We start from the raw sequence: 72,089 nt of genomic DNA on the forward strand, positions 1-72,089 counted from the left end.
ACCCCTCCTTATACATCTCAGTTAAATAGTGTAGCAGAAAGGAGGAATCGTACTTTAATGGATATGGTGCGGTCTATGATATGCTTCACCGATCTCCCAATATCTTTCTAGAGATAATGCCTTAGAGACTGCCACATATATATTAAACAGAATGCCTTCAAAGTCTGTTGCAAGCACTCCATATGAGATATAGAATGGAAGGAAGCCTAATCTTAAATATCTTAAAACTTTGGGCTGTCCTACTTATGTCAAAAATATTTTTGGACATAAGCTTAATACTAGATCAGACAAGTGTAAGTTTGTAGAGTATCTTAATGAAATTAATAGATATTATTTCAACCATCCTACTGAATAAAAAGTGTTTGTTAGTAGGCATGCCACTTTCTTGAAACATGAATTTATCCAAGAAGGAGGTAATGGGAGGAATATTAAACTTATGAAAGTTTATGATGTACAAATCAATCCAGAAATACCAATGGTTGGACCATAAAAAGATCCTCAATCAAAAGTACCCAAGGATGAGGTACATCCATAATACACACCTCCTCTCTGAAGGTCAGATAGAATGTGTCAAGCATCTCTGAGATATAATTTTATCATTGAGAATAATAATTCTATCAACATCATTTAGAATGTTGATCGACTGACCTATTCGAAAGTTATCATGAATAGAGACTCAAACAGATAACTAGAAGCTATGAAATATGAGATGGACTCGATAAATACCAACCAAATGTAGACCTTGGTTGATGCACCTGAGGGTGTGACCCCAATAGGATGCAAGTGGATCTTCAAAAAGAAGATCAAAATAGATGACCAAGTAGAAACCTACAAAGCTAGGTTAGTGGCAAAGATTTTCAGTCAAAGGCAAAAAATTGACTATGATGAAATCTTTTCACAAGTGGCTATGCTCAAGTCCATCCGAATTTTGCCTGCTATAGCAGCATACTACGATTATGAAATCTGGTAGATGGATGTCAAGATCGATTTTCAATAGTAATCTAGAAGAAGAGGTTTATATGACTCAGCCAGAGAGATTTATCTCAAGTGGAAGAGCAAATCAAGTATGCAGGCTGATGAGATCCATCTATGGATCGAAGCAGATTTTGAGGAGCTAGAACATCCGATTTGATATGACAGTCAAAGAGTTTGGCTTTATCAAAAATACGGATGAACCATGTGTATATAAGAAGACAAGTGGGAGTGTTATTATCTTCTTGGTTCTGTATGTCGGTGACATACTGCTCATTGAAAATGATATCCCAATGATGTAATCGATCAAAACTTGGCTATCAAATAAGTTTTCCATAAAAGACTAGGGTGAAGCATCCTATATACTGGGTATAAAGATCTATAGAGATAGATCTAAAAGAATGTTAGGCTTATCCCAGTCACGGTACATAGACCTTATGTTAAAGAGATTTAATATAGAGGCAAGTAAGAAAAATTACTTGTCTGTAAGTTATGGTATACGTCTCTCTAAGAAAATATGTCTTAAAGACACCAGAAGAGAGGAAAAGCATGAATGAAATCTCTTATGCTTCGGCTGTGAGATCAATTATGTATGCCATACTATGTACCAAGCCTGATGTAGCTTATGCTTTGGGCATAGCTAGTAGATTTCAGGCTGATCTAAGGAAGGATCATTGGAAAGCAGATAATAACAAGTCAATATCAGGGTATATATTTATCCTAATTAATGGGACAGTGAGTTGGAAGAGTTCCAAACAGTAGATAGTAGCTGACTCAACTACTGAGGTAGAGTATGTTGCTACTAGTGAAGCCATTAAGGAAGCTATCTGGATGAAGAAACTAATCATGGATTTAAGAGTCGTTCCTAAGATTGAAGAATCGGTGTCACTCTATTTTTATAACACTGGGACCGTTATTCAAAATAAGGAATCTAGGTCTCATTATAGATCCAAGCACATCCTCAAATGTTTCCATCTCATTAAAGATAAGATGTTGTCTTTGAATGATTAGACAGAAAGAACAATATAGCAGATCTATGCATTAAAGCTATACCACAATAGCTATATGATCGCCATCTTAATTGTATGAGATACAAAGGCGATTGGCTTTAGTGCAAGTGGGTGATTGAAAGAAGAGTGTCTTATAAGCCAATCGTAAGTGTGTTGCGACGGGACTTTCTTTAAAATTTTCCAACTCATGAAACGACATTTATTATTTGAGACATTGATTCATCATATTAGCTACATCTTAATATATCTAAAATTATGATGAACCCCCAAGATTAGGATAATAGTTTTAGGAGACATGAATGGGTCATATTAGTGAGACCTAAAGTCCTAAAATCTTAATCTTAAATATTTTTGATCGTAGAAGCATTGAGTCGGGGATCAATGTTTTAGATAGACCGGCACATCCTATGTATGCTCAATGGAGAGGGTGGCAGATCTCACTAGCCACTTGTGTGAGACACTAATACAAAGATGTGGATACTCATTTGAGAAATGAGTCCACTGAATTGACTCGATGAAAGAGAACATCTAATAGAAGCCTTATTTGCATGTCAAAGATGGTTCTCTAAGTGGAAGTTATGTAAGTGATCCTTAGACCTGAAACCACCATGAAATCTTGTGCACATGAATCCATTCTTTGGTTCATATCCAGACATGGCATTAAGACATGTACGGGGTGTTCTGGATATGGTGGAGTGTGTATGAAAGTTGTGAGTAGGTCAATATGGAATCGATCATTCCTAATAAGAGGAGATCACATCCTGTGTATTCTCAATCCTAGATGACTTAAAAAAGTCTTTTGGTCAAAAGCAAAAAGGAGATTAGAAAGAGTTTCTAATGCTTCTTCATGGAAGTCATTATTAGTTAATTGAGAATTGATATGAATATGTGTTTGAGTTTGATATGATTCTATACTCATGAACATATTCAGGGTGCAAGGATGATCGAAGGATTGAATTGTACGATAATTTGCCACTGAAGGATAGATTTGATATTTTTATCAAATTCTATATCTTCTGGGTAGTTATGATACATTGCGAGACGTCAATCTTGACTTGTAGATTTTTGATCGAATTAAAGAGTTTAATTCGATTGCCAATTAGAAATGATTCTAATTATTGAACTCGGATTAGCTCGATTGGACCAAAATCGATTAGATTGAAATCTAATCAAATTTGATCAACTTATATCTGGACCTACTACTGGCTAGATGTAAAATCCAACGGGTCACACATATATAAAAATTGGCCAAGGACCCTTTTGAAAAAGGTTGATTGAAATTTTGGATTCAATCAGGGTTCCGGTAAGCATGCTAGCACATGTGGAAACCCTTGCTCCTTTGGAGACCAATTTGGTCCCATCCCTTGCTAATTAGCTAGCCCAATTTGGTAGACATTTGGGTCAGGTCATATCACCTGGAAACAATCTAAATTGGGGCACCACATCCCATGTTAACATCAATTATGAAGAGTCCAAGTTGTGGTGGACTCTTGGTGCAAAACAGGTTCTGCATACAAGTGTTGGCTTGGGCAGAAGAAAAAATATTATTTTTTATGAGATTAAAATTATGTGTGGTAGCTCACATCACCTTCCATCCTCTGATACACATCTCAAAACATAAGATATATTTTTTTTGGAATTTTTGAGGAAGAAAAAAAATTGGAAAAAGAAGGATGTCTCGCCCACGCGCACAGAAGCATCGCGTCTCTCCATGATTTGGAGAGTCCTTCTCCCTATCAAATACTTTTAGATTAGAATAATTTTGGTGATAATGTTCTATATTTGATAATCTATGTTTGATAATTTTTTTGAAATTTTTTCAGACTTATCTGGATGCCAAACGGATGCCATAAGTCGATCCTGATGCTTGCTCATGCAGTGATCAGCACTTGCATGAAGAGGTGCGAGGATAGCATCCTTCTGTGAGAATTTTATCACTATTTTTAATTTTTTGAAATCTAGATTGAATCTTCAATCCATGTATATTTTTGAGAATTTTTCTGATTTGAGAAGGGATGTGAAAACATCCCTTCTTTGGTTGCATGCTCGCAGACCAGGGTGCTGACCGACGTATCATGGATAAGAGTCATTCTGCTTAAAGAAACTCTTATCTCTGATAATCAGATCAGATATGCCTTTTGGATAAGGCATGTCTCTCTCTTTTGGCATCTCTCTGGTGGCTATAAATAGGTCGGGCGTTGGGTATCCGATGAATCGAAGAGGGGTTTCCAATTTCTCTCCTGTTGCTCTCTTTTCTTTCTTACAACCTATTTTAGTTTTAGGACAAGGCTTTGGGATTTAAGACAAAGCCTTATCTGATCCTAATAAGGGTTGTAAGGATCCTAAAGAAGTAAAATCAAAAGTTCAGAGGATGTTCTAAGAGGATGAGGTTAGGTTCTTGAAGAAACTTGACCGGTACCAGGCTAGTCGAGTTCTAGGGACTAGAACTCTTGAAGCAAGGTGAAGAAGGAGCGCTGTCTTTGGTTCAATTTTTGTGTGGATCATCATTGAAGGACGAACACTTGGATATCTTGTGAAAATTGGAATTAGTGCTACAGATATTCTTCTTATTCTAATTTATATTTATTATGCTTTGATTATTATAGTCAAGAGTTTCTGGGTATTAGGGCTTCCAGTGCATTGTGTGTTTTGAATGAAAATTTTAAATACCTAACCCTTCCGCTGTGCCATCGAAACCCAACAAAAATTTTATAATAAAATTTTTAATTCATAAAAATATATTTCATTATGTTTACCTCTTGTTCGAAGCTTTTACTTTTTCGTGATATCAGTCTGGTTGGCTCTTTGTCTTAGTCAAGAGCTTGAATGGCTCAGATAGGTTAGTTGAATTAGTCCCACACTCGAGCTAAATTCTCTCTTGACATTGTCTGAAGCTTCTGCTTCATCCGTATATGATGAGTGGACTTTTTAAAGTTGCAGGTTTGCGCATGTACTAAGTATTGAATGCTGATTGGTGCTATGTCACTTTTGCGAATAAGAGGAGATGGCTCACCTCGTCGCTACGCGGTAGAGAGCCGTACAATCTGGAGACCTTGTTGTGGTCGTATTTAATGATGGTGGCTGCTTTCTAGAAAGCACAGCTTTTAAGGCCTCTATGATGGGGATATTTGTCGCACAACCAGTGGGGCATTTGAATTTACTTGGGCTTGCCCCTTCTATAAGTAGGAGTTCTGCTACCTGGGGCTGGTATGGCCAAGATTATTTTTCTCTATCATGGTGGAGTTGCTTTACCCAGTGTCGAAAGATTGTCAACACTTTTCTTTGACTTAGGAGATCTCCTCTTCTCTTCGATCAGTTGCTGGGCATTTCAAGGGAGTGCTTCAGTGGGCATCCTACTTGGGCATAGGATATATTGGAACATCCCGCTGCTCTGGTTGAGGGCTTGCGAAGGCAACCATCTAGACTTTTAGCTCCTCATCCTTCTCGATCAGGTCTTGGACTTTTCTAGAGAGTCTGTTTCTTCTCTCATCTAGAGCTACTTTCCAACCTTCCTCGGAGGTGCATCATGAAGGTGAGCGGGTTTCCAAAAGAGAAGCGCCATGCTGTCATCGATGCCCTTTTGAGGAGCCGATAAGCATCACAGAATCGAGAGTCTTGCACTCTCCATCAAGGATCGCATCGATCTGAAGCTCGACTCATGATCCAAGGGCATCGGTTGGGCCTGAGCTTTCTGTTTCTTTTTTCTTTATTATAATGAGCTTCGCTCGATTGAAATATAATGAGTTTCTCTGGAATGTACACAAACCTTCTGAATGAAGTATTTCTTTCATTGAGTTTTTTTTTGGCATGTCATCCAATGCTTCTCCTTCTTTCTTTAGGATGAGTCAGTTCTCCTTTTGTAGTTGTCACTGCTTTTCACAGGTAGTATGAGATCTCTAGGAGATTAGCCCCTATTGGCTTTAGTGGACCACATGACTATGGAGGGCCACGATGACAACTATAGTAGGCCATTTTGGCTATAGTGGATCGAGATGAGCTACAATGGGCTAGAATGGTAGTCATAGTGGATTGTGTGGCTACAATAGACCATCTATAACTATAATGGGCCACTTTAACGGCTATAGTGTGCCTTGTGACTATAATATGCCATCCATGACTATAGTGGGTCATGTATGACTATTGGACCATGTTGACAGCTATAGTGGGCCATCTGTGGCTATAGTGGGCTATGTAGCTATAGTAAGCCATCCGTGACTATAGTGGATCATATTGATGGCTATAGTGGGCCGTTTTGACTATAATTAATCGTGTGGCTACAATGAGCCATCTGTGGCTATAATAGGCCATGTGGCTATAGTGGTCTATATGGCTATAGTGGGCTATCTATGGCTATAACAGGCCGTGTGGCTATAGTGGGCCACTTGTGGCTATAGTGGATCATGTTGGATTTTGCATTGGCAGGGTCTTTATATCATAAGAAGCCTCATAGAGCCGTTTTCACTTTCTCAGATATTGAGTCAGCTTCAGTCCTCAAGCCTTGGGAGGCTCGAGGCTTCATCTGTGTGTCGAGACCAATTGAGAATCCAATTATCCTGATCGGATTCTCACGCTCTGCACAAGCCTTCAGAGGCTGCTTTGAGAATACTAATGTTGGGGCCGAGCATTATTTGACATAGTCTCGGCTCTAACCTCTCTTCCTTTAAGTCAGTTGGCAATTCTATTCGGACAACATTATGAAATGAAATGTCATATAAATTTTCATTATAAGCGAAGATTGTATTTACATCATGGCTTGCTATAGTCAGCAACATGATGATGGCACCATTAACTTCCCTAAAAAATCAAGAAGGAAAGGGATGCCCCCCAGTCTCTTGCCCCCCACATTATCAGCTGGGGTGGAGATGGTGTTGATGATGCCAGTCGTTGGTCGGTTGCCATTTTCTTTTCATCAGGTGCTCGATCTTGCTGCTCCCAAACATACTTGTCGAGATGGCCTCTACGAATCAGGACCTCGATCTCATCCTTAAATCGGTGGCATTCCTTGGTGTCGTGGTCGTGGTCACGATGGAATTGATGGCCTCTGAATTTATCTCTAGTGTGACCTCACCACATCACCTTGGACATGCCTTAATCGGGGATTAGTCTCGGTCGGTGGGCCTCTTTCGCATCAACTACAGAATCAAAGATATTACTACATAGATGATAAATCAAGTTAATAATATATTTATATGATTGTATATTTTTTTAAAAAATTAATAAATATTATGTAAACTTATATAGGATTATATGTAGATTCGGATATTCGGATACGGATCGGATAATTGTCTATCCATATCTATATCTATTTTTCTTTGATAGATATGGATACAGATATGGATATTAGTTAAATTCTCAGATTTCTGTTCATATTCAAATTGATTCCAATATAAAAATTGATCCGAATGGATATTATCCATACTACTTTCGCTTCTACTATTTTGTGCTTAAATGATTTCGAGCCATTGTCATCCGGAGTCCGAGATGGCAGCATCCATAGGCCAACCGCGGGCTTGGAAACCTGAATGAAATGGCAGCTGGGCAAGCAAGGGCTTCCGGCTTTCCAATCAATGGAAATTCTTTGCGCACTGCCTGCAGTGTAGAAAATCCGACATGTAGCACTTTGCCTCGTTCGATTGGGCCATATAGCCACCATTTTTTAACGCACATTTAATAATCACAGTTCTCTTTTTTCGATTGAGATTTTGAATGACAAAAATGTCTCTTCTTTTATAAAAAAATTATAACATCCTATACATTTGTGATGATATCTTGTATTGAAATTATGACTTCTGCATGGGATGTCATAATTTTTTCATAAGATGTTATAAAAAGAGAAGGATATTTTTATCATTGAGAAATTTTCATAATTTTTTTAGTGATGAAAATATCTTTTTTTCTTTATATCATCTTATAAAAAAATTATAATATTTTGTATAGAAATTTATAATTTCAGGTAGGATGTCATGATATCAATATACAATATCATAATTTTTTTTAAAAAATATTTTTATTATTTAAAATTTTAAATAAAAAAATAAAAAAATAAATATTAAATAGATATTAAAAAATAATAATTGTGTAAATGAGATGATGCATCAGATTTCTTGCACCGTTGGCGTGTACAGAGAATTTCTCTTCCAATCAAGAAAGTTTCCACCAGTCTGGCCCTCACGCTTCTTATCTTATCGTCCATACACTCGCGTACGTTCGTTCCCTGCCGCACGCAAGGCACCGCGGACGTGAGGCAAATATTCGCAACTCACCCCAGAGCGGAGGCCCAGTTCCGCCGCATCGGCCGAAGTCCCCCCCCCCCCCCCCCGCAAGAAATCCCCCAGCCGCTCGTATAATAATTCCCGAGGGTTTCGTTGGTCTCTTCCGCGTGTGCGTCTTGCGGCTTGGGTTCGGCAGTTCCGGAGGGAACCTCTTTCTGTGTCCTCCTCCATCCCTTCCCACAAATCCAATCCACTTTTGCTGCGAATAAAGATCATGTCTTCGGGAAATCAAGGTTTTGTGCTGCAAAATCTCATCTGCTTCCTCTATAATTTTCTCTGTTTTTTCTTTATGGGAATTGACGTGTTTTTCTTGATTTTCTCAATCGATGTACCCTGTGGTACGTAGATTAGATCTGCGATGTTCCTGTCTTCTGTTTTATTTGCTTTTCTTTCTCTGTCTTATTTTTTCCCCAATTTATGTTCTTTGCTTACAGTTTTGAAGAGATTCCCTTTGCTGGGCATGGAAATATATTCGTTCTCTTGAAGCGTAGAACATGAGATCAAGATGAAATTGTATGTGATGGTTAAAAAGAGAAATATGGATTATTGGGATAGTTTAATCAAGTGGCTATGAGATACCTACAGAGATAATGACAAAGAGGAAGTTACTGTTGAGATCTGATGGAAGATTACAAATAGAATGCTAATAGTCAAGATAGATTATGTGGTTGCGCACACGAGGTTTTTAGCTAAGGAATTCCGGTCTAATCTGATGCATTGGACAATTGCTCCATGCCCTAATGCCATTTTCTTTATATGGAGCATGATATGTTTCTTTACCTAGTTTAGGAAGTATAAAAGATATTTTGCACAGGTTTCAAAGCGGCCATCTGGCAGGTCGGGTCAAGGTGGCCCAAAAATAATAAATTATGAAAAGTAAAAAAATATTGATGAAACATTTTGAAAAACTCAGAGATGATAAAATATACAAAACATCTAATGTATTGGGAAATCCTAAGGAAATGGTTATAATCCAACAAACGAAGCATGACACATCAAATAAGATGTAATAATTGGCCAGTAAATATCAATTTGGCAATATCCAGTAATAATTTATAAAATCAGACTCTTCTTGATGGCCAAACATGATGCAAAATTTTGATACAGGTGCCTCGATATCCCTGCATAAGCTGGCTGTTTTGGCAGGTGTCTTTAAAACAATGGTTTGCATAAATTATTTCTAATATTTTGAAGAGTACAGGGAGTAGGGATGCAAATGGGCAAAATTGGCTGTTTCACTGGAACAAATGAATCTATAATTTGATCCTTAATCTGACTCAAATTATTGGGAACTTATATGATTGAGAGAGAGGTAGGGTTTTTGGGAGTTGGTTATGAAGAAAGAATTTATGATTTATATCGTTAATTGAAATATTTCAAACTTTGATGGGCCCAGTCTAGTTGTGATTATTAAGTCTTGAACTTTCTTTGCTCAATTTTTTTTGGACTGTGTAGGTTTGCAATAGAAGTATTTTGGCAAAAATGTTTTGGAATTTTAATGTGGATCCTAGCTGTCATGCAGAGCAAGCTCTGCACTAGGTACATGCGCTATACATTTTATCTGCAGAATGGGTTTTACTCAAATCTGAAGCTTGGGCACTGAAACATTCACCCCATAGGTTTTCAGATTCTTTGGTTATATATAATGACAATTATACCTGTTGATTTTAGAAAATAGGAATGCCATTGCTAGATGAGGAGAGGAGTGATGGATTATTGCACCATTGCTGCTGTTCATAATTTGGGCAATGCGGAGTCAGATAGGAGTTGGCTATCTAAATTATGCCTACTAAATTTGCAGGTCTATGGACACTATATTTTGGCTTGACCTAGTGTGCCATGATCAAGAAAGACCTGTTCTTTTTCTTATGTGCCTTACCATAACTTATGGGCTAAGCCTTTTGGCACTGCTAGTGGGTAGTGGGAGTTGTGAAGTCTTATTTGAGACTCATTGGTTGTTGTTTGATGCAAACTAATTTCCGCAAAGCTTTATATATATATATATGTGTGTGTGTGTGTGTGTGTGTGTGTGTGTGTGTGTGTGTGTGACTCATTGGTTGTTGTTTGATGCAAACTAATTTCCGCAAAGCTTTGCACACACACACACACACATATATATAAAGAATGACTTCATTGTTTGTGTTCTCCTTTGCCACTTATTTTCTCTCTTGTGACTTTGTCTACAAGTTTTATTTGATACAAAGAACTTCTCCAAATGAAAAAAATGCAAAAGAAAAAGGAAAAGAAAGAAGGATCACTATCTTTCCTATAGATAACTCATATAGTTTGGACAGTGTGATAAAATTTGTTGGTTGTTATAGTCAGGTCAATTTTGTATGATGAAGTAAAATGTCCAGTTAATGGTTTTAACTTTCCACTGATCTCCTTGCAGATGACAAATCTAGTTCAGGCGAAAACAAAAGCTCCAAAACTGAAGCATCATGTGCCCCGCAGCAATCAGGACATCACAGGACTGCTTCAACAGGAACAACTGGGCTCCCCACAAATCCTTTTGACTTCTCTGCAATGACTGATCTGCTTAATGTAATTTTATCTTTACAAAACAAGCTTTTGGTTGGACTAGTTCACTTCAGACTACTTAGAGATATGTCAAGTAGTTTATAGTAATGAAAATGTTGTATACTAAACTATATGTTGTGTGCTTATTGGAGCATAATGGTAATTTATTTGATAGATGATCATTCTTGGAGGCAACATGGTTTAGATGTCTACATGCTTACCAGGGAATTAGCAATAAAAAAAAAAAAATATGGACAGGAAATGGTTTGTTGATTATTAGGGTCTGGAGAAATGTGGCTGAAGCCCATAAGAGATAAAAAGGGGGTGGCCAGGTGGCAACTCTCTTACAAAGGTATTGTGCTTGTATAGAGGAAGAAGGGAAAGAGACAGTTTTATAATTTGGGTGGAATTAATCTGTTTCAATTGAAATATACTACTTTGACGAGGACCAGTCTATAATGAACCCCTCGTTTGGGTCACAGCCAATTCTCAACTGAAAATAATCATGGACGGTTTATTTTTTTCAGATGTTTTGCCTGTTAGTTTTTGGTTTATTTCTTGATTTTGTTAAGTTATCTGAGTGAATCTGTTGATTATAGGCCATTTTTATATTCTTAACTTAAGGAATCTAGCTGACAATAATTCTATGTCAAATACCTTTTTTAGTAATTTTTAAGACAATTGTTGTTTTATCCAAGGTTTTAAATTTCATGGGACGGAGGTATCCTAGTATCTCCATGGATACCTCCTAGTATCTCCATGGAACGGCACGTTTCGTTGTCCCATCCTGTCTACATCCTAGTAGATATCCTTCCTTTCTCTCCCTTCCACCTTTCCTTTCTTTCTTTTTTTCTTTTCTTCCTTCTTTTCTTTCTTTTTCTTCTACCTTCCTATTCTTTCCGTTTTCTTTCATTTTCTTATCCCTTTGTTTCTCTTTTTTCATTTTCTTATTCTTTCTCTTTCCTTTCTTCCTTCTTTCCTTTCTTTTCTTCTCCCTTTCTCTCTTTCTTTTTTTTTCTTCTTCTTCCTTCCTTTCATGTTTTTCCTTTTTCTATCTTTCTTTCCTCTTTCTTCTTCCCTCCCTATATAGATGGATTTCGGAGTCCTGACTTGTCTGATCCTATTTTCTCACAAGAATAGGTTGGGACGGCCGGGACACCCCCCAATTCCTCTGAGATGTAAAATCTTGATCTTATCAGCTATATACTTGAGAATACCTAAAGAAATTTATAAATATATATCTTCCTAAGCTGCAGAAAATACTACTTTGTGTGTGTGTGTGTGTGTGTGTATTTGTAATTAATCAAAAACTATTGAAAATATGAAGGAAGGAATGTGAAGGCCATGATTTCTGCATGTAATTGGTTTTACTTAGAAACATAAGTATGATATATAAAATTAATTGCTTTATCCCTCCAAAAATCCGGCTTGTTGATTGCATAAAAGTTTTTAATTCATTAACGATATCTCTGCCCTTAAAGAATCATTCGCTGAAGGATTAAATATAGACTAGCTGCAACTCTTGAGAACATTGAAAACAATGTTTGAAAACTTAGTTTTTTCCCAGCAGTTTTGGCAGTTTTCTCTTGATGTTTTGGTAGATTTGGTTGAGAACTGTAAGAACAAAAACATCAAATAAAATTCAGAGAATAAAAAAAACAAAGTTGTGAAAATAGATTTGATGTCTTTTTAATGTATCTTTTTATCATTTGGGCACTTAGATATTTCATTTTATTGGTATGAGGAGACTCAAAAATATTAGGATAAAAGAAATGTCAAATAAAAATCAGATAATATATCATTTTATTGTTTGATGGAAAACCTAAATGAATATAAATATTTGGGCTTTAGAATAGCCAAATCTTTGTTAGAAACTTTATTTTCCTCTAAATATCCTTGCATGTAATATTGCAGTGCTTGTAAATTGTTTTAAAACCCAGAAAATCAAAGCTTGATCTAGATTAAATTTTTCCCAGACTCAAAGAAAATGAAGAATTGATTAAAGGTGGCATATATAATTCTTATCTACAATAATTTGGCTCCACAGTTTAAGATTCATCCAAAAATATGAAATGGACTTTAATTTTCTTTTGGATTCTGAGTGAAGCCGTAAGATTTTGATTTTGGTGTTCTGAGCAAAAGCTTCAAATCTTGATTAGCAGAGTCTACGAGAAGGTTATCCCTTCTCTTATTTCAGGGTTTCTGATAGATACTGTTAGAAGAACAAGGTGAAGTATGCATTGAGGAGATCGAGTTTCCCCCTTTCTCAAGAGCATTTATAAGATATGGGCTTGAATTTAAGATAACTAATTTCAAGTATTTTGAAAAACTAGATGAGCTATATCTAATTGTAGTCTAATTTTCAAACAGTATAATTTCACATCAAGCTTGAAGTTGGGCACATTTCACTCTTATAGGTATTTATGTAATTGTATACTGGATGATTAAATTTATCAACTCTAAAGAAATATTTCATACTTTAAATTGATGTGATACATGAATTCCCTACCAAAAAAAAAAAAAAAAAATAAAGGCTTCGACAATTCCTTTATTTTTTCCCTTTTTCTATAGATCAAAATCTTAAAACTCAGTTTGGAACTCCAAATCTTGGCCTGTCTGACTGAAGTCAAAAACTTAAACTCAGTTCTTGAACCTCAGGAAAATGAGGATAGATAATGGAGAGTAAGAAGCAGATAAAAGAGAGAAAATGAGAGGAAAGGAAAGATATAGAAGAAAAGTGGAAAAGGTGGATAAGTAGGAAAGGGAAATGATAAAAGAAGTAAAGGGAAAAAACAATTGGAGAAATAGAGGATATAAAAAACAATTGGTGAAGACATTTATTCAAGCTAGGATTCAGGTGACATTTTTTGAGAGGAAGAGGAGGATAATTTTGTTTACCCACTACTCTTTCGCTTTTCTTGCAGGACCATCCAATGATGGCTTAAGTTTTACGCCTAGGCTATTTTACCTTTGCACTTTTGTCCGCCCAACAGTGACTAGTTAAACAATGGGGGTAGTTATTGAGTTCAAATTAACCCAATAGTGGCTGTCAAAAGTCAGGATTTGATGAAAATTATGAAAAGTAATTTAGGTGGTGTTGGAATCCGGAACTTCCATTTGTAACCTGGCCTCCAAATCTACTTGAACTTGGTTGCACATGTTCTAGAATATTATATCTGGAAATTAAAATTTTCAACATATTTAAAACTTTTAATGGATCCTATTTATGTTGCTAATCCTCTTGATATTTTCACCTTTGTAGCCTTACTCAAGAGCCATGTGCATACTTTGTTGTTGATTTAAATGGGAAATGACTAGTAAGACATTTCAACTTATCATTTACTCGTTCTTTGTTCTCAATTATGCAGTTGATTGTCATACAATCAGCTTTATCATTGTTGCCATTGTATAATCTTCCTTGTGCTGTGATCTTTATTCCCACATAGCTTATAAAAAAATAAAATAATAAATAGTTTATATTATGTCTAGTTAATATGTATCAGCGAGTTGGTGATGGATGATATCTTGTGAAAACTTGTGAGAGGAATGTGAATAATATTTATGTGCATTATTTTTGCAATCTCTTGATACTACAATTTGGTTCTTATAGTTTTATTGGGTTCTGAAATGGTGACTTCAAATCCTCCGCATTAACATGCTTAGTCATGTAATGTCTTGGGTAATTCTTTGCATTTTATGATGAATGCAGGACCCTACCATAAAAGAAATGGCAGAACAAATTGCTAGGGATCCTGTTTTTAATCAGATGGCTGAACAACTCCAAAAAAGTGTCCATGGTGCAGGACAAGAGGGTCTTCCCCAGTTCAATCCCCAACAATATATTTCAAACATGCAACAGATCATGCAAAATCCTCAGTTCGTAACAATGGCTGAGCAGCTTGGAAATGCTTTAATGCAGGTAAAGTGATATTTTGATATACTGTATATCTGTTATGCATCCTAATTCCAAAATTGGTTATTTGAAGCATGCTATTAGTCAACTGATGTTAACTTGTTTCTGTATATTAACAGGATCCTGCTATGACTTCCATGCTTGAAAGTTTGACTAATCCATCTCATAAAGAACAAATTGAAGAACGGATGGCACGCATTAAGGATGACCCATCATTGAAGCCAATTCTTGATGAGATAGAGAGTGGAGGTCCAGCTACAATGATGAAGTATCATTTGCTAAAAAACCACTGCAAATTGTGTTGGAAATATCTCCACCATTTTCAATAGTATTTATTTGTAATAGGTATTGGAATGACCCTGAAGTTCTACAAAAGCTTGGTCAAGCAATGGGAATTGGATCTTCAGGAGAGGCTGCAACTTCTACTGAGCATTCTGGACCTGAAGAGGCAGAGGAAGAAGGCGGTTATGAAGATGAATCTGTTGTTCATCACATGGCCAGTATTGGTGATGTTGAGGTATTTGAAACTAGTAATTAAATTTTAAAATTCGCTTTCATTTTAGTGTGTATGGTCTTGATAAATTTAGAAGACACTGGTTAAAAGCTTGTGAAATAATGATGCATCAAGCTGGCACACATGAGAGTACATTTAAATTTTGGGACAGATGTGTTTGGTCTAAACTAACTTCGTGTTTTAAACATTGTAAAGCCAGTGCTTGAATGTTGGAGCAATGGTAGATACTATCAACTTGATTTATTTTCAATTCTTAATTCTCTTACATCTTTTTCCTTGTTTTTCTTCTATATATTGCAATGCTTTAGTGCTAAAATGCAGAACACCTTCTCCAGAATAAGAATTGAGTTTTTCTTTTCCATCGTATTGTACATTGTCTAACATACAAAACCAAGGTTATATCTTTATTGTGGATAAATTACTTAAAGTTTTCATTAACAAGTAAATTGTTAGTCATGATCTTCTAGACCTTTGTTTGAAAGAATTGAAAAATAAGATTTTTGGGCCTAAGATCTGACAAACTGTGTAAGTTGTTCATTTAATTGTCTGTAATGAATTTTGGCACGATAATGTAATCATGTCATTTATGCTTCGAAAAACAATAAATCGATCCCCATATAATATAGTATTTTAAATATTGTATATAATTAACCAACAGTTGATACTCTCTTGTTTTTAGGCTCAAATCCTATCAATGGGTTTCTGTCCCATGCACTTATGGATGGAGATGGATGGAGAGAGAGAGAGAGGGAGTCCTCTCAATTGTATGTCAGATTTTGTGATACCTCTCTTTTATTCTTGTGTCTTGATGTCTATGTGTCTCTAGTTCTTTGGTGCCAAAATGCACAATCTTTATTGAGATTGGTAATTTCCATTGCATCAAGCAATGGCAAGGACAGAAATGTTTCCCTAACAATTGTTTATTCAAATTGCTTTTCATAATTAAAAAAGCAATGAACCAATTAGTGTTGTCCTTGGGTTGAGGTGTTATATGTCACGATGAACCCTCTCTCTCTCTCTCTCTGTATGTGTTTTTTTTTTTTTAATTTTCAGGGAGGTATGCCTATCATATACGAGTTAATCTTTATGATAGTCATTGTGAATTATATGTGGATAAATGCTTCTTTTTATTTTGAGAGCTATCTTTTTTTTTTTTTCGTTGTGAAAAATGAGTGTTTTTGTGTGTTTGGTGATATATTTATGCATATTTGACATGTATAAATTATGATCTTACTTTTTTGCTGGATATTTCTGCTATTTTTCTATATTTTCATTTCTTATTCCAAACTACCATTGGATGTTGGCTTGTAATTTACACAAAACTTTTCTGGCTCAAATTTTCTTCATTGAACAAAAATATGCTTTAGTTTTCCGTTTGATGCATGAGTTTTGAATATATATTTTTCTTACCTATAGGGCTTGAAGAAAGCCTTGGAAAATGGCGGGGACAAGGATGAAGAAGACTCCGAGGGAAGAAGAGCTCTGCATTTTTCTTGTGGTTATGGTGAGGTATGATGTATATTTTTTTTATATTTTATCTTATTTATCAGGCTTGTACTTCTTAGAAGGGAAAAGCTATGAGGCCCAATCCAGTTAGCAGACAGCTTGCTAATCCACGGATGCTTTATGAATAGCCCAACCTCCTGTCAATTACACTTAACCCTATGAGTTTATCAATACCCTCTTGCCACAGCAGCTTGGGAACCACTAGGATAACTGGTTGGGCCTTGTAGCAAAACTCTTCGTAGAATAAGTTCTTGTATTTGTTCATGGGGTAAATTCTCTTTGTTACTAATGCTCCTAAATTTTGGTGTACCATCCATTTTGTTTTTTATGTTTCTTGCTTGAGCATGTTTGAATTCTCATATAACCTAGATTCATTATCTTTGCCGAGGTGTCATTTTCAGACACATTAATAGGCTTGTGCTTATCCAAAAACTTTCAATTCTTCTAATTCTTCCTAATGAAGAGCAATTATAGGAAAGCATTCTTGGAACACTAAAACCAAATCTTGAAGACTCCTTTATTGCTGCTTGTGACCACTATGTTACAGAAACATTACAAGATATTTGGAATAAAGGTAAAGAGAGGAAGACTCCTTTATTGCTGCTTGCGACCACTTTGTTACAGAAACATTACAAGATATTTGGAATAAAAGTAAAGAGAGGAATTTCATTGATAATTTGCATACGTCCTTGGTATTCATATGGATATATATACTTGATGGATCAACTGCAAGCCTATGGCCAAAGTTCTTCTATTGCATAATAATAATCTGGCATATAAATGGTAATATGCTCCATGGATTCCTATGAGACCTGTCCCTCCATTCATATAAATGGTACCTGCAGGTGGAAGTGCATGTGTGCCTATGTCTGTGCATGAGACAAGGCTTTTTATGTGACTTAATTATTGGAATTCGCATGTTGGGGCATGCATGTGTGTTTCAAAATTTTTTTTTCTAAATACTGCAGCAGAATAGAAGATTAAAATATTTTTAATCTAGATCATGCATGCATAGAAACATAAACCCATAAGGAAGTAGTTTATGTACTGAAATTGACATATGCTGAAATTCAGATTGTGATCAAATCGCATACTTGTTTTGCAATCTCTTTCTTCAAATTTGGATTTGGAAGAGAAGAGGTTTTCTTCTGGGTCGCACAAGTATCTGGCCTCTTCGGCTATCCACTCGGGATCAGTCTGGAATAGCCTTCTTCAAGTTGAATTTTCTTCTCTAAGAAAATTCAACCTACTGAATTTGAATGAAATCTGGATCGCGATCAACTCTTGATCTTTTTCCTTGATCTTCTTCTTCTCTTTTTCTCTTGCCTTTCTTCCTTTCTTTGTGCTGCTACTAAACACCAAGAACCAACAAAGGAGGGGACGCCCAACAGCTTGGGTGTGGAAGAACTTGGGACACCCCAAAAGGTGGGGTGTGTGGGACACCAAGGGAGAAGAGAGGGAGAGAGGAAGAGAGGGCGTGGGGAGTCTCCAAATGTGGGTGTGGGCTGCTGGTTGGATTCTCTAGGGATCTAAGGGGAGGTCCCTTTAAATAGGCATAAGGATTGAATCATATTCAATCTCATAATACAAGTTCTACTTGCATTAGGTTTTTTTAATAACTTAAGCTATTCAACTTCTATTAGGAATCTTTTTAGGTGCCAACTCTTGGAGCCCTTGCACCCATTATTTTACATCCTAAAATACATCCAAGGGATACCCCATATGAAATCAAAAGGTCCTCTAATCATGGGACACGCTCAACTTGATCAAATCAAGGTGGCGCCCAAGAATGACTATCAAAAAAAATAATTAGGGACTTGCATCCTTAATTCAATTGATCAAAAATTTTAGACACCCAATAATTGGAGTCCAATGAATGTAATTTATTTAGGTTATTAGCAGGTAATTAAGTTTGAATTATCTTATCAAATAAGAAATCCAAATGGAAAGAGAAAATTGGGTTCAACCATGTGCTAGCAAGGTTACTTTGAATCCAATTAGGTTTCTCTAAACTCAATTGACACTTCATAAGCTCAATTGCTAATTCTAGATCTAATTTCTTTGTTGTGTGACTCCATAGGTTCAATTCTATCTGATAGTGAGATATACAATGATTTTTATTAAAGTATCATTGAAACTCTTTTTAATGGGTCGGAACAATTTTATTCTAACTCATCAAGGATTGTCGATTCAGAATAACTCTAGTGAGCTTTCACAATCCATCAGTGATACCTAGCAGTATATAGTGACAATCCAGTAGAACCGAAATAAATCTCTAGGTATAGTTAATGTGTGATTCAGTCTCTCTTTTGTGAGTCCTGACTAGATGGCAAGTCATGGATAAATCGTCAAACCTCAACATCAGTCATATGATAGATTCGATCAGCTCAAGTTCGATTATAATTTTTGTGAAAATTCTTTTTCATCAATCACATTGCTGTGGCTACAGACTTTCAGATTTAGTCTCTCAAATCCCATAGGACTACTCTCTATCAAGATCGATAGATCCCATCTTGATGCGCATCCTATTACAGTGGACCAACTATCGCCAACATCCACTACAAGGGCTCATTGAGATCCATGTTTGTGTCAATCAAATTTCAGTAGCTTCACTGGGAGCAGTAGTGTCATCTCAGGTCAAAGGATCAGTTACACAACTACAGCATCGAGATAATCACTGACGATTGAATAGAAATTCAAATGATCTCTCGTATGATCATGCTCAGTACTAATTGTTCTCTAACAACTATCCGTACTCGTCACTCAGTGACTCTACACTGTAGACTAGAGATCCATCTACCCGAAAAAAATGATCTGTGTCAGTTTATTCAGATCGATCATCATCTTCATGATGATTTTATGACTGGGAGTATTTAGAAATTTAAATATATGTCTCTAATTCTCAACATTGAGAATGTATCAAAAATTAATTTCATGGACGATTCAAAGACACATCATATTTGAATGAAAAATAAACTTGTCCTTTTATTGATCAAATTAATGTATTAAGTACAAAATTGTTCTAGATTTATTACAATGTGTCAGCCATATTGGCTTCAAGGACATACATCTAACAATCTTCTACTTGAACTAAAGTCAATTGGTTATAAATTTGTCCCATCTTCTCAAGATGGACTTTCATTTTCGGTTGGCTCAACTGCTTTGGCAGCGGGTCTGTCATATTATCTGCGGAGTCTACTTTTCGCACCTCGATATATTTCTTTTCGAGGTAATCGCGTATACCGCTGCTCTATGTGCTTAGACTTCTGATGAGACCTTGGCTCTTTAGCAATGGCTATGGTGTCATTGTCTTTGCAGTACTGTGTCATGGCATCTAATGGCATGACATCCAGTTCTACAAGTAACATTAGAATCAGAATTTATCCTGCACATTTACAGTATAGTCAACCTCCACTGTTCGATTACTCAGAATTCTTCCAATATATCGAACAAGAATATACCCTGATGTAGACATTCTATCATCAGTATCAGATATGAAGTCTGAGTCAGTATACCCCTCGATCGCAACTCTGAATCTCCTCTAAAGATCAAGAACAAATCTTTAGTCCTTAAGTACTTAAGGATGTTCTTTACAGCTATCTAATGCTCGTCTGGATTCGACTGATGCCTACTCGTGACACTCACAGCAAAGGCAATATCAGGTCGAGTACACAGTATGGCATACATGAGGCTCTCTATGGTCGAGGCATAAGGAATCCTATTCATGCGTTGAACTTCCTCAGATGTGGTCAGACACATCATCTTAGAAGATTAATATCATGCCTAAGAGGTAGAAGTCTTTTTTGGAGTTTTTCATGCTGAACTTCTTCAGCACTTTGTCTATGTACAGCTTTTGTGACAGGTCTAGTATCCGTTTAGGTCTATCCCTATAGAACTTTATTCCAAGAATATAGGATGCTTCTCTTAGGTCTTTCATGAAGAATTTTTTAGACAACCATCTTTTGATCGTGGTCAGTATGGGAATATCATTCCCAATAAGAATATCATTTACGTACAATACGAAGAATGTTATGGCACTCTCACTGATCTTTTTGTATATACATGGTTTCTCTTTGTTTTTGATGAAATTAAATAATTTGATTGCTTCATTAAAATGATGATTTTAACTTCGAGAAGTTTGCTTTAATCCGTATATAGATCTTTGCAGCTTGCAGACTCTGTAATCACCATCACTGGATGTGAAACCCATAGGCTGCTTCATATAGATATCTTCCTCAAGATATCCATTCAGAAAAGCAGTTTTCACATCCATCTGTCAGATTTCATAATCATAGTAAGCTGCAACAGTAAGTAGAGTGCGGATGGTTTTCAGCATAGCTACGGACGAGAAAGTTTTCTGATAGTCAATGCTCTCGCACTGGCTATAACCTTTAGCCACAAGTCTAGCTTTATAGGTCTCTATCTTATCGTCGGCATCTATTTTTTTTTGTAGATCCATTTACACCCAATGAGTACAATACTTTCAGGTGAATTCACTAAGGTCTATACTTGGTTCGAGTGTATCGAGTCAATTTCTAACTTTATCGCATCTAATCATTTCTCAAAATTGATGTCAGACATCATCTCGTCAAAGGTATTAGGATCATCACCATGACCTTTATCTCTCATAAGGAATATTTTCTTTATTCCTCTGTAAGCATATGCATGTACCTTTCAGAAGGTCGGGAGACCCTGCTAGATCTACGAGGTGGTAGAGGAACATTAACTATTGGCTCATGAATAACGGATTTCTAAGGATCTATAGCTCTTTGCTCTTCAGAGACCTCTTCGAGCTCAACTAGCCTCCCACTGCCACAATCTTGGATAAACTATTTTTCTAGGAATATGACGTTTCGACTTACAATCACATTGTGATCTTATAGAAAGTAGTAGTATCCCATGAATTTTTTTGGATACCCTATAAAATGAGTTATTACAGATCTATCTTCTAGTTTATCAGTCATCTGTCTCTTGACATAGGTCGGACATCTCTAAGTCTTAAGATAACCTAGATTCGGCTTCTTACCGAACCATATCTCATACGGTGTGGTAGGAACGGACTTTGATGGAACCTTATTTAACAGGTGAATGGCGGTTAATAAGGCATGTCCCCAAAGATATAAGGGTAGATCAGTGAAGCTCATCATGGACCTGACCATATTCAATAGGGTCTTATTCTTCTTTTCAGATATTCCGTTGAGCTGAGGTATTATAGGAGGAGTCCATCAAGAGACTATGCCGTTGTCCTTAAAATATTCGAAAAATTTTTGACTAAGGTATTCACCTCCTCGATCAGATCGAAGAATCTTAATGGGTTTATCAGTTTATTTTTCTACTTTATGTTTGAATTTCTTGAATTTTCAAAGGTTTTAGACTTGTGTTTATCAGATACACATACCTATATTTAGACAGATCATCGGTAAAGATAATGAAGTAGCTATAACCACTCCTGATCTGTACATCAAATGGTCCATACACATCGGTGTATTCTAGGGCAAGTAACTCAGTGGCCCTTTTTCTATGTCCTACAAAGGATAATTTGGTCATTTTTCTTCGAAGGCAAGATTCACAGGTTGGATACGACTCTGGGTTAAGAGAGCCAAGGATCCCATCCTTTTTCAGTTTGTTTATCCTATTCTTTTTGTTGGGTATAAAATACCCCCCGGCCGAAGTTTGTAAAAGACCGATCCTTTTAGGGCTTTTCCGGCTTCCGACCTTGTGTGGCATCTCTCTGAACCCCCTTGACCGTCCGAGCTTTCGGACTTCTCCGACAATGAGCTTCTCCATCCATCTATCGGACCGCTCCAAAGGCTCTCTAGGCCTCACTATCAGCCGACCTTCTACAGTGATCAACTATTCTTCGAACTTCTTCCGAACTTCGTCAATATCCGAGCTTCTTCGACAACGAGATTTCTACAGTAATCAGACTCCATCCAAGTTTCTACGGCGGTCGACCGTCTTCAGGATTCCAATCGAGCTCCTGCGAGAGCCGAACTTCTACTACGAGTGGTCTACTCCGAACTTCTACTACGAGCGGTCTACTTCGAACTCCTACAGCGGGTGGTCTACTCTGGATCTCTACTGTAAGCAAATTTCATTTGAGCCTCTACTGTAAACACATTTCTTCCGAACTTCTATTATAGATAGACTTCAGTCGAGCTTCTTCGTAGCCAGATCTCAGACGAGCTTTTACAATGGGACAGGACCCACCGGCCAGGTCGCTACTCCGAGCTCCCACGACAATCGATCTTTAACTGAGCTCCTACAATAAGCGGTCTCCTTTCAGCCTTCTACAAGAATCAGACTCCGTCCGAATTTCCATAGCGGATGGATATCGGACGAGCTTCTACGATGGACGGACTCCAGCAGCTGGATTTCTACAATGATCGATCGCCTTCGATGTCTGCCGAACCTCCCCAACGCCATCCGAAGTCCACCACCGGCCGATCCTCCGTCAGATTCTTCATGAAACCGGACTTCTCCGGCGGATAATCTTCAGATGAGCTTCCACATCAGGCGAATTCCAGACGGACTTCTCTAGCAATTGGACTCCTACCGGACTTCACCGACGGAAAGTCTCCATCCGAGCTTCTACGGCAGATGACTCCCACCTGTAGTATCAGCGTCTAAGGTATCCGACAACAGTAGGCTCGTCAGCAGCTTCAAAAATATCCGAGCTTCTCCTAGATCGACGGGATAGAGAGACATTCCGTTCCATCAGATGTCCTAGCCGAGCTCCAGCTGACAGATTCGAACTCTCTGGCAAGTCACGACAATGGCCACTACCCTGCTCCACTCTGCAACAGATTCTGTGTGGCTCCACTACTCTCTGGCAAGTCGTGACAACGGATACCACTCCACTCTCTGGGCTTTACCACTCTCTAGCGAGTCGCGACAACGGACACCACTCCACTCTCCGTAACAAACTCCACGTGGCCCTGAACGACCCCTGACGTCACTATCCGTAACAAACTCCGCACGGCTCTGAACAGTCCACTACCAGGCGGTTACAGATGTCGTTGTCAATTAGTTACGTTCTCCGTCTATAAAAAGGGACTCCCAGATACATTCTTCTCTAAGCTCTAAACTTTAGCCTAAAATTCTGCTAAAATTTCCACTTGGGCACTCCATTTCTATTGAGGCAGAGTACTGACTTGAGCGTCGGAGGGTCTTGCCGGAGCACCCCCAACTCTAGTTTAGACTTCCCTTGCAAGTTCCGGCGGCGACCGCGGTCATCTCAACTCCAGCGACTCCGGCTTCGGTAGAATTCTGCACAAACAGAATTGGCGCTAGAAGGAGGGCTGTGTCTTTACAGTACCCTTGTTCTTAAAGGAGTGCTCAACGGGACTGTCTCTGGTCATCTTCTCCGACGTCCTCTTCTCCTCTTATTAGATCTCCACCTGATGCCTCCCCGAAAGGCATCCACCAGGCGATCCACGGCCTCCGTGGCCAGATCTCAGGCTCCGGCCTCGCCTCCAGTTTTTCAAGCTCCTCCGGCAACGGCGGTCGGTATGGAGCAGTTCGATCTGTTGGTTCAGCAGGTCAGAGGCCTCACCGAAGCAGTGCAGGCCATGCAGCAGCAGCAGCAACAGCCGCAGGCGTCAGTGCGGTTGGAAAGAGCATCGCCGGAGTTCCAAGATCCGACAGTAGGGCGGGCCACTTGGGCCAGTCGTCCTATCTTCCCCGGAAAGGGGAATCCGAGGTTGGAGAGCCCTCAGTCTGATTACGATTCTACTCCCGGAGGATCCCTACCTCCACTCTACCAGAAGATCCTCGAGACTCGCAGTCGAGAAGACCTTCTGGATCGAAAAGCTCCGCCATGCTCCCCCTGCTTATGGTGAGGATATCTGTACTGACCCTCCTTTCTCTCAAATAATCATGCAGGAACCGATCCCGCCAAACTTCAAGCTCTCTCAATTCGAAAGCTACGATGGGACCTCGGATCCAGTTGACCACCTGGAGGCCTTCCGGACAATGATGCTGCTCCATGGCGCGTCAGACGTCATCTTGTGCCGAGCTTTCCCATCTACTTTGAAGGGAGCAGCAAGGAACTGGTACTCGGCGCTGAAGTCGGGTACTATCTTCTCCTTTGATCAGATGAGCCACCAGTTTGCGGCTCATTTTGTTAGCAGCCGGCGTCCTCGGAGAGGTTCGGAGTTCCTTATCAACATCAAGTAGAAGGAGGGAGAATCCATTAGAGCCTACGTCAACCGCTTTAACGTCGCCGCGCTGGAGGTCCGAAACTTGGACCAATCGGTCGCGATGGCCGCCCTGAAGGGCGGTCTTCAAAAGAACGATCTTCTGTTTTTTCTAGAAAAGAAATATCTCAGGGACTTTGCTGATTTGCTGGCTCGGGCCGAAGGATATGCCTGAGCAGAAGAAGCCTTTAAGATGAAGGACGAGGAGGCCGCGAAGCAGTGGCAGGTGGGGGACTCCAGCAAGCCCGCAGTTGAAAAAGGGTCGAGTGAAGCTCGACCGCTTTCTCGAACTTCCTTCGGACACAAGCGTGTCCAGACTCCTCCCTGAGCTCGTAGGCAGAGGAGCCCGGACCACAGAGTTCGGCGGAGCTCTCCTCCGGGAAGATTCCACAGCTACGTCCCTCTCAACGCATCGAAAACTCAAGTGCTGATGGAGGTCAGGGAGCAGCTGCCAAGGCCGGAAAGGATGCGCACACATCCCGGGAAGCGCAATTCTAACAAGTTCTGCCTCTATCATCGTGACCACGGCCACGACACGGAGGAGTATATCCATCTCCAAGACGAGATCGAGGAGCTCATCAGATGAGGTCGGCTCGACAGATTCATTCGATGCCGACCTGAAGGTAGGGAGTATCGGCCTAGGGCCTTGTCGCAGTCGGGGCCGTCAAGGAGGGAGGAGCAGCCTGAAGATCGACCTTCGATTGGGATTATCAACTCCATCTTAGGAGGACCCCGCGGAGAGCAGAGCTTCTGCGACCATGGAATTCGAAAAATCTACGGATGTATTATCAATAATTTTGCCTTCAATAAAAATTTTAAATTTGCATATTCATCCTTTTAGCATGAGCTTATAACGATAGGAAGTAACTCCCTCATTCAGTCGAAATTAAGCGTGTTAGGAACAGGAGGTGAACCTCATCCTAACATGAGCAAAGTCGAAGGTCCGGTTACTTAAAGATCGGATGGAGGGAGAGGCTCGCGCAACGGCCCTTATGTGCCCTCACAGCCTTGTTAGGAACAGGAGGAGAACCTCGTCCTAACATGAGCAAAGTCGAAGGTCCGGTTACTTAAAGACCGGATAGGTGGAGAGGCCCTTGCAGCGGCCCTTATGTGCCTCCACAGTCTTGTTAGGAACAGGAGGAGAACCTCATCCTAACATGAGCAAAGTCGAAAGTCCGGTTACTTAAAGACCGAATGGGGGGAGAGGTCCTCGCAACGGCCCTTATGTGTCCCCACAGCCTTGTTAGGAACAGGAGGAGAACCTCGTCCTAATATGAGCAAAGTCGAAGGCCCGATTACTTAGAGACCGGATGGGGGGAGAGGCCCTTGCAACGGCCCTTATGTGCCCCCACAGTCCTGTTAGGAACAGGAGGAGAACCTCGTCCTAACATGAGCAAAGTCGAAGGTCCGGTTACTCAGAGATCGGATGGGGGGAGAGGTCCTCGCAACGGCCCTTACGTGCCCCCACGACCCCGTTAAGAGCAGAGGGAAAACCCTCACTCGAACACAAAAAAAGAGAGAGAGGGGGAAATGAAAAGGGAAAGCGACGAACAACACCAGTGACAAGTGAAAAACAAAATACATCAAAGACACAAGGGACCTCGTCTCAACGAGGGAGGATATTCCTATCAAAAAACCCTCAGTCACTAAAAGGAAACTCGACACAGGCTGAGGAGAAATCGACTTCCTCAAAGTAACGAGAAGTTCGGGTTCTCAAGCTCGATCACCGGGAGGAAGCATCAAACTCAAATGGCCTCGAAAAGACCTACGGTCATGAACCAAAAAGGCAAATCAACACGGCGGCGATCGGGAACTTTCAAACAACGACAGCGTCGGACAAGACAAAAGACAAAAGGAGTTCGGTAAACGACAACTCAATACCAAAGTGGACAAGGTAATGAAAATTTTTTTTTCATTTCATTAGTGAAGTATATATTACAAAGCCTTGAAGGCCAAAAAGAGAGACGACAAGAAAAGAAAAAGAATACATGGAAGGATGAAAGGCAAAAAAAAAAAAAGAAGAGAAAGGAGCTTTAAGGAAGCCCAGCTTCTTCCGACTTCGAACTCTCGATTTCGATCCTTATTAGGGATTGCCTCAAGTTTTTAACTTCTTCCTCTAGTTCCATCTTTCTCAGCAGTATATCCCGGTACATCTGGTGGAACCACCGGCTCTCGCCCTCCGACTCTCGAAGTCTCTTCCTCAGGACCTCGGACTCCGCCTCGGCATCTTTGACCGCCTGCTGCTCGTGGACCAGCTGAATCTTCAGCCGCTGCAGTTCGGCCTCCCTCCGCACAAGGGCCACAGACAGTTCTGCCACGGTCCCCTTCAAGGAGCGGAGCTCGTCGGAGCCTTGTGCGGAGGCAAGCTTGACTCTCTCAGACAACTGCCTCCGAAGGCGGGCAACTTCGTCGGTCGCTGTCTGGAGCTTCCTTCGATAGTCCTCTACTTGTCCGCTCCAGCCAACTCGGTAGGCGTTGTAATTCACCTCAGCGTCCTGCAGCTGTTTTTGAAGGTCGGAGAACTTTGATCAGTCTCGATCGCGGTTGGCTTGGGTTGTGAGCTAGGACAAGCTCCCTTCCAATTGGTCGATCTTCTTCCGTGCGGCCGCCAGCTTGACTTCAAGGGAACTGATCTTAGAAGCCTGAGTCCAAGATCGATTGCTGGCACGTTTTCGGAGTTCCTCAAGCTCCGTCACGAAGTCGGCCTTCCTTCGGGTGTATTCTATGAGATCCTTTCTGTGGAGGTCCTGAAAGCGAATAGCCTCTGCAGTGACTTCCGAATGGCTCTTCCTCAGCTGATGAAGTTCATTTTCCAGCTTCTTGGATTTTTTCGTCAACTGACGAACTTTCCTTCTGAGGTCTCGGATCATCGACTTCAGAGGAACTCCATATGGCAGGAGAAGAGCTTCAGCAGGATACTGTCGTTGGGAGACAAAAGCACCACGATTCAAATTAGTACAAGGAGACAAAAGAGATGGAAAAGAATACAAAAAAAAGGGGGGGCCTCTGTAAAGAAGAATCTGATTTCATTGATTGAATAATTTTCAAGTACAAGAGAACGAAGAAAAATCACCACAAAGGAAAAATACAAAGCTAGAGGTTTCGGACCTCTGGGGCAGAAGCGAAGGTGCTTGACGTCCCCGGAAGGTCGGCAGCGGCGGCCGCAGCAGTCAACGAGGTTCCGGTTGGAGGAGGATCGGCAGCGGTTTCGGATGGTCCTGCTTCATCGTCAGACGCCTTATCCAAAAAGTCGAGATCCAGTTCGGGGAACCTTCCGGCCATCTTCTTTTGGCAGAGTTCGAAACCCTTGATGAAGGCGTCCTGACCGAACTGGACCAGTAGATCCTCCATCTCGGAGGTCTTGAACTCCATGGCTTGGGCCCCTGCCTCCGAGATCAGGGACGGAATTCGCGCTTTCAGCTCGGAAACCTGTGCCTTCAACTCGGAAGCCTGCGCCTTCAGTTCGGAGATTTCGGCCTCAGCCTTCTTTCTCTCCCCCAAAGCGGTCCACAGATCGGACGAGATTTGTCCCTCCTTTTCCAGTGCCTCCTGGAGACCTAGGACCTCGGCGATCTTCTCCTCGAGGCGGGCGGCCTCAGCCAGGCGACCTTCCTCTGCCCGCGCTGCCTCCCTCTTGGCGATCTTCACCGCTTCGACGTTGGCGACAAGCTGGTGCCCAATCTGCAAGAAAGACCGGAGAGTCAATATAAAGGTTGAAGAATAAATTAAGTAAAGGAGCAAGAAGGAGAAAAAAGTGAGTTAACCTACTTCGAGAAAAGACCCCAGAGAGTCCCAGACCCGCAGCTCAGGATCAGCAAGGACGATTCTCTCGACGACCTCGGGCAGAATGCACCCTTCGACCAACCTCTTTATTAAATCCCTGTTGTTGAAGGGATTTTTCCCCAGGTCTCCCTCGGAGCTGTCGGCCCCCTCGACGGCAACCTTGCGACTGCGGCTCTTCCGGGTCAGGGTCTTCTTTTTCCTCCTTTCGGCCCTGGGTGCCCCCTCGGGACGAGCCTCTAGAGCGGGATCCTTGGTCGGAGGGCTCCTTAAAAGGGCTCGGGGGACTTCGGGTTCGGCATCGGAAGGGACTTCGACGGCAACGGCCACCGGAGCAGGTGTGGTTGAGCTTGTCCCTTCTGTCTTGACTTTCTTCACCGACCCTGAAGTCGAGGCATCTTTTCTCTTGTGGGTCTTGAAACCCTAGGCTAATCTCTGAGCCACGCCTGCGTCCATGTCTGCAATAAAAGATAATCAACACGGCTCAAAGATGGAATAAGAGAAAGGAGAAGCAGCAAAAAAAAAAAAAAAATAGTACCGGTAGGGTTAAGAGGACTCAGGCTGACGTTGAACAAAAGTTGTTCCTTCAGAAGTTCGGAGAGGAGGGGGGCTTGATAGGCCTCGAGCTTTTTGGAGGCTTCGAGATCGTCTCTTTCCAGGCTAGAAGTCCGGCAGACGGAATCCCTCAGAAAGCCCCAAGGGGATAATCCTAGTTCCAAGGTCGGGCATCGGACATAGAACCTCTCCTTCCAGTTGTGGATAGAAGAGGGGGCGCCTTTTAGCAACCCCTTTCTACCGAACTGAGGGGAGAAGTACCATCAGTCTTTTGTCGAGGGATGACGCTTGAAGGTGTAGAAATTCCTAAACAAAGAAAGAGTCAGCTGAACTTCAGCTAAACTACAAAGAGAAAGAAATCCTATCAAAAACCTAAAGGAGTTCGGCGCTACTGAGACTAGAGAAATATTCAGAAAACGAAAGAGGGCAACGACAAAAGGTGGAAGTGAAAGTCGAAGTCCGGCACAGAAGGCCTCCTGGTACAGACAGAAGCGGCCGAAAGGAGGGGCGCTAGCCCGGTCAGTTGGCCCGGGAAGCTCCAGCTCGTACTCTGGAGGAATTCCATATTGAATCCTTATCAGTGAGAGCTCATCCGGAGTCAAAGAGCTGGGGATGGTGTTCGATGCAAAGACCAGACGAGGTTTGGTCCCAACTACGGGTCCATCTACAGTATAAGGACTCTGGGAAACTGAGGCTGACGAACTCCTAGAACCACTAGAAGAGGAGATATCGGAAGACATTTTGGATCAAATAGAAGCCACAAAAATCCCGAAAATAAAATCGAAAAAAACAACGAACAAGCTCTCGAGGGAGCTAAACGAACGAAATACGAAGAAGAAAACAGAAAAATGGCAAGAAGTTTCGGAACTAACCTAGGTTGGCCCGAGGAGTGCAGGAAGACGGCAAGAAAAGTGGAAGTCGATCCGGAGGACGTCTAAGGCCGAGAAGGATGCTAAAGGAGGCTCGAGCTCTCGGAGAAGAGGAGGAAACCGAGGGACTCTCTCAGGCAAAGTGAAACCCTTGAAGGAGGACATGTTTAAATAGGCAATAGGGCTCGGAGGAGTTATGATCGCGGATCTCCTCTGGCCGACCTACACGTGCCGCGTGTCCCACTCACTATGACAGGCTGTTGAAAATGGCTGACAGCTGACAAAATCATTATTGCGCCGTACCTAGAGCCACGTCCCAGCGGGAATTTCGAAAAAACTTTTCGGATTGCTTTGATTTGAAAAGACTCCGGGACCAGCACGCCAAACACCAAAATATCTGGCAACCATCGAGTGCGGAAATTGAGGGGGGCAACTTCGGTCGTGAGAATTTCTCTGTACTTCATTCGGAACCCGAACTCGGAAGTAGGGGGACTGGTGTTGGGTATAAAATACCCTCCGGTCGAAGTTTGTAAAAGATCGATCCTTTTAGGGCTTTTCCGGCTTCCGACCTTGTGTGGCGTTTCTCTGAACCCCCTCGATCGTCCGAGCTTTCGGACTTCTCCGACAATGAGTTTCTCCATCCATCTATCGGGCTGCTTCAAAGGCTCTCTAGGCCTCACTATCAGCCGACCTTCTACAGTGATCAACTATTCTCCGAACTTCTTTCGGACTTTATTAATATCCGAGCTTCTTCGACAACGAGATTTCTACAGTAATCAGACTCCATCCAAGTTTCTACGATGGTCGACCACTTTTAGGATTCCAACCGAGCTCCTGCGAGAGCCAAACTTCTATTACGAGCGGTCTACTCCGAACTTCTACTACGAGCGGTCTACTCCGAACTCCTACTACGAGCAGTTTACTCCGAACTCCTACAGTGGGTGGTCTATTCCGGATCTCTACTGTAAGCAAATTCCATTCGAACCTCTACTGTAAACACATTTCTTCCGAACTTCTATTATAGATAGACTTCAGCCGAGCTTCTTCGTAGTCAGATTCCAGATGAGCTTTTACAATGGGACAGGATCCACCGATTAGGTTGCTACTTCGAGCTCCCATGACAATCGATCTTCAGCCGAGCTCCTATAATAAGCGGTCTCCTTTCAGCCTTCTACAAGAATCAGACTCCGTCCGAACTTTCATAGCGGATGGATATCGGACGAGCTTCTACGACGGACGGACTCCGACAGCTGGATTTCTACAATGATCGATCGCCTCCGATGTCTGCCGAACCTCCCCAACGTCATTCGAAGTCCACCGTCGGTCGACCCTCCGCCAGATTCTTCATGAAACCGGACTTCTCCGGCGGATAATCTTCAGACGAGCTTCCACATCAGACGAATCCCAGACGGACATTTCTAGCAATTGGACTCCTACCAGACTTCACCGACGGAAAGTCTCCATCCGAGCTTCTATGGCAGATGACTCCCACTTGTAGTATCAGCGTCTAAGGTATCCGACAACAGTAGGCTCGTCAGCAGCTTCAAAAATATCCGAGCTTCTCCTAGATCGACGGGATAGAGAGCCATTTCGCTCCATCAGATGTCCCAGTCGAGCTCCAGCCGACAGATCCGAACTCTGGCAAGTCACGATAATGGCCACTACCCTGCTCCACTCTCTGCAACGGATTCCGCGTGGCTCCACTACTCTCTGGCAAGTCGCGACAACGGACACCACTCTACTCTTCGGGCTTTACCACTCTCTGGCGAGTCGCGACAACGGACACCACTCCACTCTCTGTAACAAACTCCACGTGGTCCTGAACGACCCCTGACGCCACTACTCTTCGTAACAAACTCACGCGGCTCTGAACAGCCTACTACCAGGTGGTTACAGATGTTGCTGTCAATCAGTTACACTCTCCGTCTATAAAAAGGGACCCCTAGATACGTTCTTCTCTAAGCTCTAAATTCTATCCTAAAACTCTGTTAAAATTTTCACTCGAGCACTCCATTTCTGTTAAGGCAGAGGACTGACTTGAGTATCGGAGGGTCTTGCCGGAGCACCCCCAATTTCGGTTTAGACTTTTCTTGCAGGTTCCGACGGCGACCGCGGTCATCTCAACTCCAGCAACTCCGGCTTCGGCGGAATTCTGCACCAACACTTTTCAATATGGTCTAGTTTATGGTGCCATAAGTACTTTTGGTTAATTTTATCTCTGGGTCTCTTTTGACCTACGATACTTACATTTGCTCGTTTAAGTTCACATTTGCATCAACATGCAAGTGATAAAGACTGTCAATTAAAAGACCTCGTGCAATCAATTTATTTCGTAAATAAATAGAACAAAAGTTTTTAGTGAAACTAATTTTAAAACCTTCCTGTGCTAGCACAGACACGAAAATCAAATTCCGACTAGCTACAGGAACATAATAAGTCTTTCAAATCTAATCTAAAGCCAGACGGTAATCGAAGAGGATAAATGCCAACAGTTTCTATAATAATTTTTGTTCCATTGCTGACTCGAAGGATTATGTTATCTTTTCTCAATCTCCTACTTTCTATTAAACCCTGCATTGAGGTACATATATTAGCACTCGAGTCAGAGTCTAATATCTAACTAGAAGTAGAAATAATCGTAAGGTTAGATTTAATTATGAGCATACCTTCCGAAAGTTTATCACCTTTTTTGGTCTTTAGGCTCTTCAGGTAGAGTGGACAGTTTCTTCTCCAGTGGCCTTCAGCATCACAGTGGAAACACTTTTTCTTTGCTATGGCCTTCCCAGGAACTTTCTTTAGCCTGTTCTTCTTTTTCTGCTTCTTAGCGGATTTAACCTTCTTCTCAGTAGACTCTCTTGGAAGAAGTCCGCTTCATAGCGATAACAGCGCCCCTTGAACTCTTCAAGATTTCTTCTGTAGTGACCAACATGTTGATCAGTTTGGGTATAGTGCAATCGAGTTTGTTTATATAAAAATTTACAATAAATTGACTATATGAACTCGTAAGGGATTGAAGGATCAAATCCATCTGCAATTTTTTTTGTATATCAAGCCCAAGCTTCTCAAGTTTTTCAATGTCCTTGATCACTATCATACAGTGCTCATGGACAGACTGTCCTTCATGCATCTTTAGATTGAAGTCTTTTGAATATTTCGAAGCACGCTGTACGGCTTTGCTCACCATACAAGTCTTGCAGGTGAGTGATCATAGCTCTGGCAGTGGGTATATACTCATGCTGGCTTTGCAACTTATTTGACATAGATGCCAGTACATAGCATTTGATCCGACTTTCTTCATCCGTCCACTTTTCAGAGGCAGTCCTTTGTTCAGTAGTAGGACGGTTTGGTAACACTATGGGCTCCTGGTTGAGTATATGACTTAATTTTTCTGAGGTTAGGACAATCCTAAGGTTTTTGAGCCAGTCTTTATAATTAGTTCCGGTCAAATGATTGGTTTCAAGGATGCGGACTAGAGGGTTTGAGGCTGACATTGTTTAATTGCGAGAGTAGAGATTCAAGTTAGATTTTTATACTTTAATGTTTTATTTACTTTTAGGGATTTTAAGATGCAAACAATGACTCACTAATTTTCGGATTCTTCCACTCTCCAGGTGAAAAATGAAAATTCTAACATGACAAAAGGATTCCTAGTGGATGCTGCGGTCCCACCGATGTTATGCACCTCACCTAATAATTATTGGTAACATGCACATCGATGCGTAGGCAACTTTGTCCAGATGCTTCTCTAAGTATGTTGCAACGACTTGGTTTCTAAGTCATGTGGGCTCACCTAACAGTTATTGACCACACTCCTTAGTTAAGTCTGACCCACCGTTCACAAGTAGGTGCAAGACCGTCATTTGGTCTCTCATCTAACAGTTATTGGATCCAATTCTATCCTTACCTGGAGCAACTTTTTGCTAATAGAGTGGTTGCGTGTTCCTGATGCAACTGAACCATTGTGACCAGTTGAGAATAATCAACGCCAGTAGCATGCCTGCACATCTACAACGGTAGAAGACCTATGGACTTAATATTTATGGGGAGGTTTAGGTTTTATCTAATCAGTCATTATATGACCGATCTAATTGACATGGGCTAAACCAAACCGCTAAGCAATCTTGTTCAAGATCCAATCTTCCAAATTAGCCAGGTAAGTGGAGATCGGTGGGGGTCTTCCGTTGTTTTTCTTAGACACCAGTAAATTAATCCGGTAAGCGAACGGAATCAATTAAATAATCACGTCTCAATTACTTGTCTTAGACACTAATAGATCAATTGGTCCAAATAGGTTAGCTCAAGCGAATCAGGGTCAAACCATCAAGTCAAATTAAGTTCTTAGGTTAATCGATTCTACATATGGGACTTAATCGATTCGATCAACGACAATTGCATGATCATTTAATTTAATTGATCTAATCCTAATCAACATTTGACTCGGTTCGATCAATTACTTAATCGAATTAGATCCATGTGACTCAAATCAAAAATTTTAGATGCAATCCTATTACATAGATCTAATTTTGATTTTTTCATGATCAAAACTCTCATGCACTAATACAAATTTCAGATTCCAAAATCAAATTTCAGATATAAATTTTTTGCACGAAAATAAGTTTTAAATCATGAAACAATTTTCAGATTTAACATACAAATATATATCACATATATGTATGCATGTAAAATTCAAATCTAAATAAAATTCAGATCTACAACATTATATCATATATCTTATATACTAATCATGGATCATATTAAAAGCAACTTTATGGCCTAAACATGCAATCACATATCTCATATATGAATCATGAATTAGGTCATATAAAATTTTATGTTTATGCATGCATCCACATATCATGTGAACATGAACTAGAAACCGTTCTAGATCAAAAATTCAGATCTATGCATGCTTTTATATATCAACTGTGTTCTAAAATCAAATCCAAAATTAAATTCTAGATTCAAAGATTCATCTATACATCTCATGATCAAGAAAAAATCAGATTTTGAAATTTTTTTCAAAATATATATATCAATTTTCAGCATCTGAAATCCGTGTCTCTGATACCATTATTGGAATTCGCGTGTTGGGGTATGCATGTGTGTTTCAATTTTTTTTTTCTAAACACCGCTGCAGAATAGAAGATTAAAATACTTTTAATCTAGATCATGCATGCATAGAAATATAAAACCACAAGGAACTAGTTCATTTGCTAAAATTCAGATTGTGATCAAATCGCATACCTGTTTCGCAATCTCTTTCTTTAAATCTGGATCTGGAAGAGAAAAGGTTTTTTTCTAGCTGTACAAGTGTCCGGTCTCTACGGATATCCACTCGGAATCAGTCTGGAACAGTTTGAATTTTTTTCTCTAAGAAAATTTAGCTTGCTAAATTTGAACGAAGCTTGCATTGCAATCAACTCTTGATCTTTTTTCTTGATCTTCTTCTCTTCTTCTTTTGCCTTTCTCCCTTGTTTTGTGCTGCTACCAAACATTAGAAACTAGCAAAGGAGGGGACGTCCAACAGCTTGGGCGTGGAAGAACTTGGGATGCCCTAAAAGCTGGGGCATGTGGGACGCCAAGGGAGAAGAGAGGGAGAGAGGAAGAGAGGGCGTGGGGAGTCTCCAAAGACAGGCGTGGGTTGCTGGTTGGATGCTCTAGGGACCTAAGGAGAGGTCTCTTTAAATAGGTAGAAGGATTGAATTCTATTCAATCTCATAATACAAGTCCTATTTGCATTAGATTTTCTAATAACTTAAGTTATTTAACTTTCATTAGGAATCCTTTTAGGCATCAACTGTTGGAGCCTTTGCATCCATTATTTCACACCCTAAAATACATCCAAGGGACGTCCCATATAAAATCAAAAGGCCCAAGGGATGCCCCATATAAAATCAAAAGGCCCTCTAATCATGGGACACCCAATTTGATCAAATCAAGGTGGCACCCAAGAATAACTATAAAAAAAATTAATTAGGAATTTGTATCTTTAATTCAATTGATCCAAAATCTTAGGTATCCAATAATTGAAGTTCAATGAATGTAATTCATTTAGGTTATTAGCAGGTAATTAAGTTTGAATTATCTTATCAAATAAGAAATTCAAACGGAAAGAGAAAATTTGGTCCAACAATGTGCTAGCAAGGTTACCTTGAATCTAATCGGATTTCTCTAAACTCAATTGATACTTCATAAGTTCAATTGTTAATTTCAGACCTAATCCTTTTGTTGTGTGATCTTATAGGTTCAATTCTATTTGGTAGTGAGATATACAATGATGATTGAGATTTTTCTAAACCCAATTGATACTTCATAAGCTCAATTGTTAATTTCAGATTTAATCCCTTTGTTGTGTGACCCCATAAGTTCAATTTTATCTGGTAGTGAGATATACAATGATTTCTATCAAAGTATCATTGAAACTCTTTTCAATGGGTTGGTCCTTTGTTGTGAGACCCTATAGGTTCAATTCTATCTGGAAGTAAGATATACAATGATCTCTATCAAAGTATCATTGAAACTCTTTTCAATGGATCGGAATAATTTTACTTTAACTCATCAAGGATTGTCGATCCAGAATAACTCTAGTGAGCTCTCATAATCCACCAGTGACATCTGGCAGTATGTAGTGACAATCCAATAAAACTGAAATGAACCTCTAAGTGTAGTTAACGTGTAATTCAGTCCCTTTATCGTGAGTCTCGACTAGATGACAGGTCATTGATAAATTGTCAAACTTCAACATCAGGCATATGATAGATTCGATCAGCTCAAGTCCAATTATGACTTCTATGAAATTTTTTTTCCATCAATCATACTGCTGTGGCCACAGACTCGGATTTAGCCTCTCAAATTCCATAGGACTACTCTCTATCAAGATCGATAGATCTCATCTTGATGCGTATTCTATTTCTACAGTAGATCAACTGTCGCCAACATCCACTACAAGGGCTCACTGAGATCCATATTTATGTGTCAATCAAATTCCAGCAGCCTCACTGCGAGCAGTAGTACCATCCAGGTTAAAGGATCAGTCACACAACTACAATATCGAGACAACACTGGCGATTGAATAGAAATTCAAGTGATCTCTCGTATGGTCATGCTCAACACTAGTTCTTTAATAACTATCTGCACTCGTCGTCCCATGCCTATACACTGTAGACTAGAGACCCATCTATTTCGAAGAAAGCGATTTGTGCGCCAGTGTATCCGGATCGATCATCGTCCTCATGATGATTTTATGATCGGGAGCATTTAGGAATTAAATACATATTTTTAATTCTCAACACTTTGAGAATATGTATCGAAAATTAATTTCATGAACGATTCAAGGACACATCATACTTGAATGAAAAATAAACTTGTTCTTTTATTTATCAAATCATGTATTAAGTACAAAATTATGTCCTAGATTTATTACAATGTGTCAGCCATATTGGTTTTTAGGACATATACATCTAACATTAATAATCTAGGAACTAAATGACAATGCATTGTAGATTTCTATGAGATATGTCCCTTGCTTTGTGTGCGCGCGTGCGCGATCGCTTGCTTTGTGCGTGCGCATGAGATTGCAGGACAATGCCTCTTTTGTGACTTAAATAATCTGTCATATAAATGATAATACACTGTTAATTTCTATGAGATCTGTCCGTTGTTTGGTATGAGTGACAGATGAAATTTGTTTTTATTGACTTTTGTTTTGATCAATAATTTTGAACTATGTTTATGCATCTATGATCCTATTTATTCATCATGTATTGATTCAAATATTGAAAAAGGTTGGAGAAACTGACTTGCACCTGACATAAGTAACCACTCTAAAATCTAAGTGATATAACAACATAGTGCTTCCTAGGTCAAACGATGCATCAAATGTTAGGATATCGTTCCTTTTTCTGGGGATGATTTAGAGCTTATCTGGCTATCCCCTAGGTCAGTCAACTAGATATGCCTTTTTGATTACAGGTGGGGCATACAAGCATTTGTGTACCATTGTATTATTTAGAAAGGATATAGGAAGGAAAGAGTTCACAGGATCATATTAATCAATTCTAATATTGAAAGGAAACTCCCCCAGTATCTCTTTTCATGAGGCTCCACTTTGTGCACATCCAATTTTCAGTTCCCAAGATACCTATTCAAATATTAGTTTGTCCCCCCATCTGCATGTTTCCAGCACTGCATCCCAGGTGCAGTGTTAGCACTGGGGTTATGTTTGTTAACCACAAGGTCAAGGGTTCAAACCGACCCTTTAATGTTTGTTGCTTATTCCTTTTTAAAAAAAAAATTTGCTTCGCACATGCCAAAGTCTAGTAATGGAAAAACAAAACAGTATAATGGTGTTCAAGGTTGAACGACTGCCATTACTGATGGTGCTCTGAGAAGGGGTGTAACACTTGGAATAAATGAACTAGCAACCAAGGGATTGTTAAATAGAGGATATTCATCACTTTTGGACATCAGTCATGTTGACAGTTCGTTGGGGCTTTTAATTTTTATTATTCTCTCCACCCTCATGAATGGAGAAAGACATTTTATTGCCATGTTTTGGGTTTTCGTGTGCCATTTTGCAGAATAAAAGGATTATAACAACCAATTCAGGAGGCTGTAAACAATAATAAATGAAGGGTCTCCATTTCCAATGCCAGTTGAGCTCAAGGACATTGTCAATCTAGGGAAGGTATAAGGAAGACTTTATCCTGGATTATATAGGCAGTCAAATTTGATACTCAATTAGTAAAGGATAATTGCCAACTAGAGTAGGCCGAGATTTTTTTCTCCATTTCCTGCAGAATGAGTTACATTTTTATCCAGCAAGAACGAATTGCAATATCAGATTGTAGATTGCTTTGTACTTGGCTTTGTAATTTTTCATCTTTGTTCCTCAACTTTTTTGCATGAGGCAAGCCAACTGAGGCTGTTGTTTTTTGGTAATTACTCAGAAAGGTTTCTCTTGGGTGAAAAGATCTATGTGATTGAATTCATTGCTCTGCCTCTAAATGATCCTGTCATTAGAGAGCAATATAATGCTCTGAGTTCTAATCTCCTATTTCACCTTGCAAGTTTAGATCTAAAATCTTAAATTATATAACTATGAGTGCCATATTTGATTCTTTAAAGCCAATTGACGAGGGTCATAGTTGTTGTTTGCATCCGATTCATATTTTTTTTCTTTTTCTTGTTTCTTTGAGAGTTTAGGGAAACCCACACAATCTACCAGTCAAAGGGAGGAGATAAAGTGGAGAGGGAGGGGGAAGCAGGTTATATCAATGATCGAAGAACAGGCTGAGAGGGAAGCCAGCTTCTCCCAAACAAAAAGATTGCAACATTTTTCTTACCATTGCAGGAGATTGTCCAGTCCTAAAATAGAGAAAAGTTAGAAAGGAGTACAAGCCAGCTTCTCCCAAACAAAAAGATGACAACATTTTTCTTACCATTGCAGGAGATTGTCCAGTCCTTTTTGCTGGGTGGTGTGTGTGTGTGGGGGGGGGGGGGGTGTTGGGGAGGCTGTGGTCCTGGGGGTTTGAAAAAATTCTCATGTCCATTTTTTTGGTTTAGACAATCTTAAGCCTGTAATTTTGGTTTTTACGTTTCAGGTCAAGTGTGCTCAAGTGTTGCTTGAGGCAGGAGCTACAGTGGATGCGTTGGACAAAAATAAAAATACAGCACTTCATTATGCTGCTGGTTATGGGCGGAAGGAGTGTGTGGCTCTTCTATTGGAGCATGGTGCAGCTGTGTAAGTAAAACAGACTTGTTCTTACTGCCATGTCCCTGATCATTGTGGTTTACTTTCAAGTTCTTCTGGTGCAGCACCTTGCAAAATTTGGACGGAAAGACACCCATTGATGTTGCCAAGCTGAACAATCAGGAGGAGGTGCTGAAGTTGCTCGAGAAGGATGCATTTCTATGAGTCGTACTTCGGTTCTCTTGGGGAGGGGGTGAGAATTTGCTGCAGGTAGCCTGTTTGAGCACCCCCCAGTTCTGCTGCTTTAGGTTGTTGAGTCTGTTCTCTGTGGCTGCTCGGTTGGGGTCTCTTTTCTCCGGTTGAACCAAGTGTGGTTTCTGGGAATAAATTGTCTACTGTTTAGATGGATCTGGGGATTGGCCTTTTAATAGCGGTCTTCTGCGGTGGTATACTACTGAATGATATTCATTTCCGGGAGAAGTGAGCCATGCTTAATAATGTGTTATTTCAAGTTTGTTAGGTTATTTTGGTAAGTATTTGATTTTATGTAAATGTGTGTGGAAGGACTATGTATGTGGAGTTCAAATCCTTTCAAATAATTGAGTCATTTGCATTTGGTAAATAATCCAGGTAATAGACCTAAATTTTTCTGTTGGAGCTGCTTATTGGCATTTGACGTGTTCGGAATACTCGTGCGTCTTGGGAGAAGGGAAGGATAGGCTAGGGTTGACATTCAGGTTGGATTGGATGTTAACTGAGTCAAAAATTCAATCCAAACTTAGTTTGTTTATTGCATATGTCAAAATTTAGATTTGAATTAGATTTGTTTATTAAACATATAGTTAAATTAAATAGGATAATTATGTTTTAAATAGATTAAATAAGTCTTAAATGAGTTAAACGGATTAAATCATAAGGTGATTTGATTATTAAATAGGTTAAAATGGGTTAAATGAAGGCTTAAATTTAAATTTAGTCTATTTAATTGATAGGTTTAGATAAGTTCTCTAAATTTAAATCTAATCTATTTAATAAATAAATTTAGATTAGTTGATTTGATTTAATTTTATTTATGTTAAATTTAAATTTGTTTAAAATAAATTGGTTGGATTGATGGGTCAAATCATAAATTATCATTTTTAATTTGAAAAGTTGCATTTCTCATAGTTTGCAGGTCATTATGCTGAGATGTGATTTTTTTTAACCATTTATTAAGCAATAAACTGTCTAATATAATCTTAAATTTTTTTGGCCAACTGGTAGGGGATTCGGGTTTCAAACCCACTAGACCGGTTGAGTTTTTGGGTTGTTTACTATTAATTGATTGGGTTCGAGTTCGTTTTGGTCTCAGGGAATAAAAATATCATGAGACATATGAAGCCTTTGGATTGGGTTGGAGCATGTTAAGATCCTTGTGGCATAGGAATTGGTGTGGATAGAGGGTTTGGCTTCATGTTGATATCTGAAAACTATATTTTGAAGAGTTATTTAAGTTGAAAATTATTCATGTTTTGAGAAGCCGGTATTGCAAACATTCACCTTCCATGCTTCAAAAATTAAATCATAAATAACAAATTCTTGATAATCAATAATGTATCAATAATCGGCGAAAAAATAAAAAGATAGTTCATTCAAAGAGCACGAAGAGATACTTGACAATCCATAGTTCGCCATAGGTCGTGCAGTGATTAGATTATCCAATGGGGACTAGATCTACCCTAAGGCATACTAGTTCAAGCTTGTGGAAGAAACTTATTGTTAGAAAGAGGGGTAGTTTAGTACGTATAGATTAAAAATTTTTAAACATAATAAATTTATGTATAGTAAAAATAAAATTAAATTAAAATATTTTTAACTTAAAACGTATCAGATCACATCTGAAAACCACATTGAGGATCTTCGTATGAACACATGCCAAAGCTTGAAATCTGAAATAAGAAACAAAAACAAGTAGGAGATCTGATCTTCATACCCAATTACTTTTCTCAGATCATGCAGATGTCCACGGTTCCTGTCGGAGCCGCACAAGCATCCGGTTTCTGTTGGTACCCACACGAAGATGTCTTGATCGAAGTATCAAGACCATTGGTATGTTAGTATCTTGTAGGCCTCGCTCCTCACTTGGATCTGAATCCTCTAAAACTCAAAGAAGAATTCTGTTGCCCGAACCTTTTGTGTTGAGCTTGAGAGAACTTTTACTACACGAGGAAAAGGAATAAGAATTCTTCTTTTCCTCTTCCCTCTCTCTCTAATACCTCTTTTAGATCTAATCTGGATGAGGATGTGGGCATGGAGGATGAAGAGGGAGGGCTTTCAGCAAGGAGGAACTCGTGGTCACCTATCGTACACATGCCCCAAAAGAAACTCATCTGAATTTTTGTCACACAAAATTTTGAAGCCCTCATGTCCCATCAGATAAGAATCCATTCAAATCATATTTAAAAAGAAACTTATCTAAGAAAGGCATTTGGGGCGATAAGAACAAGTGGCAGCAAAGAAGAAGCCATCTCATGGTTTCGTATCGCACACCCCACTTTAATTCTGATTTTTGTTGCACAAAAATCTATTTCCAACAAAATAAACTGATAAGATTTGATCTTAATTTGAATCAAATTCAAATAAAAAAACAAATCATGAATAGAGAGAAGTCCAGAAAGTGGGCTTAGGTAGTCAACATTAATTGGGTCATATTTGGATTCAAATCAAATCTACTTTGAGTCCAATTCGAATCTAATTCGAAAAGACTGTCGATCCTGATCCAATCAGAATTGCAATCCAAATCCAACTAGGATAATTAAACATAATTAGCCTTAAATTAAATCAAACTCAATTAAATTAAATCTAATTTAAATTAACTAAGACTTGATTCATAAGTTAGTCATGCCTTATTATATTGTAATACTTACAATTAAGTCCCTCTGTTAATAATTAGCAATTATTAAATCTGTAATACTTACAAATTAGTAGTTTTCAAATTCAAAACATCAATCCAATTGATAATTTGAATATGATTTAAGTCAATGATCAGGTTAAGCTCCTTTTGTGTGTGATCCTTTAGGTTCTATTCTGTCTGATAGTGAGACATACTGTGATCTCCATTACAGTATTATCGAAACTCCTTTCGATGAGCTGGAACGATTCCAACTCACCCCAACAAGGATCGTTGATCTGAAAATGATTCTAATGAGTTCTCATGATCCACCAGTGATGCTTAGCAGTATGTAGTGATAACCCAGTAGAACAGAAAAATGAATCTGTAGGTGCATTAATTGGGTCATATTTGGATTCAAATCAAATCTACTTTGAGTCCAATTCGAATCTAATTCGAAAAGACTGTCGATCCTGATCCAATCAGAATTGCAATCCAAATCCAACTAGGATAATTAAACATAATTAGCCTTAAATTAAATCAAACTCAATTAAATTAAATCTAATTTAAATTAACTAAGACTTGATTCATAAGTTAGTCATGCCTTATTATATTGTAATACTTACAATTAAGTCCCTCTGTTAATAATTAGCAATTATTAAATCTGTAATACTTACAAATTAGTAGTTTTTAAATTCAAAACATCAATCCAATTGATAATTTGAATATGATTTAAGTCAATGATCAGGTTAAGCTCCTTTTGTGTGTGATCCTTTAGGTTCTATTCTGTCTGATAGTGAGACATACTGTGATCTCCATTACAGTATTATCGAAACTCCTTTCGATGAGCTGGAACGATTCCAACTCACTCCAACAAGGATCGTTGATCTGAAAATGATTCTAATGAGTTCTCATGATCCACCAGTGATGCTTAGCAGTATGTAGTGACAACCCAGTAGAACAGAAAAATGAATCTGTAGGTGCATTTATCGTGTGATTCAGTTCCTCTATCATGAGTCCCGACTAGATGGAGATTATGAAAAACTCGTCAAACCCCACCATCAGTCATATATCAGATTGGCTTGACTTGAGTTTATTTGTGAATCTCGTAGAAACTCTTTTCCAGTATTCACACTTGCGTTGGCTAGAGACTTTCTGAACTCAATCTCATGAATTGCATAAGACTACTCCTTTTCTATCAAGGTTAATAGATTCCATCTAGGTGCATCCTACTCAAACAGCGAATCTAAACCTACTATAGCCAATATATACAACAAAGATCCGAATGGCTAGGGACCAAAGAAATATGCAGTCAAACTAAGTAGCCTCACTGCGAATAGCCAATATACCACAGATCAAAGCACCACTCATATCACTATAGCATTAAAAAAATCATTGATGAGTGAGTAGACATCCAACTGGTTTCTCGTATTGATCACGCTCAGTGCAAGTTATTCTCTAACAATCTCCTGCACTCTTAGTCCAGTATCCTCACACTATAGACTCGAGACTCATCTGTCTAGAAAGAACATGATCTGTTCATCGATCTAATTGGATTGATCACTATCCTTCATGATGATCTTCTGATCGACAGCATTTAGAAATTAACCACTAATGATGTATGTCTTAAATTCTCAACACCTTGAGAATATACAAAATTATCTTTATTAATTTTTAGGATAAATTATGGATGCATACAATATGATTGGTAATAAAAATTACCTGTCAAATATAAAAACATATCCTAGAGAAAGATATGCGTTAGTCAAGATTGACTTCTAGGACATACATCTAATAATCTTTTACTTGCACTAAAGCCAATTTATCATATACCTGAGCCCCATCTTCTGAAGACAGCTTCGATCTTTGACTGGCTAAGTGACTTCGATCTACCACAACCTATGTGGAGTCTACTCTCTCCACCTCTATATATTTCTACTCAAGATAATCATGTATATCCCTGCTCTATATATGTGCTTGACTTTTGGTGAGATTTTAGCTCCTTAGCAAGGGTTATGGGGCCATCATCTTTGTAATATAGTGTCATGACATCCGATGGTATGACGTCTAGTTCTCCAACTATCATAAGAATTAGAATGCATCCGCACATCTACAGCATACTCAGCTTCCATTGGTCAGTTGCTTAGAATCCTTCCAACATACCAAACCTACATAACTCAAGAATATATACTGATGTAGATATTCTATTATCAGCATCAGTGTATCCTCCCATTCTTTGCTCTGACTTTCCTCCAAAGATCAGGAATAAGTTTTTAGTGCTTCATAAGTACTTAGGGATGTTTTCATAGCAATCCAATGCTCCTAGTTTAGATTCGATTGATATTTGCTCATAACTCTCAGAGCAAAAATTATATCCAGTCGAGTATATAGCACGGCATACACCTATATGCAAGAGGCTAGCAGACCCCTCTTGGAGGTTTTTATGCTAAATCCTTTCAGCACCTCTTTTATATACTTATCTGTGAAAATTCAAACATACTTTTTGATCTATCTCTATAGACTTTTATTCTCAGAATACAGGATACTTGTCCTAGATCTTTCATGAAAAATTTTATATACAACCATTTTTTAATCGATGTCAGCATGGGACACTCCTACTGACCTTCATATAAATATATGATTCTTCATTTTTTGATGAAATCAAATAATTTGATCATATCATTGAAACAACTATTTCAACTCCAAGATATTTGTTTATATCCATGAATGGATCTTCTTAGTGTGATCTCTATCACTGAAAGTGAAATCCATAGGCCACTCCATATAGATATTTTTTTAAGACATCCATTTGGAGGGCTATCTACACATCCATCTCTCGAGGTTGATGTCCAATAACGCCTCATTATAGATTTTGGGTGAAGAAAAAGTACGACAGTACTATGCATATAATTTCAAAATTTTTCGTAACGAATGTATAAGATTAAATAATTTAATCTATTTTACATATATAAGATCTAATCTAGACTATTATGTCAAGACCTATAATATGATTTAATATACATTTAAAATTTGAAAATAAAAATAGCATCAATCTAATCGATGCTGCAAACTAGATCTAATACTTGATCTATCAATACTAGTTTAACAAGTTCAAAACTTATTATCAGATGTGGGTTGCTAATCTCCACAAATATCTCACGTAGAAAAGTCTCTTCTGGTTGTTCATAGCCACATAAAGATGTCTAACCTCTGTAGAACATCCACACGAAGACCAACGTAAATCAGGCTCCTTGAAAGTGCTAGCTTGTAAGGATCTTCAAGGCTGAATTGTCTCTTCTTCTCTTGAACTCTTGGATGCTCCAAAAGAGAGAAAGATTTAAAGGAGGAAGAGAGAAAGAGAGAAAGCTCTAGAGAAAAAATAAAATCAGCAAGAAGAACATATATGGGGCGTCCACTATTGAAGCCCCCTTTAAATAACAAGGGCTAGCATTTTTGGGTCAAAGGGGAGGGCGCCAAAATCTCCACACCAAAAATCTCATGCCAAAACTATTTTGGCATTGAGAAGGAAGGTATGGGTCCAAGGTAGCGCAAGAGATAAGGATAGAGTCCTTGCTGATTGAAACTCTTTATTTTCAATTTGATTCTAAGCTAAATCAAATTTAGTTTGAACCCAATGATAGGAATGAACCTAATCCAATTAGGAGCCCAATCATCTCAATAAATTTTTAATCCAATTAGAAATTAGCTGAGCCTAAGTTTTGATCAAATTAGAATCAAAATTTTCTTGCAATTAGACTTGATCAAATCAAATCCAAACTAAGTCAAACTGAATCGAATTCAATTAAACTTGATCCAGAGCTCTTTGCTTAATCAAATTGAGTTAATTAGTAATCTAATTGCTAATTAATTCTCTATTAATAGTAGAGTCTCAGTCCAGTGGGATCTCCTCCAGAGTCCTAATCCCAGTGAAACTCTTCACTAGAGTCACAATCTAATTGGACTCTTCAGCCATCAGATCAGACCATATTTTCTAATGTATGTGATCCCAAAGATTCGAACCTAAGGTGGTAGCATAGGAACAACTTCCTATACTAATTGATGTAAATATCTAACAATGGGATCCGACATTCGGATAGACTGAAAGATTATAAAGCAACATTCTAGAACCTACTGGCATATGGTTACCATATAATTTATCTCTTTTGATCTTAATGCTCAAGGTGACCTAGGGTTTGACTGTCAATCCTAATATAGTTGAGCACATTGTATTTCAACCTTTTCAAATCTGTCACATGGATTATCCTGGTCAAGATTTTACTAAATTGAAATACATTGAAGCATATCTCCTACTAATTCAGAGAGGTCAATTCCATCTTGACTCACACACCGACTTGATAAGTACTTGACTGTACCCAGTAATCTTCCGTCACTGAATTAGAAATTCAGATGGTCCAGTATTAAAGTACAATGAGTTGCTTACAAATCACCGTGATGATCTTAGATCGAAGGGACACTAATATCCATATCCTTCATGAGCCACTCTTGACAGTAGAGTGTTCGATAAATGGTCACATTCGGTACGAATGTACTCCTACATTCACTTGCATGCCATACTAGTATCTCCACATTTCTTGGTTAAAAGGATAACCAACTTATATGGCACACAATGACCTATACTCGATATTACTATCATTCTATTAACAGCATATTATTTGATCGTGAACACATTTTAAGGACTAAGTGACAAATCCTCTTTTATCGATTAAATATAGTCTTAAGAACTTCATCACAACACAGAAGTTCAAATAAAATAAACCAAACATGATGAAAAAGCTAAATAATTTTTATTAATAAAAATTTATATACATTTATAAATAACAGGCTGATAATTGGCTTTAAGATACAATTCTCAACAACTCTCACTTGGACTAAATCCAATCGGTACAGATTGTATATCCATCTTCAACTTGTGATCATCGAACTCTTTGATTTTGAGAGCTTTAGTAAATGGATCGGTTAGGTTCTCCTTTTCATTGATCTTCTAAAGGTCGACGTCATTTCAATCTATGATCTCTCGGATAAGATGATAGTGGCACAAAATATGTTTGGTGCACTGATAGAACTTCAGCTTCTTGGCTTGAGCAATGGCGCCAGTGTTGTCATTGTATAACAGAACGGAGCCATCAATGGAGGGTGTCACTCCGAGCTTGTCGATGAACTTTCGCAACCATACAGCTTCTTTCACAGTATCGAATACTGCGATAACTCCACCTCACAAATAGTGTCAGTCACGGTGTGCTACTTGAAATTTTTTCAACAGATTGCTCCACCGTTCAGGATAAAAATATAACCCAACATACTCTTGCTATCATCATGATCAGACTGAAAGCTGGAGTTGGTGAATCTCACTAGTTTCAAGTCAGTTTCATCATAAACTAGTCACTGATCTTTAGTATTTCTTAAATATTTAAGGATGATCTTTACGATCTTTTAGTGGTTCTCTCCTGGATCAGACTAATATCTACTCATTACCCCTAGTGAGTATGCCACGTCTGATCTTGGACATGTCATGGCGTACATTATAGAACCCACTACTAAAGTATATAGAATTCTACTCATACATTTTCTCTCTTGAGAAGTTGTCGAACAATCTTTTTTTGAGAGAGAAATTATATGATCTATTGGGAGATAATTTTTTCTAAAATTCTCCATACTGAACCACTTCAATACGGTGTTTATGTATGTGGACTGTGACAATCAAAGCAACCTTTTCGATCTATCTCTATAGATCTTCATCTCAAGGATTAAGATGCTTCTCTCAAGTCCTTCATAAAGAACTGAAATGATAACCAGACTTTTATTCATTGTAATATAGGGATGTCATTTTCGATTAAGAGAATATCATCCATATACAGAATGAGGAATACAACTACAGAGTCATTTATCCATTTGTAAATACAGAATCTTTTTTCATTCCTAATAAAGTCATATATTCTGATAATCTTATCAAAATGTATGTTCCAACTCCTAGATGCCTGCTTCAATCTATAGATGGATCTCTAAAGCTTGTACACTTTGGACTCATCTGTAGATGTGAAACCCTCAAGCTATATCATATACACCTCTTCTTCTAGTTCTCTATTTAGAAAAGCTATTTTTACATCTATTTGTCAGATTTTATGTCCATGTGTGTCGCTATCGCAAGCATAATCCAAATAGATTTGAGCATTGTCACAGGAGAAAATATCTCGTTATAGTCAATACCATAATGTTGATGATAATTGTTGCCCAGCTATGCAACCCAAGAGGGGGGGGGTGAATTGGATTTCTAAAAATTTTAAGCCCAACAGATTACTTATGAAGAACAAAACAAAGACTTTAAATCAATATTAATTACCTAAAGCAGTATTGCAAGGATATAATAAAAAAATAAGATAAAGCGATAAAGCACACCACAAACACAAGGATTTATAGTGGTTCGGTGCTAACCTTGCACCTACATCCACTCCCCAAGATCCTACTTGGGAATTTCAATCCACTATCCTTTGTATTCAACCCGAATACAAAACGTCGGAAACTCCGACACTAGCTATCCCAAGCTAGATCACTTGTTTCTCGGGTACAAGTAAACCCAAAACACTCCGATTTCAGGTTTGGATCAACCTTTTCTTATTTTGGAAATCCTCCAAAAACAAGAACAAAAACTCATAAAGAGTTAGAAAATTTTGAGCACAGATTAATACAATAACAGCTCCTTAAATGAGTGAATATAATAATAAAAGCTTTACTCAAATGAAGAACCCCTTTTTCGGATTTTCTCAAAGTGGATGAACGCTTGAATGCTTGAGAAGAGGTTGATTGTTGATTGAAGATCTCTTGAAAGCTTTGAACGATCTCTAGATCAAGGTTGAAACAATAGGCGTGAAGAATTCTCTCCTTGAAAGCTCTTGCTTTTCTCTTTCACACTCTCTCTGGTATATTGTGGATCCTCTCTCTTTTTCTTTTTGGATTTTTCGTTGATCTCAGGCTTTTTCTTGCAAATTTCGGATCATCTCTTCTGTTCTTCTCTCTTTGATCTGCCGATTGATCTTCTTCTTCATAGATGTTTCTCTCCAATTTGATCTGCTATTTAAACTGTAATTTCTTTCACCATTTTAAGCATTTTGTAGCATTAGAAGCAAGAGAAAAAATTTAGGTAGATAAAGAGCCGTTAGAGCAATTTTAGGAAGCATAAATGGTAATTAAAACGGACAAAAAAATAGCCGTTGCTGATATTTCCCATCGCAGGGGTCGACTCATGAGTCGACTCATGCATCAGGAGTCGACTCATGAGTCGACTTCTGTTGCACAGACCAGAAGGTCTGATTTCTGAATTTTTCGGCTCAAATCAGCAGAGGTCGACTCATGAGTCGACTCATGCCTTGTGGATCGACTCATGAGTCGACTCACAGGTCGTGCCAAGTCAAAAATCCAGCGTGCCATGGAAATTTTTTGCGTGCCAATCAGCTCACAGTGCCATGAGTTGACTCACGAGTCGACTCATGCACTTCAAACCTTCATAACTTCAAAAATATAAGTCCAAATATAATGAAATTTTCACCAATAGTTTACAAATCATTTGTTCTATCAAATGATACTATCAAATCAGAATTTTAGTGAAATTATGATTTTGCCCTTGAAGAGCATAAGGACTTTTTCATTTTAAAATTATTTGTATCCCTTCAATCTGCTTTGTAATCATCAAAATCAATCTAGGAGCAACAATCTCCCCTTTTTGATGATGACAAAATATTTGAACAAAAATATTTATGTTAATGCATTAATTTCAAAAGAATCCATTATAGGTGTATATGCTTGAAAAGAGTATGATTCTTTTGGCATGTAATATAAATGCAAAAATAGTTTGTCCATTTTTTTAAAGATTTGAAAAGGGTATTAGATCATTTTGAGTTTAAGATATATCAGAGCAAGAGAAGATAAATAACTTTTGCAATGTATCAGAGCAAGAAAAATAATTTTTATAATGATATCAGAAAAGATTTTACAATGTATCAGAGCAAAAAAATTTTATAATATATCAGAGAAAATTTCACACTGTATTAGAGCAAATGTCAGAGAAAATTTCACACTGTATCAGAGCAAATGTTATAATATATCAGAGAAACTTTCGCACTGTATCAGATCAAATTTTATCATGTATCAGAGCAAGTAAAAAGAAATTTTAGGGTGTATCAGAGTAAATCAAATTTCTTAAGTTGTATCAAGGTAAATAAAGTTTCAAAAGATGATCAGAGCAAGTTTGAATTTTGAAATATATCAGAGCATAAAAAAAATACTTATTTGCATTGTACTTATGATTTTGTTTTTGATGGATGGCTTTTTGTTTAAGTTCTGTCTGATACCAAATTTCGATACCAAATTTCTCAAAGTTTTGTTTAATTTCTCCAATATTTGTTTCCCAATATAATTTTTTTAATCTTCTAATTTTTTTTAATTTCTCAAGTTTGGTTTAATCTTTCAATTCTTGTTTTTGTTTAATTTCTCCAGTTTGGTTTAATCTTTCAATCTTTGTTTTTCTTTAATTTCTCCCCCTTTTTCTCATAATTTAGGGTTTTGCCTTTTTTTTAATTTCAATTTTTTTTTGTTTAATTTCTCCCCCTTTTTGACATCATCAAACATAGTTAACTCTTCCTTTTTCTGAAACATTCTTTAATTTCTTCCCCTTTAGAGTTTTTCACAGATGTTTGCTCCCCCTTAATATAGCAATTATCAACAGCAAACAATAACAAGGAGAAGACAATATTTCCACAAGAAGAAAATATATAACCAAAATATGATCGATATCATTACAAAGAGGTAGAAATATAGGTAAAAGATGATTCCATTAATATCATAATTGTTTCAATACATAAAATTCAACCAGCTAAATGTCAATACATGGCCCCAAGGTATAGATCCTAGAACAAGACACTAACACCTAGGATCTAGTAAAGATCAAGATAAGTCAATGATCGGAGTCATCAGATATAGGGTGAGGAGATGATGGATCAGAGGTGCGTCCTCTACCCCGTCTGCCTCTGCCACGAGCAGGAGAGCGAGATGAACTGGGTGGCTGAGAACTCTGAGATGCTAGGGCTGATACCATGAGTCTGATAGAATCAAGTACGTTCAGTGCTCTGGAAACAGATTGAAGTAGAGCAGTGAACTGGGTGGTAGCATGCTCACTCGATCCTCAGATTTCTTTCCTCAGTAATTCATATCCACCTTCTAGTGCTCCTCTGAGCCTGCCAGCCTCTGCAGTGAGGTCTGTGACCTCAATAGTAGACTCCTGTGGCTGGGGATGGGCCAATGCAAGGACTTGCCCCTGCAAGTCAAGAACTCTGCCAGTCAGTCTCCAGACTGTGTCCTCAAGCTGCTGTATCCTGATGGACTGATCTGAAATCATCTGAAACACAGTGGAGATGTGGGGAGTAATGGTCTGATCAGAAGAGGTAGCTCCAGGTGCAAAAGAAGTACTACCCCACTGGCTAGACAGCAAAGAAGCCACACGCTGAGATATATGCTCGATCTGATCGTCAGCCAGTCTGAACTCTGAATGAGGTGCTCTGCTCTCTGGCTGATACACTGGTGTGGGCATCCTAGTAAACTCAGAAGGGCCAGCCTCAGTATCAGGAATGAACTGGGTATCTGGTGAAGCTGCCCTGAAGTCATGTACAGGAGAAGATGGACCTTCGTCTTCTACTCTGCCTTCAGTTCTATCTTCAGCTCTCTCCTCAGCTCTCTCCTCAGCTCTTTCTTCAGAGCCCTTGATCCAACCACCAACAGTCTTTGTAATTCCCATTCGGTGCAGGCTGTGTTGGTTGAAAGTGTCCACATGTGAGAGCTTGGTAGGTGTCTCCCCCTCACAGCTAACTCCAAACCTCCTAAATACTCTAGTAAGGGCCATACCATAAGGCAAGTGTGCCTTGGATCTGTTCAAAGTTTCTCTCATGGCCTCTATCATAAGTGCAGGGAGGTTTAGGGGGGTCTGAGTGATGATATGAAACATGACACATACATCTCTGCCAGATAGTAGATCATGCCTACCACTCCTAGGAAAGAAGAGTTTTGTTACAATCTGATGCAGGACCCTCATCTCAATGGATAATAGCTTTGCTTCCAATTTATTTAAACTTCCTGAAAAAGTTTCTCCTAAGAAAATTCTGATCCCTTCTTCTTTAATTGGGAGTTCCATATATGAGTATCCTTCACTAGGCAACTGAAGTATATCTCCCAATATCCTAGAATCCAAGCATATGTCAATTCCCTTTACAGTTGAAGTTACTGACCCGTTTTCATATGTAGGTTCTGGTAGAACTCTCTAACAAGGTCAACATAGGTGACTTCCTTAAGAGAGCAATAGAGTTCCCATCCTTGATTTTTGATCTTGGTAGCAAAAGTAAAGCCTTCTTTCTCAAAGAATCGAAAATCTATATTTTTCCTGATTTCTACTTTTCTATCAGAAAGAGGATTTACACTGGGGCTTATGGAGGATTGAGAGAGACCTTGAGCAGGTACTGAAATTGAAGTGGGAGCAGTTGAAGACTGAGCATGCCTTTTCTTTCGGACAATATCTTCAGGCTCACGGATTGATTTCCTTCTTTGGGGAAGCTTCATCTTTGGAGCCATATCCAATAAAGTAGCAGACAAGAAGACTTGAATTTAGAGGAGGAGAAATCACAAGAGAGTAAAGAGGAATTTTAGTGGAGAAAAGAAGTGGATTTTGGAAGTTCGGTGAAGTGCTAGGGCACGTTCCAACAGCGCCAAGCAATGCGAGAAAGCACGAGAAATCTCTTTTCCAAGGAGGCGATTTTTGGTGGAGAGTAGGAGGGAGAATTGCCTCGAGATAAATCCTTGGTTTTGGAGCAAGAAAGAGTTGGAAAGAATGGCTTTCGGAAGGAAGACGATGAGAAGATGAGTCGTCTCACAAACAGGGTTCCCGTTTAAAAACAATGAGCCCGTGGGAAGTTTGTGGGATTTACAAGTTTGCCATTGAGTCGACTCATGGGGGTCGACTCATGAAGTTCAGAAATTCAGGAAAAATACAAATAAATTCCAAAAAAATTCAAAATTTTGGGAGAAGGAATTTTGCTCAATGATAAGTTTTTAGAGTGATAAATCTGAGCTTTTGGGACCAGGATGGATGTTAAAAATTGAGCTCTAATCAATTCTTTGAAAATTGAGAAATTTTAGGCAAATGGATCTAGAATTCCTAGATTTCTCCTAATTTCACAGAATCTATCCTCACTAAGGGCCTTTGTAAAGATATCGGCTAATTGATTTTCTGTGCAAACATATTCAAGAATTATATTTTTGTTTTGAACATGTTCTCTTATAAAATGATGTCTTATTTTAATATGTTTGGATCTTGAGTGTTGTATTGGATTTTTAGATAGATTTATGGCACTTGTATTATCACATTTTATTGGTGTTTCATTAAGTTTGATTCCAAAATCTTCGAGTTGTTGCTTAATCCACAAGATTTGAGCACAACAACTTCCGGCTGCAATGTATTCGGCCTCAGCCGTAGACAGTGCCACCGAATTTTGTTTCTTGCTAAACCATGAGATTAGGTTAACTCCAAGAAATTGGCAAGTTCCACTTGTGCTTTTTCTATCTAATTTACATCCAGCAAAATCAGCATCTGAATATCCTAACAAATTAATTTGTGAGTCCTTAGAGTACCATAACCCTATAGTTTGTGTACCATTTAAGTATCTAAGGATTCTTTTAACAGCATTCAAATGAGATTCCTTAGGATTAGATTGATATCTAGCACATAAGCAAACACTAAACATGATATCAGGCCTACTTGCAGTTAGATATAATAATGAGCCAATCATACCTCTATAGTATTTTAAGTCTACGCTTTTACCTTCATCATCCTTGTCAAGCTTACTTGAGGGACTCATTGGTGTGCCAATTGGTTTGCAGTTCTCCATTCCAAATCTTTTGAGTAGTTCCTTGGTGTACTTGCTTTGGGTGATGGAGATTTCCTCTTTTGATTGTTTGATTTGGAGTCCGAGGAAGAAGGTGAGTTCTCCCATCATGCTCATCTCGAACTCTCCCTGCATAAGCTTAGCAAAGTCTTGACAAAGGGATTCATTAGTAGACCCAAAAATTATGTCATCAACGTAAATTTGTATAATTAGCATATCATTTTGGTTTCTTTTAATAAATAGGGTTGTATCTACATTGCCTCTTGAGAAACCATTATTTAGTAGAAATTTGCTTAACCTTTCATACCATGCTCTAGGTGCTTGTTTTAGACCATATAAAGCTTTATTTAATCTAAAGACATGATTGGGAAAAACATGATTTTCAAATCCAGGGGGTTGTTCTACATATACTTCTTCAGAAATATATCCATTTAAAAATGCAATTTTAACATCCATTTGAAATAGTTTGAATTTCATAAAGCAAGCATAAGCAAGTAGAAGTCTAATGGCTTCTAATCTAGCAACAGGTGCAAAGGTTTCATCAAAATCAATTCCTTCTTCTTGATTATATCCCTTAGCAACCAGTCTTGCTTTATTTCTAATTACATTTCCATGCTCATCTAATTTGTTTCTAAAGACCCATTTTGTGCCAATTATTGAATAATCTTTAGGTCTTGATACTAATGTCCAAACATTATTTCTTTCAAATTGATTAAGTTCTTCTTGCATAGCATTAATCCAATTATGATCATTTTCAGCTTCTTCAAAAGTTTTAGATTCAAAATGAGATACAAATGCACAATGATTAAGTACATCTCTAAGTGAAGAACGGGTTTTTACCCCATGCATAGGATCACCAATTATTAACTCCTTAGGGTGGTTGTGAACATACCTCCATTCCTTGGGTAAGTCATTTGTACCTTGAGGTTGTTCTTGAATTTCTTCACCTTTCTCATTTTATTTGTCTTCTTGATCCTTGTCTTCTGGAGTTGCTGAGTCTTTCAGAGTGATTTCCTTTATACCTTCTATTAGTGGATCTGCATCATCAACACCCTCATTCTTCCTTGAAGGAAGATCGTTAGATTCATCAAAGACAACATGTATGGACTCCTCAACTACTAAAGTTCTTTTGTTGAACACTCTAAATGTTTTACTAGTGGAGGAGTAACCTAGAAAGATTGCTTCATCTGATTTTGCATCAAATTTACCAAGTTTTTTTTTGCCATTATTTAATACAAAACATCGACAACCAAAAACATAAAAATATACAATATTTGGTTTTCTTCCTTTCCAAAGTTCATAGGGGGTTTTCTTTAAAAATTGTCTAATTAAAGCACGATTTAATAGCTTCTGCCCAAAAATATCTTGGAAGGTTGCTTTCACAGAGCATGGTACGGGCCATTTCTTCTAAGGTTCTGTTTTTCCGTTCAACTACCCCATTCTGTTGGGGTGTCCTAGGAGCAGAGAAGTTATGGCCAATTCCATTTTCATCACAAAAATTTTCAAAGTCATGATTTTCAAATTTTGTTCCATGATCACTTCTAATATTTTGAATTGAAAACCCTTTTTCATTAGTGACTTTTCGATGAAATTTCGTGAAAATTTGAAAAGTTTCATTTTTGTGAGCTAAAAAGAAAACCCAAGTAAAACGAGAGTAATCATCTATTATTACAAATCTATATCATTTTCTTCCTAGACTAGTGTTCTAGTTGGTCCAAATAAATCCATATGTAAGAGCTCTAAAGGTCTAGAAGTTGAAACAGTGTTTTTGGATTTAAATGATACTCTAGTTTGTTTACCTAATTGGCATGCATCACAAATTCTATCCTTTTCAAAATTTAATTTTGGCAAACCGAGAACTAAATCCTTTTTAATTAATTTTGAGAGAGAATGCATGCTAATGTGTGCAAGTCTACGATGCCACAGCCAACTAGTCTCATTTATTTTAGCATTTAAGGAAACTAGGCATTGCATGTCTAATTTTGTTAAATCATTCAAGTCTACCATATAAACATTGCCATGTCTATGTCCTATAAATTTAATGCCATCGTTAATAGGATTCGTCACAATGCAAACAGATGATTCAAAACTTACTTTATATCCTTTATCACAGAATTGACTAATGCTAAGTAAGTTATGCTTTAAACCTTTAACTAATAAAACATTCTCAATGTATTTGGAGGGAGTGATACCAATGTTACCTATCCCGATGATCTTTCCTTTGCCATTATCTCCAAAGGTGACCATCCCTCCATCCTTAGCATCAAGCGTGATGAATTGTGATTCATCACCAGTCATGTGTCTCGAGCATCCGCTGTCAAGATACCATTTTCTGTTTCCTTCTTGGGATGCTAGACACACCTGCAAGCAAAGGTCACGTTTCTGTCTTAGGTACCCAAGCTTTCTTGGGTCCTTTCAGGTTAGTCAGAATGGTTCCTTTTGGAACACATATTTTCTTTGTGTTTGCATATTTGTTAATAAGACATGTGTATGATTTATATCCTATTCTTCCACATTTAAAACAAGTAATATTTGTAGACTTGTTACTTGAATAATTTACATAAATATCCTTCAGAAATTTTTATTTCTTCAGGGGTTTATAACCAAGTCCAGCCTTATCATATATAGCTTTCTGATTTTCAAGGATCATATTTAGTTTGTTTGAACTTAAGGTGAACTTATCTACTATAGATTTCAGCTTGTTCATTTCATCCTTTAAGTTTTGATTTTCTTGAATCAAGGTGAATTTTTCAATTGAAAGATTTTCAGCTTGTTTCACTAAGGACTGATTTTCCAATTTCAGCTCTTTGTTTTTCTTCCCTAGTTTCTTTAATTCATCAATTGAATCATAGAATGCTTCATGCAATTCTTCAAAAGTAAATTCACTAGTGGATTCAGAAGTTACCTCATTTTTGTGTGCCATTAGGCACAGGTTGGCTTGTTCTGTTGAGGTTTCCTCGTCGGAGCTTGAGTCATCACTCGCACTCCAGGTCGCCATCATTGCCTTTTTTTTTAACTTCTTTGGACCTTTCTCAATTGTGGACATTCGGATCTGAAATGTCCTGGCTTCTTACACTCGTAGCATATAGGGGGTTGATCTTTCTCCTTTTCTTTGCTTTGATCCCCTTTTGTGAATTTCTTTCTCATCCCCTGTTTCCTTTTTCTTAGAAACTTCTTAAATTTCCGGGTGATGAGAGCCATCTCTTCATCCTGATCTTCATCTTCAGAGTCATCCGTTTCATAATCAGGCGAAGTTGTGGATTTGAGGGCAATGGTTCTTTTCTTTTTGACTTCATCCTCTTGATGTTGCTTCATGCTAAGTTCATGCGTCATCAAGGATCCAAGAAGCTCTTCTAGAGGTAGAGTATTCAAGTCCTTTGCTTCTTGGATGGCAGTCACCTTGGCTTCCCAAGTTCTTGGCAGTGACCTGAGAATCTTCCTTACAAGTTCATTGTTAGTATAAGATTTGCCAAGACTCTTTAAACCATTGATTATATCAGTAAAAGAGTAAACATAGCAGTTATGGACTCATCATGCTCTATTTTGAACAATTCATATTTATGTACAAGCATGTTTATTTTAGACTCTTTTACTTGATTTGTTCCCTCATGGGTTACTTCTAACCTATTCCATATTTCTTTAGCAGATGCACAAGTAGAAATGCGATTAAATTCACTAGCATCTAGTGCACAATAAAGAACATTCATGGCTTTGGCATTTAATTGTGCCAATTTCTTGTCAACCTCATCCCATTCTTTCTCGAGTTTGGTTGATTCCTCACCATCTATAATCTTGGTGGGTGTGTGAGGACCATTCACTATGATACTCCACATATCATAGTCGAGTCTTGTATGAAAATCTTCATCCGAGCTTTCCAATAGGTGTAATTAGACCCATTGAAAAGTGGAGGTCGGTTTGTTGATTGCCCCTCGGCTAGAGAAATACCGACATGGGTTGCCATAGATCTTTGGCTCTTTGATTGTTAGATCAAAGAAGGGCTAGAGCACCGGCTCTGATACCACTTGTTGCCCAGCTATGCAACCCAAGAGGGGGGGGGTGAATTGGGTTTCTAAAAATTTTAAGCCCAACAGATTACTTATGAAGAACAAAACAAAGACTTTAAATCAATATTAATTACCTAAAGCAGTATTGCAAGGATATAATAAAGAAATAAGATAAAGCGATAAAGCACACCACAAATACAAGGATTTATAGTGGTTCGGTGCTAACCTTGCACCTACATCCACTCCCCAAGATCCTACTTGGGAATTTCAATCCACTATCCTTTGTATTCAACCCGAATACAAAATCGGAAACTCCGACACTAGCTATCCCAAGCTAGATCACTTATTTCCCGGGTACAAGTAAATCCAAAACACTCCGATTTCAGGTTCGGATCAACCTTTCCTTGTTTTGGAAATCCTCCAAAAACAAGAACAAAAACTCACAAAGAGTTAGAAAATTTTGAGCACAGATTAATACAATAACAGCTCCTTAAATGAGTGAATATAACAATAAAAGCTTTACTCAAATGAAGAACCCCTTTTTCGGATTTTCTCAAAGTGGATGAACGCTTGAATGCTTGAGAAGAGGTTGATTGTTGATTGAAGATCTCTTGAAAGCTTTGAACGATCTCTAGATCAAGGTTGAAACAATAGGCGTGAAGAATTCTCTCCTTGAAAGCTCTTGCTTTTCTCTTTCACACTCTCTCTGGTATATTGTGGATCCTCTCTCTTTTTCTTTTTGGATTTTTCGTTGATCTCAGGCTTTTTCTTGCAAATTTCGGATCCTCTCTTCTGTTCTTCTCTCTTTGATCTGCCGATTGATCTTCTTCTTCACAGATGTTTCTCTCCAATTTGATCTGCTATTTAAACTGCAATTTCTTTCACCATTTTAAGCATTTTGTAGCATTAGAAGCAAGAGAAAATAATTTAGGTAGATAAAGAGCCATTAGAGCAATTTTAGGAAGCATAAATGGCAATTAAAATGGGCAAAAAAATAGCCATTGCTGATATTTCCCGTCGCAGGGGTCGACTCATGAGTCGACTCATGCATCAGGAGTCGACTCATGAGTCGACTTCTGTTGCACAGACCAGAAGGTCTGATTTCTGGATTTTTTGACTCAAATCAGCAGAGGTCGACTCATGAGTCGACTCATGCCTTGTGGGTCGACTCATGAGTCGACTCACAGGTCGTGCCAAGTCAAAAATCCAGCGTGCCATGGAAATTTTTTGCGTGCCAATCAGCTCACAGTGCCATGAGTTGACTCATGAGTCGACTCATGCACTTCAAACCTTCATAACTTCAAAAATATAAGTCCAAATATAATGAAATTTTCATCAATAGTTTACAAATCATTTGTTCTATCAAATGATACTATCAAATCAGAATTTTAGTGAAATTATGATTTTGCCCTTGAAGAGCATAAGGACTTTTTCATTTTAAAATTATTTGTATCCCTTCAATCTGCTTTGTAATCATCAAAATCAATCTAGGAGCAACAATAATCCTTGACAACCAAACTGGCTTTATAGGTCTTCACCTTCCCATCTGCGTCCCTCTTCTTTTTGAAGACCCACTTACATCCTATGAGTTTAACTCCTTTAGGTGGGTCAACTAATATCCATACATCATTGACCTTCATGGACTTCATTTCGAATTTCATGGCTTCAAGCCATTTATCAAAGTTGGACCTCTGCATTGCATCCATATAGGTGATCAGATCCTCATTGTTCTCATCGAGTTCAACAGGATCTCCATCCCAGATCAAAAACTTAAGTATCTATTTGACTGATGTGGTATTTTATCAGATCGCCTTAAGAATGTTTATATATTGGCTTCGGGTTTGATCTTATCAAATCCAGTTCAGATTCAGTCATCAGTGTCAGTTTTTCTACCTGTTGAATTCGGCAAGCTCAATTTTAAAGGCACTTATTCCTTCATTAAGAAACTTCTTTTCTAAAAAGTATGCGTTACTGCTGACAAATACTTTTTGTTCAGTAGGGAGGTAAAAGTAATATCCTCTCATTTCCTTGAGGTATCCTATGAAATTATACTTATCAGACCTAGATCTGAGCTTGTCGGTTTGTAATCGTTTAACATAAGTCGGACACCTTCAGACCTTAAAGTAAGTGAGGTTTGGCCTATGCCCTGACCATATCTCACATGATGTTTTACTAATTGACTTGCTCAAAATATTATTGAGCACAAAATAGATTGTCTCAAGTACAGATCTCCAAAAAGAGATTGACAGACTTGCAAATCCAATTATGGACTGAACCATATTCAACAAGGTTCGATTCCTCCTTTCTGAGATGTCATTATGCTGTGGTGTCCCGAGAGGGGTCCATTATGAGAGAATCTCATTCTTTCTTAGATATATCAGAAATTCATTAGAAAGATATTCACCTCCTCGATCTGATCGAAGAGTTTTAATATTTTTTTTAGTTTATTTCTCTACTTCATTACAGAATCGTTGGAACATTTCAAATGATTCAGACTTCTATTTTATCAAGTAGACATACCCATACCTAGATAGATCATCTATGAATGTAATGAAATAGTGGTACCCTCCTCTGATACTTATGCTTATGGATCCACATACATTAGCATGTACCAGGCTTAGAACATCACTGGCTCATTCATCTTTTTTAGTAAAAGATGACTTGGTCATCTTTTCAAGAAGACAAGGCTCACAGGTCGACAATGATTCACAATCATTGATATTGAGGATATCCTCTTGTGCTAACCTATTTATCCTGCTCTTGTTAATATGATCGAGCTTGCAATGCCAAGGGTAGGCATCTATGACATTATCTAACTTTGGACATTTATTTGGAGTGTACATTGCACTCACAGGCTGTGATACAATATAGATGCCATTTCTTAATTATCCTCATATTATTGCAACATTATTCATAATGATATCATAATAATCATTTTTTATTGATAAACTATAACCATCTTTGGTCAAAAGATCAACAGAGATTATATTCATCAAAAAAGATGGACAATAGTGATAATCACTTAAAATGATACTATTAGATTTGAAAACAAGCTTGATGACTCCTAAAGCTAAGATTGAAACTTGGCTTCCATCTCCCACATTTAGAAATATCTCATCATTCTCAAATTTTCTACTAGAAGTTCTTGCAATAAATTGTATATGTGAACTGGACTTTCGGTATCCAATATCTAGATAGTAGTGTTAGATATAGAAAAATTACAAGGTGTTATTATATAAGCACCTTGACCAGTAACTAATTACTCATTTCTCTTTAGCCTATTTGGGTCATAGTCTGCTTGACTCGGTTCAACCCTAAATTTTTTAGCTAGATTGGGCTCAAGGCCAATATTCAACTTCTGATACTGGCTATCGAGGTTAGATCCAATAAGCTCATCACTGTCAAACAGTGAGTGGAGCAAAAAATTGCTAGCCATTTCTGAAAAGAAAGAAAAAATACAGACCTAATTAGTATATGAATTAATCAAGCCTAAAGACATGGACTTTAGTTTAAAAGTTCTTCCACTATTTTATACGAATTGATAGCTTTTACCTTCAATTCGAGGAAGTACCTTAATTCCTTAATGAGTACTAAAATCTACATAGACTGCATATAGGTCTGAGTATGACTCAGCCAACCCATATGCATCTATGGATAGGTTCTTAATCAATTATTTTTTTAAATAATTTTTAGTAATCAATTTAGCCTCAGGTTTCATTTTAGTAGGTGATGGACCTCCACTGAAAGTTTCGATTAGGTCAAATCATTAACATGAACCTACTCAGTGATTCTAACTAATGAATGATCAGGCCTGAGTATGGCTCGACTAATCTAACTATTCATCAGATAGTACATCAGAATCATCATATAATGATTGATAATTTCATCATTCAGAGAAACACCAAATAGATGGTGCTTGCAATGTCAATCAAAAATAATGGACCCATTATCATTCACCTTAATGAGAGGCTATGATCTAGTTATTACTATAACCAGCTCATTTTATGGATCTAATAATTTAAAAAATTTAATTTATGATTAAAAAAAAAAAGAAGAGATCAACCAGTAAGCCACAATTCTTTCACTAACTTCACCAAGTCATTGAATTGGATTAAGATCATGTTGGTCGAACTTGCACCTAGACTAGTCACACTGATCAACCTTAATGGTATGGGTCAACTCGAATCACTTAGCGATCTAATCAAGATATAATCCACCAAATTGATCAGGTAAGTGAGATCGGTGGGAGGGTCTGCTCAGCTTGCTTTAGATACCATCGAAATGGTTAGGTAAACCGCTCCCAATTAAAAATCACCAATTGAAATGTCGAACTTACCTTAAACACCAATTGGTTAACTAGTTTCGATTTGACTAGCTTAATAATTCAGATTCAACCATTGAGCCACAATCAAGATTCATTTGATCTAATCAAAGATATGGACTTGACCATTTACAACTATTGTATTAGAAAAATCTTAATTTAATCTAATTCAATATTTGGTTAGATTTAATCAATTTTTCTACATGATCCATTAACTCTTTGATTCTAGCTGTTGGGTATAAATTACCCGCAGCCGAAATCGACAGCAGAACGGCTCCGCCCGGACTCCTACGGGAGCCGGGCTCCTCCTTCAACAGCAGAACGGCTCCGCTCGGACTCCTACGGGAGCCGGGCTCCTCCTTCAACAGCAGAACGGCTCCGCCCGGACTCCTACGGGAGCCGGGCTCCTCCTTCAACAGCAGAACGGCTCCGCCCGGACTCCTACGGGAGCCGGGCTCCTCCTTCAACAGTAGAACGGCTCCGCCCGGACTCCTACGGGAGCCGGGCTCTGCCATCGACAGCAGGGTGGCTCCGTCCGGATCCCTATGGGAGCCAAGCTCCGTCCTCAGTCTCCGACCTCAGTATCAGCTGCTGGAGTCGGACTCCACCCACAACCTCGTCCGAAAGGGGGACTCCTCCCGGACTCCTACAAAGGCCGAACTCCGACTACTGCCGAGCCATGGTCAATAGATTCGTGTCCTTTGGCAGATAACAATAACTGCCATGATTTGTTCCACTTCTTGTAGCGGATTCCACGCGGCTCCACCTTCCCCTACGACAGGTGCTGCACGATCCCACTACCCTCTGACAGGCTGTGTCGACAGCTATGATGCTGCTCCGCTCCCTGCGGCAGGTGCTGCACGATCCCACTACTCGTTGATAACTAGCAGTAACGGACGCCGCTCCACTTCCTGCAACAGGCCCTATGTGGCGGGCCATGATGATGGCCACGTGTCTGCTCCATTATCTTTCGCAATCAATTCCCCTGACCATGGGCGGCCCACTACCAGGCGGTTACAAACGTCGCCATCAGTCCGTTGCCTCCCCCGCCTATAAAAGGGGGACTCAGATACGTTATTCTTTAAGCTCTTTTGCCTTATCTCAAAACTCTGCTAAACTCTCCGTTCGAGCACTCCATTCTTGTTGAGGCAGAGAATTGACTTGAGCGTCGGAGGGTCTTGCCGGAGCAACCCCACCTCCGGTTTAGACTTCCCTTGCAGGTCCCGGCGGCGACCGCGGCTTCCTCAACTCCAGCTTCTCCGGCGCAGGCGGATTTTTGCACCAACAGGATTGGCGCTAGAGGAAGGGGCTGTGTCTTCGCAGCACCCTTGTTCTTGAAGGAGCGCTCAACGGACCCACTTCCGGCCATCTTTTTGGCACCCAATCCTCTTTTTCTCATCCGATGCCCTCCCGTGAGGTTTCCGCACAGCTACCTCCGGCTATGGTTGATAATAAAGGGTGGCCGGATGACCAGCCTTCGCCGGATTCCGTCAACGTCATCTCGGGAGAATCCCGGCCGGAGGCAACCAGCACATCAGCTGCACCCCTCAAGCGGCAAAAAGTTGAAGAGCCCATAGCCTTCACTGAAGAAGACGCCCAGGGAGTCCAATTCCCTCATAACGATGCGGTCGTAGTTTCCTTGAACATAGCAAATTATGATGTCCGTCGCATTCTCGTCGACAACGGAAGTTCGGCCGACATCTTATTCTACAGCGCCTATTCGAGAATGGCCACTCTTGGCGGTCATCTAAGGCCGATGTGCTCTCCCCTGATAGGGTTTACTGGTGACGCCGTTCCGACGGAAGGAATGATAGCTCTAACTGTGACCGCTGGTCAGCATCCAAAGCAGTCCAGAGCCCTGGTGAATTTCCTGGTGGTAAAGGCGCCGTCTGCCTACAATGCAATTCTCGGCCGACCCGACCTCAATGCCCTTAGGGCCGTTGTTTCAACCTACCATTTGAAGTTGAAGTTCCCCACTGACCAGGGGATTGGAGAAGTTCGGGGAGACCAAGCGCTGGCCAGGCACTGCTACAATATTGCCCTGCAAAGAAGCGATCAAGCGGACCTCTGTCCAGTCGACGGGTTGGATGCGCGCGACGACCTCACTGAAGAGAGGGGCGGCCCGATCGAGGACCTAATACCAATTCTTTTGAATGATGGGAATGCGGAGCATGTGGTGTTAATTGGCTCCAACCTGGAGGAGGAGGTGCAGACGCATCTCGTGGATTTTCTCCGAAGGAATGCGGACGTTTTCGCATGGGTCCCGGCGGATATGCCGGGGATTGAGACAGAAGTCATGGAACATCATCTGGCGGTCGACCCTAAACATCGGCCAACAAAAGAAAAAATTCGGAGTCATGCCCCGGAGAGGCAGAAGGCGATAGCCGAGGAAGTGGATAAACTTCTCAAGGCCGGATTCATCAAGGAGGTCAATTATCCAGAGTGGATCTCCAATGTTGTCTTGGTCAAGAAAGCAAACGGCAAATGGAGGATGTGTATCGACTTCAAAAAGCTGAATAAAGCTTGCCCAAAGGACAGCTACCCCCTTCCTAGGATCCACCAACTGGTGGACGCTACCTCGGGCCATGAGCTTCTCACTTTCATGGACGCATTCTCCGGCTATAACCAGATTAGAATGGCATCGAAAGATGAAGAAAAGACTGCTTTTATCACTAATCGTGGCCTTTACTGCTACAGGGTTATGCCATTCGCCTCAAGAACGCGGGTGTAACCTATCAACGACTGGTGAACAAAATCTTCAAGGAGCAGATCGGCCGAAATATGGAAGTTTATGTGGACGATATGCTCGTGAAAAGCAGGTCTTCCGAGAATCATGTCACGGACCTCGAAGAAACCTTTGGCGCTCTTCGAAAGTATAGAATGAAGCTGAACCCAACCAAATGCGCCTTTGGGGTAACCTCGGGAAGTTCCTGGGCTTCATGGTATCAGGGCGCGGGATCGAGGCCAATCCGGAGAAAATCCGCACCATCCAAAATATGATTGCCCCAAGATCGATCAAAGAGGTTCAGTGCCTCACGGGAAGAGTTGCGGCTCTCAATCGCTTTGTCGCAAGGTCGACCGAGCGATGTCTGCCCTTCTTTCAAACTCTCAAGCAGCCGAAAAACTTCTGTTGGACCCCTGAATGCCAACAGGCATTCGAAGAGTTGAAAAGCTATCTTGGCTCACCCCCGCTGCTGGCAAAGCCCGAGCCCAAGGAGGAATTATTTTTGTACCTGGCAGTCTCTCCCACAGCCCTTGCAGCCATCCTTGTTAAGGAGGAAATGAAAGTCCAGCGACCGGTCTACTACATTAGTCGCGTGTTGAGGGACGCCGAGACCAGGTATACTAAATTAGAAAAACTGACCTACGCCTTATTGATTGCAGCTCGGAGACTCCGACCTTACTTTCAAGGGCACACGGTGACGTTACTCACCGACCAACCGATCAAGGCGGTTTTACACCAAGCTGATATCTCCGGAAGAATGGCGAAATGGGCCATCGAGCTCACAGAATTCGACATCAACTACAAGCCTAGACTGCGATAAAAGCCCAAGTGTTGGCGGATTTCATAGTAGAATGCACCATCCCCGAGGAGGCCGAACCTGAGCAAAACAAAACTGACGACCTGAGGACCCAACCGAACTCCCCCGACGAAGAAGCCAGTTCGTCCGATAACTTTTGGACCCTCCATGTGGACGGATCGTCCAACATGGCAGGCGCGGGTGCAGGCCTGATCTTGACCAGCCCGGAGGGAGTCATTGTGGAGTACGCTCTGCGTTTCAAATTCCCCGCAATGAACAATGGAGCAGAGTATGAAGCTCTGATCGCAGGGTTGAGGATCGCTAAGGAGCTTGGAATAGGTCAACTCCGGGTGCACAGCGATTCCCAACTTGTGGTGGGGCAGGTCAGCGGGAGCTTTGAAGCACGGAGGACAGTATGGCCAAATATCTCGAAAAGGTGAAGGAGTTCATCCCTGCCTTTGGCAGTTTCGACATCAGGCAAATTCCAAGGTCGGAGAACATCAGAGCCGATCTTCTCTCCAAACTGGCGACATCGGTTCCGACCGAATTGCCAAAGGGGTCCTCTTTGAAGTTTTAAAACAATCGAGTATGGAAGAACCGCGACTCGTAATGGAGATCGACCACGAGCCCAGCTGGGTCGACCCGCTAATAACTTATCTCAGAGATGGGATTCTCCCCCAGGATGCGAAAGAAGCCCGAAAACTCCGAAATCAAGCCTCCCGGTACATCCTTTATGGAGGCAAATTATACAAAAGATCGTACTCCTTGCCTCTCTTGAGATGCCTCCGACCCTCAGAAGCTGACTGCGCTTTATGGGAAGTGCACGAGGGAGCTTGCGGAAGCCATTTAGGTGCCAGGTCTCTATCCCACAAGCTACTCCGCCAAGGGTATTACTGGCCAACAATGCACCATGATTCAATTGAATATGTCAAAAAGTGTGATCGATGCCAGAGGTACGCCAACATCCAGAGACAACCTGCTACCGAGCTTACACCCTTGAGCGCCCCATGGCCTTTCGCGCAATGGGGAATGGATATTCTTGGCCCCTTTCCCATGGCGTCTGGTCAAAGAAAATTCCTCCTTGTAGCGATCGACTACTTCACCAAATGGGTCGAGGCCGAGCCACTAGCCAAAATCACAGAAGCGAAAGTGCAGGATTTCGTCTGAAAATCGATCGTGTGCAGGTTCGGTTTGCCTAGAACCCTCATCACTGATAATGGACGGCAATTCGCGGGAGCCAGATTTGCTGAATTCTGTGAAGACCTAAACATCTCCCACAAATTCACATCAGTGGCCCATCCCCAGGCGAACGGCGAAGCCGAGGTAACAAACAGAACCCTTTTGCAGGGGATTAAGACCAGGCTCGAAAGAGCAAAAGGGACTTGGGCGGACGAACTTTATCATGTACTATGGGCTTATCGGACCACCCAGAGGTTGCCTACAGGAGAGACTCCCTTTGCTCTAGCCTTTGGTATGGAAGCCGTCATCCTGATCGAGCTTAAACTCCCGTCGGCACGAGTCGTGGCATTCGACGAACCCCAAAACGCACAAAGTCTCAGAGCCAACCTCAACCTACTGGAAGAAAGGCGGGAGATTGCTCAGGTTCGAATGGCAGCCTACAGACAGAAAGTTGCCCGATATTACAATGCCCGAGTGAAGAACAAGGTATTCAAAGCAGGGGATCTGGTGCTCCGACGAGCTGCTGTCTCACAACCTCAGGACCGGGGGAAGCTTGCCCCAAACTGGGAGGGGCCTTATGAGGTCAAGGAAGTAGTCCGACCTGGAACTTATTATCTCAGGGAACTCGGGGGAGCTGACCTCCCGCGATCGTGGAGCTCAGAAAACTTGCGGATGTACTACCAGTGATTTCGTCCTAATCAAAAAATGCGTGCCCATTTGTCTTAGGACAATCCAAGCAGGCGGTATCAAAAACGAGAGGGCAACCTTATAAAAGTCGAAGGCCCGGTTCTTTTAGACCGGATGGGGGGAGAGGCCTTGCAACGCCCATATGTGCCCCCACAGCCCTGTTAGGGACAGGAGGAGAACCTCGCCCTAACTTGAGCAAAGTCGAAGGCCCAATTCTTTTAGACCGGATGGGGGGAGAGGCCTTGCAACGCCCATATGTGCCCCCACAGCCCTGTTAGGGACAGGAGGAGAACCTTGCCCTAACTTGAGCAAAGTCGAAGGCCCGGTTCTTTTAGACCGGATGGGGGGAGAGGCCTTACAACGCCCATATGTGCCTCCACAGCCCTGTTAGGGACAGGAGGAGAACATCGCCCTAACTTGAGCAAAGTCGAAGGCCCGATTCTTTTAGACCGGATGGGGGGAGAGGCCTTGCAATGCCCATATGTGCCCCCGCAGCCCTGTCAGGAACAGGAGGAGAACCTCGTCCTGACATGAGCAAAGTGGAAGACCCGGACTCCTACGGGAGCTGGGTCCCTATGCCAAGAAAACTTCACCCGGACTCCTACGGGAGCCGGGTTCCGCCGCAAAAAAGACTTCGCCCGGACTCCTACGGGAGCCGGGTCCCTACGCCAAGAAAACTTCACCCGGACTCCTACGGGAGCTGGGTTCCGCCGCAAAAAAAACTTCGCCCGGACTCCTATGGGAGCCGGGTTCCGCCGCCAAGAAAACTTCACCCGGACTCCTACGGGAGTCGGGTTTCGCCGCAAAAAAGACTTCGCCCGGACTCCTACGGGAGCCGGGTCCCTACGCCAAGAAAACTTCGCCCGGACTCCTACGGGAGCCGGGTTCCGCCGCCAAGAAAACTTCGCCCGGACTCCGGACTCCAACGGGAGCCGGGTCCCTACGCCAAGAAAACTTCGTCCGGACTCCTACGGGAGCCGGGTTCCGCCGCCAAGAAAACTTCGCCCGGACTCCTACGGGAGCCGGGTTCCGCCGCTAAGAAGGCTTCGCCCGGACTCCTACGGGAGCCGGGCTCCACCGCCAACGACAGCTACAGGACAACTCCGCCCGGACTTCTATGGAAGCCGGACTTTACTTATGACTTTGATTGCAGAAAAACTTTGCCCTGGCTCTTACGAGAATCGAGCTACTCCAACTCCCGGAGGGCTTCTCCGTTCGGACTATCAAGGGAGCCGAACTTAGCCCCGACTTCAGTGGAGAAGAATCCGGGCGAACCTGACAAGTGGGTATCCCCGAACGGCACAAAGGCCGAAAAGGAGCTCGGCAAATGATGACCCCACGTGAACTGAAAAAGTCGCCGATGACCTTGGAACAACGTAACACAGACAAAGAGAACGAAAGGAAAACGAAGAAGTCCGGCAGACAACTATTTAACACAAGATGCAAACAAGGTACTGAAATCACTTTTTCATTTAACAGAAGTATACATTACAGGATCCGGTGGGTCAGGGAAAAAGAAGATACACGTCATCGCAAGTATCGCGGGCACGGTTCGGGCCGGACGAACCGGAGACCGCTCCGAGCTACGAACTCCGTCTCTATCCTTCTCAATCGCATTCTCCAGTGCGTGTAACAGCTCTCGCCCATCTCGCCTCATTCTGTTCCCAAGGTCCCAACCTTGGCAGAAAAGGGGTGGGGTAGATCCCCGGAGGCAGAGGGGGCAACGACGGCCGCCACCCGAGACGCTCCGATGAGGTCGGCATGCGTTACTTCCACCGCCCCCGCAACAAGTTCTACTGCCCCACCGTCAACGCCGACCGCCTCTGGTCTCTCGGCCCCGACGGCGTCAAGGATCCCGTCATGGCTTGTGACGTCTATTCTGCCCTCTTGACCGGTATCACCCCGCCTTGCTGCCCCAAGATTCGCGGCAGAATAGCTTCCCCGACAGCCCCCATCATTAAACCCCTGTTGTTGAAGGAATTCTTCCTTGGGCTCCCTCTAGAGCGACGGAGATTCTCTCCGACCGCCATTCTCCTTCTCTCCTTCCTCCAAACCCTAAGAATTCCCTCGAGGACAGCCTCCCAAGTAGATAACATGGTTTAAGGGAAGGAGACAGGGACTGGGGCGAGAGAAGCAGGGCTCTCAGATGAAAGAACAACGCCAGAATGAAGCTACGAAGGGGCCGAGGGGTTTAAATAGCCGATGGATCCTGGCGCAGTTATGGCGGCGGGTATTCCTGGGCCAACTAAGGTGTGCCGCGTGGCGCGCTTATCCTCTTCACCGCCATCGAGGGTTGACCGCTCACAAATTCCCGCAAAGCGACGCTTGGGATCGTGTTTCAGCGGGGGTTCCGAAAAGACTTTTCAAGTCACCTTCACCGAAAAACAGACTCTGACGTGCGCGCATTAAATAGGGGCGACAGTGCGCAGGATTCGAAGGGACGATTTTGGCTGCGCACATCTCTCTCTGCATACTTCCTTCGCTTGAAACTCAAACTCGGAAGTAGGGGGACTGGTGTTGGGTATAAATTACCTGCAGCCGAAATCGACAGCAGAACGGCTCCGCCCGGACTCCTACGGGAGCCGGGCTCCTCCTTCAACAGCAGAACGGCTCCGCCCGGACTCCTACGGGAGCCGGGCTCCTCCTTCAACAGCAGAACGGCTCCGCCCGGACTCCTACGGGAGCCGGGCTCCTCCTTCAACAGCAGAACGGCTCCGCCCGGGAGCCGGGCTCCTCCTTCAACAGCAGAATGGCTCCGCCCGGACTCCTACGGGAGTCGGGCTCCTCCTTCAACAGCAGAACGGCTCCGCCCGGACTCCTACAGGAGCCGGGCTCTGCCATCGACAGCAGGGTGGCTCCGTCCGGATCCCTATGGGAGCCAAGCTCCATCCTCAGTCTCCGACCTCAGTATCAGCTGCTGGAGCCGGACTCCACCCACAACCTCGTCTGAAAGGGGGACTCCTCCCGGACTCCTACAAAGGCCGAACTCCGACTACTGTCGAGCCATGGTCAACAGATTCATGTCCTTTGGCAGATAACAATAACTGCCATGATCCTGTTCCACTTCTTGTAGCGGATTCCACGCGGCTCCACCTTCCCCTACGACAGGTGCTGCACGATCCCACTACCCTCTGACAGGCTGTGTCGACAGCTATGATGCTGCTCCGCTCCCTGCGGCAGGTGCTGCACGATCCCACTACTCGTTGACAACTAGCAGTAACGGACGCTGCTCCACTTCCTGCAACAGGCCCTATGTGGTGGGCCATGATGATGGCCACGTGTCTGCTCCATTATCTTTCGCAATCAATTCCCTTGACCATGGGCGGCCCACTACCAGGCGGTTACAAACGTCGCCATCAGTCCGTTGCCTCCCCCGCCTATAAAAGGGGGACTCAGATACGTTATTCTTTAAGCTCTTTTGCCTTATCTCAAAACTCTGCTAAACTCTCCGTTCGAGCACTCCATTCTTGTTGAGGCAGAGAACTGACTTGAGCGTCGGAGGGTCTTGCCGGAGCAACTCCACCTCCGGTTTAGACTTCCCTTGTAGGTCCCGGCGGCGACCGCGGCTTCCTCAACTCCAGCTTCTCCGGCGCAGGCGGATTTTTGCACCAACACTAGCCTTAGGTCTAACCCAATTAAGAGGACCTAATTTGAGCTAACCCATACTCTATATTTTATGCAATATCATTAGATCTTAAATCATAATTCTAGATTTAATCGATTCAACACTTAATTCTTAATTAAGTTTAGCATCAATATGGTTTAGATT

The 72,089-nt window shown here is 40.4% G+C and overlaps 1 protein-coding gene across 2 annotated transcripts; it reads left to right on the forward strand.

Moving 5' to 3' along the window:
* Positions 1 to 8,304: 8,304 nt before the first annotated feature.
* LOC105035787 (ankyrin repeat domain-containing protein 2B) lies at positions 8,305 to 40,425 on the forward strand. 2 transcript variants are annotated; one of them, XM_010911488.2, is made up of 8 exons: positions 8,305 to 8,487; positions 10,647 to 10,798; positions 14,484 to 14,693; positions 14,807 to 14,955; positions 15,033 to 15,204; positions 16,618 to 16,710; positions 39,712 to 39,851; positions 39,926 to 40,425. In XM_010911488.2, exons 1-8 carry the CDS (start codon positions 8,469 to 8,471, stop codon positions 40,023 to 40,025), a joined length of 1,035 nt encoding a protein of 344 aa, XP_010909790.1. In that variant the 5' UTR covers positions 8,305 to 8,468; the 3' UTR covers positions 40,026 to 40,425. The 2 variants fall into 2 exon arrangements, with proteins under 2 accessions (XP_010909790.1, XP_073098760.1); XM_073242659.1 differs by lacking the exons at positions 39,712 to 39,851; positions 39,926 to 40,425 and adding an exon at positions 39,314 to 39,573.
* Positions 40,426 to 72,089: the final 31,664 nt, after the last annotated feature.

This window comes from Elaeis guineensis, chromosome 8 (genome assembly GCF_000442705.2).
Source record: "Elaeis guineensis isolate ETL-2024a chromosome 8, EG11, whole genome shotgun sequence".
NCBI lineage: Eukaryota > Viridiplantae > Streptophyta > Magnoliopsida > Arecales > Arecaceae > Elaeis > Elaeis guineensis.

What these genes read in the sequence shown, in the direction of transcription:
- LOC105035787 (XM_010911488.2), top strand. An exon ending in GGTCCAGCTACAATGATGAA is followed by an intron (nt 14,956 to 15,032) that starts GTATCATTTGCT and finishes TATTTGTAATAG; the next exon opens with GTATTGGAATGACCCTGAAG. An exon ending in TTGGAGCATGGTGCAGCTGT is followed by an intron (nt 39,852 to 39,925) that starts GTAAGTAAAACA and finishes CTTCTGGTGCAG; the next exon opens with CACCTTGCAAAATTTGGACG.